This window comes from Giraffa tippelskirchi, chromosome X (genome assembly GCF_054371585.1).
Source record: "Giraffa tippelskirchi isolate mGirTip1 chromosome X, T2T-mGirTip1v1.2.pri, whole genome shotgun sequence".
In the NCBI taxonomy this organism is placed as follows: Eukaryota; Metazoa; Chordata; class Mammalia; order Artiodactyla; family Giraffidae; genus Giraffa; species Giraffa tippelskirchi.
In genome coordinates, this window is record NC_137289.1 from 123,045,391 (window position 1) to 123,117,479 (window position 72,089).

At 39.0% G+C, this 72,089-nt stretch overlaps 2 protein-coding genes and 2 pseudogenes across 4 annotated transcripts; all 4 read right to left on the reverse strand.

Annotated features, from left to right (window-relative positions):
* Positions 1-20,436: 20,436 nt before the first annotated feature.
* Positions 20,437-24,879, reverse strand: LOC145537023 (E3 ubiquitin-protein ligase RLIM-like). The gene is made up of 2 exons (XM_081567444.1): positions 24,481-24,879; positions 20,437-22,308 (listed from the first exon to the last, which is right to left on the reverse strand). Exons 1-2 carry the CDS (start codon positions 24,722-24,724, stop codon positions 20,681-20,683), a joined length of 1,872 nt encoding a protein of 623 aa, XP_081423570.1. The 5' UTR covers positions 24,725-24,879; the 3' UTR covers positions 20,437-20,680.
* A 9,296-nt stretch (positions 24,880-34,175) lies between these two features.
* LOC145537025 (serine/arginine-rich splicing factor 2 pseudogene) lies at positions 34,176-48,631 on the reverse strand (annotated as a pseudogene). 2 transcript variants are annotated; one of them, XR_014076135.1, is made up of 2 exons: positions 48,494-48,631; positions 34,176-35,795 (listed from the first exon to the last, which is right to left on the reverse strand). The product of XR_014076135.1 is annotated as a serine/arginine-rich splicing factor 2 pseudogene, transcript variant X1 (transcript). The 2 variants fall into 2 exon arrangements; XR_014076136.1 differs by lacking the exon at positions 34,176-35,795 and adding an exon at positions 46,359-46,800.
* Positions 48,632-49,391: 760 nt separating this feature from the next.
* On the reverse strand, positions 49,392-53,456 carry LOC145537024 (E3 ubiquitin-protein ligase RLIM-like). The gene is made up of 2 exons (XM_081567445.1): positions 52,942-53,456; positions 49,392-51,243 (listed from the first exon to the last, which is right to left on the reverse strand). The coding sequence occupies exons 1-2, from the start codon at positions 53,183-53,185 to the stop codon at positions 49,595-49,597; spliced, it is 1,893 nt and encodes a 630-aa protein (XP_081423571.1). The 5' UTR covers positions 53,186-53,456; the 3' UTR covers positions 49,392-49,594.
* Positions 53,457-64,557: 11,101 nt separating this feature from the next.
* LOC145535756 (serine/arginine-rich splicing factor 2 pseudogene) lies at positions 64,558-65,154 on the reverse strand (annotated as a pseudogene).
* Between the last annotated feature and the right edge of the window lie 6,935 nt (positions 65,155-72,089).

Below are 72,089 nucleotides of genomic sequence, written 5' to 3' on the forward strand. Positions count from 1 at the left end.
TTCAATTTGTTAATGTGGTGTATCGCATTGATTGATTTGAGAATATTGAAGAATCCTTGCATCCCTGGAAGGAAGCCCACTTGGTCATGATGCATGATCTTTTTAATATGTTGTTGGATTCTGTTTGCTAGAATTTTAAGGATTTTTGCATCTATGTTCATCAGTGATATTGGTCCCTAGTTTACCTTTTTTTGTGGCATCTTTGTCTGGTTTTGGTATTAGGGTGAGGGCCTCATAGAATGAATTTGTAAGTTTAGCTTCCTCTGCAATTTTCTGGAAGAGTTTGAGAAGGATAGGTGTTCGCTCTTCTCTAAATTTTTGGTAGCATTCACCTGTGAAGTCATCTGGCCCTGGGCTTTTTTTGTTGGAAGATTTCTGATTACAGTTTCGATTTCTGTGCTTGTGATGTGTCTGTTCATATTTTCTATTTCTTTCTGGTTTAGTTTTGGAAAGTTATACTTTTCTACGAATTTGTCCGTTTCTTCCAAGTTGTCCATTTTATTGGCATATAGTTGCTGATAGTAGTCTATTATGATCCTTTGTATTTCTCTGTTGTCTGTTGTGATTTCTCCATTTTTATTTCTAATTCTGTTCATTTGATTCTTCTCCCTTTGTTTCTTGATGAGTCTGGCCAATTGTTTGTCTATTTTATATATCTTCTCAATGAACCAGTTTTTAGCTTTCTTGATTTTGGCTATGGTCTCCTTTGTTTCTTTTGAATTTATTTCTCCCCTAATTTTTATGATTTCTTTCCTTCTACTAACTGTGGGGTTCCTCATTTCTTCTTTGTTTAGCTGCCTTAGGTGTAGAGTTAGGTTATTTATTTGATTTTTCTCCTATTTCTTAAGGTAGGCTTGTATTGCTATGTACCTTCCCCTTAGCACAGCTTTTATTGAATTCCATAGGGTTTGGGTTGTTTTGTTTTCATTTTCATTCATTTCTATGCATATTTTGATTTCTTTTTTTATTTCTATTGTGATTTGTTGGTTATTCAGAAGTGTGCTGTTTAGCCTCCATATATTTGTATTTTAAATAGTTTTTTTTCCTGTAGTTGACATCTAATCTTACAACATTGAGATCAGAAAAGATGCTTGAGATGATTTAAATTTTTTTCAATTTACCAAGGGTAGATTTATGGCCCAGGATGTGATCTATCCTGGAGAAGGTTCCGTGTGCACTTGGGAAAAAGGTGAAATTCATTGTTTTAGGGTGAAATGTCCTAAAGATATCAATTAAGTCTAACTGATCCATTTTATCATTTAGATTTTGTGTATCCTTACTACTTTTCTGTTTAGTTGATCTATCCGTAGGTGTGAGTTGGGTATTAAATCTCCCACTATTATTGTGTTACTGTTAATTTCCCCCTTCATATTTGTTAGGATTTGCCTTACATATTGCAGTGCTCCTGTGTAGGGTGCATATATATTTATAATTGTTATATCTTTTTCTTTGATTGATCCTTTGATCATTATGCAGTAACCTTCTTTGTCTGTTTTCTTGGCCTTTATTTCAAAGTCTAGTTTAACTGAAATGAGTATTGCTGCTCCTGCTTTCTTTTGGTCTCCATTTGCATGAAATATACGTTTCCAGCCTTTCACGTTCAGTCTGTATGTGTCCCTAGGTTTGGGGTGGGTCTCTTGTAGACAGTATATCTGTTCAGTCGCTCAGTCATGTCCAACTCTTTGCGACCCTGTGAATCACAGCATGCCAGGCTTCCCTGTCCATCACCAACTCTCGGAGTTTACACAAACCCATGTCCATCGAGTCGGTGATGCCATCCAACCATCTCATCCCCTGTCGTCCCCTTCTCCTCCTGCCCAAAATCCTTCCCAGCATTAGGTTCTTTTCCAAAGACTCAACTCTTCGCATGAGGTGGCCAAAGTATTGGAGTTTCACCTTCAACATCAGTCCTTCCAATGAACACCCAGGACTGATCTCCTTTAGGATGGACTGGCTGGATCTCCTTGCAGTCCAAGGGACTCTCAAGAGTCTTCTCCATCACCACAGTTCAAAAGCATCAATTCGTTGGCACTCAGCTTTCTTCATCATCCAATTCTCACATCCATACATGACCACTGGAAAAACCATAGCCTTGAATAGACAGACCTTTGTTGGCAAAGTAATGTTTCTGCTTTTACATATGCTATCTAGGTTGGTCATACCCTTCCTTCCATGGAGTAAGCATCTTTTAATTTCATGGCTGCAATCACCATCAGCAGTGATTTTGGAGGCAAGAAAAATAAAGTCTGACACTGTTTTCCCATCTATTTCCCATGAAGTGATGGGACCAGATGCCATGATCTTGGTTTTCTGAATGTTAAGCTTTAAGCCAACTTTTTCACTCTCCTCTTGTGCTTTCATCAAGAGGCTCTTTAGTTCTTCTTCACTTTCTGCCATAAGGGTGGTATCATCTGCATATCTGAGGTTATGGATATTTCTCTGAGCAATCTTGATTCCAGCTTGTGCTTCTTCCAGCCCAGCGTTTCTCATGATGTACTCTGCATATAATTTAAATAAGCAGGGTGACAATATACCGCCTTGATGTACTCCTTTTCCTATTTGGAACCAGTCTGTTGTTCCATGTCCAGTTCTAACTGTTGCTTCCTGACCTGCATACAGGTTTCTCAAGAGACAGGTCAGATGGTCTGGTATTCCCATCTCTTTCAGAATTTTCCACAGTTTATTGTGATCTACACAGTCAAAGGGTTTGGCGTAGTCAATAAAGCAGAAATAGATGTTTTTCTGGAACTCTCTTGCTTTTCCGATGATCCAACGGATGTTGGCAGTTTGATCTCTGGTTCCTCTGCCTTTTCTAAAACCATCTTGAACATCTGGTAGTTCACGGTTCATGTATTGCTGAAGCCTGGCTTGGAGAATTTTGAGCGTTACTTTACTAGTGACAGTATATATAGGGGGTCTTGTTTTTGTATCCATTCAGCCAGTTTTTGTCTTTTGGTTGTGGCATTTAACCCATTTACATTTAAGGTAATTATTGATAAGTATGATCACATTGCCATTTAGTTTGTTGTTTTGGGTTTGAGTTTGTAAACCTTTTCTGTGTTTCCTATCTAGAGAAGATCCTTTAGCATTTGTGGAAGAGTCCGTTTGGTGGTGCTGAATTCTTTCAGCTTTTGCTTGTCTGTAAAGCTTTTGATTTCTCCTTCATATTTGAATGAGATCCTTGCTGGGTTCAGTAATCTGGGTTGTACATTTTTCTCTTTCATCACTTTAAGTATGTGCTGCCGTTCCTTTCTGACTTGAAGAGTTTCTATTGAAAGATCAGTTGTTATGCTTATGGGGATCTCCTTGTGTGTTATTTGTTGTTTTTCCTTGCTCCTTTTAACATTTGCTCTTTGCGTGTGATCTTCGTTAATTTGATTAATATGTTTCTTGGGTGTTTCACCTTGGGTTTATCTTGTTTAGGACACTCTGGGTTTCTTGGAACTGGGTGGCTATTTCCTTCCCCATTTTAAGGAAGTTTTCAACTATTATCTCCTCGAGTATTTTCTCATGGCCTTTCTTTTTTTCTTCTTCTGGGATGCCTATGATTCGAATGTTGGGGAATTTAACATTGTCCAAGAGGTCTCAGAGGTTGTCTTCATTTCTTTTAATTCCTTTTTCTTTTTTTCTCTTCTTCACTTATTTCTATCATTCTATCTGCTGCCTCTCTTATCCTATCTTCTGCCTCAGTTATTCTACTATTGGTTCCCTCCAGAGTGCTTTTGATCTCATTTATTAAATTATTCATTATTGATTGACTCTTTTTTATTTCTTCTAGGTCCTTGTTAAACTTTTCTTGCATCTTCTCAGTCCTTGTCTCCAGACTATTTATCTATAACTCCATTTTGTTTTCAAAATTTTGGATCATTTTTAGTATCATTATTCTGAATTCTTTTTCAGTTAGACTCCCTATCTCCTCCTCTTTGGTTTGGTTTGGTGGCCTTTTATCATGTTCCTTTGCCTGCTGAATATTTCTCTCCCTTTTCATTTTGTTTAGGTTGCTGTGTTTGGAGTGTCCTTTCTGTGTGCTGGAAGTTTGTAGTTTCTCTTTATTGTGGAGGTTCCTCCCTGTGCGTGGGGTTGGACGAGTGGCTCCTGAAAGTTTCCTGGTTAGGGAAGCTGGCGTCAGTGTTCTGGTGGGTGGAGCTGGATCTCCTCTCTCTGGAGTGGAAAATAGTGTCCAGTAGTGAGTTTTGAGATGTCTATTGGTTTGATGTGACATTTGGCCACCTGTAGTTTTGTGCTCAGTGTTATGTTCCTGCGTTGTTGGAGAATTAGCTTGGTATGTCTTGCTCCGAAACTTGTTGGCTCTTGGGTAGAGCTTGGTTTCAGTGTAGTTATGGAGGCTTTTGGATGAGTTCTTGTGGACTAACGTTCCCTGGAGTCAGGAGTTTTCTGGTGTTCTCAAGTTTTGGATTTGAGCCTCGTGCTTCTGGCTTTCAGTATTTTTCTTAGAGTAACCTCAAGACTTCTCCATCCATACAGCACTGCTGATAAAACATCTAGGTTAATGGTGAAAAGATTTTCCACAGTGGGAGACACCCAGAGTGGTTCACAGAGTTACATGGAGAAGAGAAGAGGGAGGTGGGAGATAGAGGTGACTAGGAGGAGAAGAGAGGGAGTCAAAGGGGGAGAGAGCAATCTAGCCAGTAATCAATTCCCTATTTGCTCTCCACAGTCTGGAACACTCAGAGAGGTTCACGGAGTTCCATCGAGAAGAGAAGAGGGAGGAAGGAGATAGAGGTGACCTGGAGGAGAAGAGGGGGATTCAAAAGGGGAGAGACCAATCTAGCCAGTGATCAGTTCCCTATGTGTTCTCCACATCTTGGAACACCCAAAGAGATTCACAGAGTGATGTAGAGAAGAGAAAGGGGAGGGAAGAGATAGAGGTGGCCTGGGGGAGAAAAAGAAGTGTCAAAGGTGAGAGACCAATCAAGCCAGTATTCACACTCCTAAGTAAAAATGGATACTGAAGATTGGATTACTAAAGCTACAGAATTGGTAACAAATACCAAAAAGCAAAGATTAAAAGTCTAGAGTAGAGCTTAGACTCTCAAAAATACAATATTAAAAAGCAAAACAAAGTGGCAAAAGTCATAAAAAATATATATGAAATTTGGTTTAAAAATAGGGTCTTTTTTTCAAGGTAATAGAAGGTTTTAAAAATGAAAACTAAAGGAGTAATAAAGAACTTTAAAATAAAAAAATGAAAATAGTAAAATATATCTAGGAATTTCTCTGGAGGTGTTGCGGGCAGTGTGGGGTCATTTCAGTTTCAGAGAATTCCATGTTCCAGTTTATACTTCTTCTCAAGGTCTATAAGTCTCTTCCAATGTAGCCAGTGCTAACAACAGGGTTTGAATCTATTTCACCTGTCCCTTCCTAAGCCGTTCTCTCTTCTTTGTTTATTTTGGCTTCCTCTGTTTCCAAGTCTCTTCAGTATCTAACTTCTGCCCAGACACAAGGGGGTGAAGGTGGTCATTTATTTAGGCTCAGTTGTTCAATTATGCTGCAGGGAGGGAGGAACACTGCAAACAAATATCACTGGCATGTGGGGTGAGTGCTCATAGTATCTGGGCCACACTGAGTTTGCCCCCAAATCAAGGCGTGTGTTCTTTCCCGATCTACACTGCTCAGGCTCCAGGTTGCTCAGCCAGGGAACTCTCTAAGGTGTGCCCTGGGTTGTGTGCACTTCCCAAGCCTATGCCGCTCAGGTTCAGGTTCTCGGGTACTCCTCAAAGGCACAGACTCGGTTGGGCCTGCGTTTTGTGCCCTTCCCAGGTCCGAGCAGCTCAGGCGACCAGCTGCTTGGCGAGTGCACACTCCCCAGGTGCAGTGTGTCTTATCGCCTCCCCCATCCCAGCCGCTTGGTTTCCTGGGTGTGCAGTGGGAGCACCATCTCGGGTATGCCGTGTGTCTCTTGTGGGTAGATGATCTCTGGCTGTGACCCTCCCGGCGGATGTCAACCGTCCAGGATCTCAGGAAGACTTGGTTAGCAGTTGGGAGCCTGCTCACAGTTAGGTAGAGGATGCCATCTCTGGGGCTGAGATTGCCCCTTTCTTCTCTGGCTGCCACCTGCCTGCCTCCCTGCCTCCGCCGGGGGATGGGCCGGTCTGCTGCCGGCTAGCTCTCCTCTGGTATTTGCTCAGTCCTTTGTTCTGTGAGCGGGCCCTGCAGTGCCTTAGGTTAGGGCTTTTTGCGGGAAAATTCGCTCTCTCTTTTTTCTCTCTCTCTCTCTGGCTATCCCAGTGTTTGGGTTGCTATCTCACCTTAGCTCCTTCAGATTGCCCTCAGGGCATTCAGGCCCAGTCCTTACCCTAAGCAATGCAGCCCGTGCCTCCCTGTTCAGCCCCCGCTTGCTGGTGGCGGACGCGAGAGTCTGGGCTACTTCTCCACTGGGAGTTGCCATTAGGCACGTAATCTATGGGTTTTATTTATTTATTTTTCCTCCTGGTTATGTTGCACTCTGAGATTCCAAAACTCCCCACAGACCCTCCAGTGAGAGTGTTTCCTGGTGTTTGGAAACTTCTCCTCTTTTAGGACTCCCTCCCGGAATATGTCTCTGTCCTTAACTCTTTTGTCTCTCTTTTTATCTTTTATGTTTTGTCCTACCTCCTTTCGAAGACAATGGGCTGCCTTTCTGGGTGCCTGGTGTCCTCTGCCAGTGTTCAGATGTTGTTTTATGAAATTTGCTCAGCGTTCAAATGTTCTTTAGATAAATTTGTGGGGGAGAAAGTGGCCTCCCTGTCCTATTCCTCTGCCGTCTTGGGACACCCCCCCCAAGTGTGTTCTTTACCACTAGTGCCACCTCAGTCGTATGAGAGTCCCATAAAATATGATACCCAAAAGACAGTCAGGTAATTGAAGCTTATATGACATCCTGGGCTTAGAAAAGGAGTTAGGGGTCTGAAGATGCAAAGTGAAGGAAAGCCATTCACAGGAAGTTAGAGGACGTGCTTAGAAACCAAATTTGTCCTGTTACACAAATAAGTTTCATAGGTAAAATGTCATCTCTGCTAATAGCTCTCTTCCTGATACAGGATCCTGTTCCAGTGTAAAATTTAGGCTGTTGAGGGGGAGGTAAAGACGTTTCCTGAATATGTTGGGTTTTGATTGCCTTTAGGCCAAAATAATCTTTATGCCAAAAGACATACTTTGGGATAGAAAAATACATAGTAACAGGAATACAAACAGAGTTTTAATAACAGGTATATCTCCTGTAAAGGTTCAGTGGTAATAAAGAACCTACCTGCCAATGCAGGAAACGTGTGTTTGATCCTTGGGTCAGGAAGATCCCTTGGAGAAGGCAATGGCACCCCACTCCAGTATTCTTGTTGGGAAATCCCATGGACAGAGGAGCTTGGCAGGCTCTAGTCCACGGGGTCGCAAAAGAGTTGACACGACTTAGCGACTAAACAACAACATACCTCCTATATATGTGGGAGGTCCCAGGAAAACTGAGTTTCTCCTCAAAATGACCCGAGCCACCATCTTATATACCACCTTGAGCTAGAGACAATGAAGATGTTCAGTGTGGGGTGCAGTTATGGGAAGTTACCGGGCAGAGAGTGCTTCCCAGGTGGCATAGTGGTAAAGAATCTGCCTTCCAATGCAGTAGATGCAAGAGAAGCCAGTTGGATCCCTGGGTTGGGAAGATCCCCTGGAGTAAGAAATGGTTATCCACTCCAGTATTCTTGCCTGGAAAATTCCATGGAAAGAGGAGCCTGGTGGCTATGTCCATGAGATCGCAAAAGTGTGCCACAGGAGTGAGCACGTGCACACACACACACACACACACACACACACACAAGGCAAAGCACAGTAAATAAGGATATGTTTATTATGTAGATTTAAGTCATTGCCCTCTTTATTGATAAGAGTTTCTATAGCGTTAAGGTCATCCTTCCTTTTCTGATATAGATGGGGAGACATCCTTAGAAATGGAGATTGCCCATATGAATGTAAATGTCATTTACAAAAGGGTAACTTCTGCTTCTGGAGAAGGAAATGGCAACCCATGATAGTGTTCTTGCCTGGGGAATCCCATGGACCAAGAAGTCTGGTGGGCTACAGTCAATGGGGTCACAAAGGTTCATACATGACTGAACACACAGTGCAAACACACACACAACTTCTACTTGGTTTTCTGAGTTTCTTCTGTGACTGCTCTTTCTTTAAAATAACCAGTTTAAAATAATTCTTAAGCCAAAGAGGCATAATTTGAGGTGACAAATTTTGCTCTACTTTTGTACAATGGATGATAGAATTGAATTAATGTTACTTTTCGTAAGTGTGGTGGGGTTGATATGGGTTTGTATCCTATTACAGGGAGAGACATAATGAAATGTTTAGAGGTAAAATATAATATTCTCAAGCTAACATCAGATTGTTTGATAACAGAGAGATAGGCATGTGTGTGTGTGTTTATGGAGAGAGAGAGAACTGGCCTTGTGGTACACTGATGTGTTGTCCTGTGCTCAGTCACTTTGTCATGTCTGACTGTTTATGAACCCATGAACTATAGCCTGCTAGGCTACTCTGTCCATGGAATTTTGTACATTCATAGTTGGTACATTAATTCAGTACACTGGCTTTTCAACGTTTCTCTGAGTTTGATACTTTTCCCACAAAAATGCAAAAAATAAAATACAAATTAAAAATTTGGGTTAATTGCTTGCAGACATTATCAGCATATCTGTATATATGAAGCTGTAAAGATTTTAAAAGTATGTGAATTGTGAACTTCTAGATGTTCAATATGGATTTAGAAAAGGCAGAGGAACCAGAGATCAAATTGCTACCATCTGTTGGATCATTGAAAAAGCAGGACAGTTCGAGAAAAAACATCTACTTCTGCTTTATTGATTACACTAAAGCCTTTGACTGTGTGGACCACAACAAACTGTGGAAAATTCTTCAAGAGATAGGAATACCAGACCACGTTACCTTCCTCCTGAGGAATCTGTATGCAGGTCAAGAAGATCCAGACATGGAACAAGAGTCTGGTTCCAAATTGGAAAATAGTATGTCAGGGCTGTATATTGTCGCCATGCTTATTTAACTTACGTGCAGTGTACCTCATGCAAAATTCCAGGCTGGATGAAGCACAAGCTGGAATCAAGATTGCCAGGAGAAATATCAATAATTTCAGATATGCATATGGCACCACCCTTATGGCAGAAAGTGAAGAGGAACTAATGAGCCTCATGATGAAAGTGAAAGGAGGAGAGTGAAAAAGTTGGCTTAAAACTCAGCATTCAGAAAATGAAGATCATGGCATCTGGTCCCATCAGTTCATGGAAAATAGATGGGGAAACAGTGGAAACAGTGACAGACTTTATTTTTGGGGGGGGCTCCAAAATCACTACAGATGGTGACTGCAGCCATGAAATTAAAAGACATTCTTTGGAAGAAAACCTATGACCAACCTAGAGAGCATATTAAAAAGCAGAAACATTACTTTGCCAACCAAGGTCCATCTAGTCAAAGCTCTGGTTTTTCCAGTAGTCATGTATGAATGTGAGAGTTGGACTATAAAGAAGGCTGAGTGCTGAAGAATTGATGCTTTTGAACTGTGGTGTTGGAGAAGACTCTTGAGAGTCCCTTGGACTGCAAGGAGTTGCAACCAGTCCATCCTAAAGGAGATCAGTCCTGAATGTTCATTGGAAAGACTGATGTTGAAGCTGAAACTCCAATACTTTGGCCACTTGATGTGAAGAACTGACTCACTTGAAAAGACCCTGATACTGGGAAAGATTGAAGGCAGGAGGAGAAGGGGATGACAGAAGATGAGATAGTTGGATGGCATCACCGACTTGATGGACATGCGTTCAAGCAAACTCTGGGAGTTGGTGATGGACAGGGAAGCCTGGTGTGCCGCAGTCCATGGGGTTGCAAAGAATCGGACATGACTGAGCAACTGAAATGAACTGAAAAATTTTAATATTTTATCTTTTTTCCATAAATAATTTTAAACCAGAGATCCATGAAACATGAATTTGAAGAAAACAGTGTATGTCTGAATAGCAAAAGTCTTGTGTGTAGTGAGTATCATCTCATTTTCTTCTTTGTTACATGTATGTGTGTTGTGTGCTTAGTCTCTCAGTCGTGTCCAACTCTTTTCCACCCCATGGACTGTAGCCAACCGGGCTCCTCTGTCCATGGGATTCTCCAGGTTAATAATAGTGGAGTGGGTTGCTATGCCCTTCTCCAGGGGATCTTGTCAACCCAGAGATCGAACCCAGGTCTCCTGCATTGCAGGCGCATTCTTTACCATCTAAGCTACCGGGGAAGCCCATTACACGTATAGTCTATTTTCAGTGAGTCTCTCTGTGGTTACAAGGGACATTCTGATATCAGCATTCAGTTCTCTCCTTGAGTCCATAGAATAAATGCAGAGAAATCATAGTTGACTATGAAAGAGAGTTTGGCTTAGCTTAGGCTTTCAAGAAATGTTCACAGTATTTTTAAAGGACTGTGATAAAATTAATACTAGAGTAGATTAATGTCTTTAAATTGGGATTTTTTCAACTCTTGAGACCATTTATCTCTAATTAGTTTCAAGGAAACTATTATATAATGTGTCACCCAAGTTGAGCTAACAGTAACATATGGATATCCATACATCAATTATGTTTTGTTCTTTTTATACTATGAAATCTCATTATGAGAATACTGAATAATTATAAGTTTTGCTTAATCTCACAGTAATATTACTTAATATTCTATTTTTATATCAGGTTTAATATTGCAATGGGGAGAGACACATTTATTTTAGAAACTGTAACCAAATTGGATACATTGATTGTATTGAAATGAAAATTAAATGATCTGTTTAAAAGTATTCTTGCAAGACCTAGTAACTGGAAAGAAAATATTTTTAATGAAAACTAATATTTTGTAATTTCATTTTTACTACTAATGTGTGTATTTCATACTTTTATGTTAAAAAAGCTAAAATTTTAATTATTCTTTCCCCTTCTATTCTTCAGAAATCTATTCTTCTGTCCCAGTAAGTATACTACTTTATAATACTATCTCAAGTGCAATTCTGATAGCATTTATGCTATCATACAAATTGGTTGTCTACTCTCACCTCTCTTATAAATTATAATCTTAGAGTAATAGATTACCTTTGCAGGCTAGATATTTAATAGTCTCCCACCTAGCTATGCACCAGTAAATCCTTTATTCATAAATGCTTTGGTTCCACCAGTGTTATGTGATGTCAGGTTTTCTATAGAAACTTTTATTTGTAAAAATAAGTTTACAGGATTCATGTCAGAATCATATTTAGAAAATCCTCCAGTCTAAAATCTTCTGTAGTTTAGCAATTTTCTGGAAAGACATCCAAAAAAACAAGTTTTACCTAATACACTGATGCTAGTTAACTGCTCCTTTTGTTTTTACGGTTCTTTAAGATAGATTTCTAAATATGGTATATATTAGTTTCACATTTTTAAATTTTGAGGTACTCTGTAGAACATTACAAAATTTATTATAGTGGTTCACTTCCTGGAAGGAAAACGTGCTATTTTGTGAGGAGTTTATATTTATGATAATGGCTTTAGTTTGCAAAGCTCATTCAGGTGAATTATCCACATCAACAAATGTTTAATGTGTACTTACTGTGATCCATGTACAAGGTTATGTACTAGAGATGCAAGGAAAAGGAGGAAGAGAGAAGGACTCCCTCAGGGAGGAGTAGAAAGCATGGCCTAAAATTCAAGGACTTAATAAAGGTCACTGATCCATTATAATTCTTTTAACTTTTACCATTTACAGCTATTTAAACCTAAACAAAACAAAACAAAACAGTATAGAATCACTAGTATATCCAAAACTCCAGGTTCAAGATATGATTTTTCCATATGTGATTGGTATATTTTTGATTTAGAATAAAATATTATAGATATACTTGAGAGCCCTCTAAGTCCATGGCATTTTCTTTACTGCTTAGTTACACCATGTCTAAAGTTTGACTATACTTTAACATCAATATTTTTATTAATTAAGACCTTTGTTTACAGTTAGAAACAATATCCTAGTTTTTGTTTATATTATGAACTTGCATAAATAATATATTTCCTATTCTAACTTTCATTTTTCATTCAGTGTTATGTTTTTCCCCTCAAAAGATTTGGAATTTTAGACTTTTAGTAATCAAAGGGCTAACATTCCTACTTGAGCGATCACAGTCTTATATTTAATAGCTCTGTCCCTGACAGAAAGCAAAATTGATAAATTCAAAGCATTGGTTCTGATTGTATTTTATGTCATCTCCATGTACTTATCATCTATATTTTAATTGCACTTTATTTTTTACTTGGCCTCCAAATTAGTCACACAATTTTACTGTATTTAACAGTTAATCCTTCCTGGATTTATCAATGTGTATATCAGTTTCTTTCCTCAGTGTTGTTCTTTAATTCCACTTCTTCAGAGTGCATTTAATTCCTTCACTAAGAAACCTATTCCTTAGAAGTTTTACTATTGAGGGTCTCTTGGTAGACATTTCTCTCTTTGTCTGAAAATGTCATTTCTTTCATTTTTTAATATGGTAAGTTAAGTGTTATGTTCTAGGTTAAGAGTGATTTTTCCATTAGCACTTTAAGGATGCTGTCTTTCAGTTATCTTCTGGCATCTATTGTTACTGATGAGAAGATTGCTACAGTCTAACTGCTGTTTTTATTTGGTATTCTTTCTTTCCTCCAAATTGTTTTTTAGGTTTTCCTCTTTGCCATTCTGTGCTGTGGCTTACCAGCTATATTTCAGCCTTGGTTCCCCAGAAAGCAGAGCCTTAGGCCAAGAGTTTATGTGCCATTATTTAATTAGAGAGTACAATCCAAGTGAACAGGATTGCAGGCAAAAACAATGAAGCCAGGAAGGATGGTGATCCCAGTGGTGGTCCAAGGATGGTGATCCAATCCAATGCACGATCAAGCTGAGATATGACCCCTTGTTGTATAAAGGCTCTCTCTTTGCCTGGATTGAGTAAATTGATAATATATAGAGTTGCTACTGGTCATTTTTCTTGCCACCCCTTGGAGAAAGCTTTCCCCCCAAAAATGAAACAAAACCAAAAACCTGCAGATTAAAAAAAAAAAAAAAAACATACAAGAAGCAACAGTTAGAACCTTAAGATGGAACAACTGACAGGTTCCAATTTGGGAAAGGAGTATGACAAAACTGTATATTGTCACTCTGCTTATTTAACTTACATGCAGAGTACATCATGAGAAATGCTGGGCTGGAAGAAGCACAAGCTGGAATCAAGATTGCCGGGAGAAATATCAATAATCTGAGGTACCACCCTTATGGCAGAAAGTGAAGAGGAACTAAAGAATCTCTTGATGAAAGTGAAAGAGAAGAGTGAAAAAGCTGGCTGAAAAGTCAACATTCAAAAAATGAAGATCAGGGCATCTGGTCCCATCACTTCATGGCAAATAGATGGAGAATCAATGGAAATAGTGACAGAGTATTTTCTTGGGCTCCAAAATCCCTGTGGATGGTGAATGCAGTCATGAAATTAAAAGACATTTGTCCCTTGGAAGAAAAGCTGACCAACCTAGACAGCACATTAAAAAGCAGAGACATTACTTTGCTGACAAAGGTCCATCTGGTCAAAGCTATGATTTTTCCAGTTGTCATGTATGGATGTGAGAGTGGGACCATAAAGAAAGCTAAGTACTGAAGTATTGATGCTTTTGAACTGTGGTGTTGGAGAAAACTCTTAAGAGACCCTTGGACTGCAAGGAGATCAAATCAGTCAGTCCTAAAGGAAATCAGTCCTGAATAGTCGTTGAAAGGACTGATGCTGAAGCTGAAGCTGAAGCTGAAATCCTTTGGCCACCTGATGCGAAATACTGACTCATTAGCAAAGTCCCTGATGCTGGGAAAGATTGAAGGCAGGAGGAGAAGGGGATGACAGAGGACGAGATAGTTGGATGGCATGACCAACTCGATGAACATGAGTTTGAGTAAGCTCCAGGGGCTGATGATGGACAGCAAAGCCTGGAGTGCTGCAGTCCATGGGGTCCCAAGGAGTCGGACACGACTGAGCGACTGAACTGAACTTGATAGCATGTGAGTGCAAGTGTGTGGTAGTTTTATAGCTCAGATAGTAATATAACTCAGATAGTATATAACTCAGATATAACCCAACGTTAATGAGTTTTGACTTATTAGTTTAGATTACTCTTCCTTGATCATTCTATTATATCTTGTATCTAAAGCTCTGTCAGGATGTCCATCACACAGTGTGTCATTGTATATTTATTCATCTGCCTTCTTTAAAACTCAATACATTTCTTAAAAATAAGGGCTACACTTCTTAACTATAACCCTAGCACCCAGTATTGGGTGTGGCACATTCTTGGAAAGTGTTGAATGCATGAAACTATTTAGAATGGGGTTGGCAGATATTATATCTTTATAGGCAAGAAATCCCATACAAATATGTTAAATATGTGAGAGAGGTGTAGGCTGAAATAGATCACATCCAGGATTCTAGGTAACAATATTAAAATGAATAGTCTTTTGCAGACTAATGGATTAAAAATAAGTATAGCTTGCTCACAGTGGCCCAAAATCCTGAAACTGAACTAAGCAGTTTCTTTGGAAAATGTGTGTGTGTGTGTGTGTGTATTTAGTAACTGTTCTAGTCTTTAGAAATGTAATATTCATGAAAAAATAACCTTTAGAAGCTTCTATTTTGGATAGGGGCTTCCCTGATAGCTCAGTTGGTAAAGAATCCGTCTGCAATGCAAAAGACCCTGGTTCAATTCCTGGGTCAGGAAGATCTGCTGGAGAAGGGATAAGGTACCCACTACAGTATTCTTGTGCTTCCCTGGTGGCTCAGCTGGTAAAGAATCCACCTGCAGTGTGGTAGACCTGGGTTCGATCCCTGAGTTGGGAAGATCCCCTGGAGAAGGGAAAGGCTACCCACTCCAGTATTCTGGCCTGGAGAATTCCATGAAATCTATAGTCCATGGGGTTGTAAAGAGTCGGACATGACTGATCCACCTTCACTTTCACGTTTTTGGAGAGTAATAGGGAAGAAACCAAGCACAAGATAAAGAAATATGTTTTAGATAGTCACAAGTGCTACTAAAGAAAAAAAAAATACACTGCCAGAATAGACGATGACAAGGCCAGCGGTGGTGGATAGCTGTGTTGTGACTAGTGATGTCAGAATGTATAACCTAGAACCCAGAGTTGGCTGATTATTAGTGTCTGTCCTGTATGAATGGTGCATGGGAGAAAAAGGAATTTCTTCAAAATGCTTTTCCAAATCCCCACTTTTTTGCAGTGATGTTAAAGATGCTTGCTTGATGATTAAAAATGGAGAGTTTTGAATGTGACAGAAAGGAGAGCCTCTGATTTCCTAGTGAAAAAGCAAGAGTTAGGATGGGAAAGAATTTTCAAATCTTAAATGAAGTTATAGAAAAGAAATACAGTTCACATTTCCACTTGGAATTCTCATACCAGGAAACTTCTCATTGAAGGGACTACACATTCACTTCTCAAATAATGAAAAGACATGAAATGTTTGGTTAATTATAGTAAAGAAGATTAACAAAAATGAAAATGCTGAAAATCTCAAAGTATATTGATAACAAGTAATAGTACTAAACAGGAACATTCCATTTCTTTGTGAACTTTCCAGTACATGCAGTGTTTTGATGTTCATATTGTTAAGTGCTCAGGCTTGTTTACACAGAAGAATCTTTTATACCTTAATTCTTCAAGGAAGATTGAGAGCACAACTTATTTTCATCGTTAGCCAATATATATATTTATATATATACACACACATAGACTTAGTATTTCTATCAAAAACCTATCCATAGGCTACAACTACTTTCAAAAAGAATTTCTTATTCAGATAAGATTGTTAGTTTGTTTTTGGAATTAGGCCAAAATAAATAAATATTTTAAAACCTAGAGAGAAAATACAGAGAAAATTCTTAAGATAGAAATATTAATGTTCACAATCACAGTGATTGATGCTGTGTATTAAACTGATACACTGTAATGGAAACAACAGGGCAGGTGGAGCTCAGGTGATTCTGGTATAAATCTTAATTTCTGATTTGTCAGGGCAGATAGAAAGGAATATGATGTGGAAGATAAATATATGATAATAATAATTATTATTATATTAATAATACTACTCAGCAACTGTGTTGAGACAAATTAAGTGGCTACGTAGTTTGAAAGTCAGAGTGTTAAGTTACGTTTATGATAAAAGCAGCATACGCTGGTAGAATGAGTGAGGGTAATATGAAGTCAAGTTAGAGCTATGAGGTATTGGTGGTTGTTTGAACAGGAAGTGTATTGTCTTCTAAGAGCTTCAGTAGCAGGAATTAGGGATTCCATTCTCGGGAAAAATGGTAGATTATAATGTCATAATTGGCCTACAACTAAGACCTTAAGGCATTTACTTGTCTTGTTGCTGTTCAGTTGCTAAGTCGTGTCTGACTCTTTGTGACCATCTCGGACTCATTATAATCATTTTCTGGGTGCAGGATGGATCCTAGATAAGACATTGTCCTAGTTTTCTTTTGCTGCATAAGAAATTAGTACAAATGTTGTGGCTTAAAACAACACCCCTTTAATAGCTCACAGCTCTGTAGGTTGGGATACTGCCATGGAGTGGCTTGGTTCTCTGTTCAAGGTCTTAAAGGTCTGAAATCAGCATTTAAATCCGTGTAAGATAATTCTAACATCTACCTCATCCTGATTTGGCATCATTTGTCATTTCTTATTCAAGTTGTTATATATCAGGTTCTTGATATGAGTAGTGATATTTTATTGTTTTATAGACATTTTGGCTATTATGTTAGGATACTTTGGTCCCTATTTAAAGCTTCTTTGTTTTGTTTTGTTTTCATTTTAGCAGGCCTTTCATTTTTATAGGTTTGGCACATAGTTCCTCAACTTTTGTGGACCATGGTTCCATGATAATCTAATTTTCAGAACCTTTATGGTACCTTTTGTGTTGTGCAGGTGGAGTTACTTCTTGTCCCTCCTCATGCTGCTTATGGGGTCAGAAGCAGCTGCCCCAGGATAGGCCACTTGGTGCTACTTGTGGGGGAAGGGAATCTCTGGACCAGTTGATGAAGAGTACTTCCTGTGCCAGGCACTTGTGGCAGGTTCTCCCTTAACTGTAGAGAATAAAGGGTACTTGCCAGGTTGAAAACTTTCTGTGGAGGTACCAGCAAATTGCCCAATGTCTCTGGATAGGGGAGATGCCGGAGTCCAGCTCCAGCTTGTCCAGGGGTTCCCTTAGGAAGGACGACGTCGGCGATACGAAATGAGAAGACACAGCGAATCTTAGCGTTTCCAAGTGTCTCCCAACTTTATTGTTTTTAAGACAGCTTTTATATTTTTAGTGGTACATAGAAACAAATGTAAAGTATAGAGTCATACCAATTCAGCTTAATGGGCATATCAATTCAGCTTAATGGGCCAGCAGTTTTGACCCTCGTTGAAACCGTTTGCATGTCTTTAGTTAAAAAAAGCCTCATTTTGTTTACATCATCTTCTGGCCTGGGGGCCTGCTAACATCTTGTGACTCTCCATTGATAAGGATTGATCAGTCAGAACACTTTTGTATCAGGCACAGCAGGAAAGAATTCATCAATAGAAAGTTTCAAGGTAAAACCTGTTTTCAGTAATTTATTCTACGCCTTGAGCTTAACAGAAAAGAATGTGGTTCCTTAAAGTCATAGAACAGCAAGCTGAAGGTCAGCTCTAAGTAAGAATCATCAGTTAAATCAACAATTGTCTTATTATTTGTATTAAAGCTAAACTTTTATTTATATAAATTTCTAACTATTATGCTTTCATTATATAGGCTAAATATGTTAAGAGTAAAAACATAGTGAGTAAATATAGACTAAGTAACAGTTTCATAAAGCAATATTTTTTATATTTCCTAACAAGCCTTTATTCCTACGAAGGGTTTTGTGCCCATAGGGGCTTTCTGTGCGGAGGCTCTCAGTGCTGTTTTATTATTAAGGAGCAGTCATGCACATTAGCTCCAAAGGCACAGGCTTATTTATTAAACAAACTAATATGCTAGCAAAAGGAGTTTAGATTAAAATACTCTATATCCTAGATAATCTAATAGGGTGCCACCGTTTGGGGGCCATATCGATCAGGGTTCCAGATTGATCTATTTAGGAAGAGATCAGGAAAGGCCTTTTACCCAAGTCACAGAAAATAAGAAGAGGTTTATTATAGCAAGCATCAGAAAGAGAGATATCATCTTTAAGGTGAGCGCTGAGGCAGCCTTCCCAGAATCCCTGAGGCCTGAGGTGCTCTGCTCGTCAGGTCTTCTCCTCATGACTCTGTCATGGGTGGGATCTAGTGAGCTGGCTCCCGGCAGGGAGAGGAGTCTCAGGCCCTTCTGAGGAGGAGAGAATTTTCCAAGTGTGAGCTTTTTGTGGTGGGATCACTTTTTCTGGCTAAGGAGACACTGGTGTGTATGGGGGGTGGTGAAGGGGAATCTCAGGCTGAGTGGGGAGAAAAATCACTGTATCTGGGCATTTATTGTCAGCAGGGATTTCAACTCTTCCTTTTTTAGGTTCTGCAGGGCTCATTTGGTAATTGTGGGATTCCTATTTGATGTGATGGTGGAAGAGCCCATTTGAGCCACTTCCTGTTACTAAGTTGAGAGGGAATTGCTGGGTTTCGCTCACATTTCCTCTTGGTAGAGGTCATAAGGTGCCCCAGCATGAAGTTGCTCAGTCATTCTAAGGGTCCCTAGCCAGTTCACCTTCTTTAGACCTTTCAGAGCTCACATTTGGTTGTCTCATATTATTTCCAGGATATATCGTTGGGCTTATAAAAGGGGAGCAGGGAAAGAGTAGCATAAACCATCTTATATGGATTCAAAGTCCTCTCTGTGCCTTTTAAGTGCTCACCTGATTGGGACATGCTCACTCTGGATAATTTCCCAATCAACTGTGCTGTTTATCATAATCTAATAATGGGAGCGATACTCCATCACATTTACAGGTCTCATACTCAAGGGGAGGGGCTACTTCGAGAACATTAGGCATCATAGAATTCTGTCAACCACAGAAGGTATATGTGAATGTACTGAAGCATTAATTAAGCAACTACCATCCTCTGGAAGACTGGAACCTGTTCGGATAGTATGAAAACCAAGTACTGCTATAATTATTCTACTCACTGTAGATGAAGTATGCCTGGTATCAGAAATGTTTAATAAAAATCAGAATATTCAAACAAATTTCAGTATTCGTTGATGTCAGTTTCAGAGGTTTGACCTAAGTCTTCAGGTATGGCCATGCAGATATCTCCTATGTGAAAAATATGCTAGCTGAAAGGTGAATTTAAAAACTTCACCACCACTCCCCATTTATATTTTGCAGTTACCTGCAAATACTGTGGCCACCAGCAATTCACTTAGAAAATAAAGGTCAGTGATGTTTCTGACTAAATTTTTAGAGCAGGTTTATGCTTAACAGTATCTGCATTTGTACAGGTTGCAATTGTACAAAGTTATGACTGTTGCTTTAGGATGTAATATAATGTACTCTCACCTGTATCAGGATGGAAAATATTTTGCACTGGCCAATAGGGTCTTTTCCAATAGTCGGTTCTTCCCATCAGGTGGCCAAAGTATTGGAGCTTCAGCTTCAGCATCAGTCCTTCAGGTTAGATTTGGTTAATGTGAACTACTGACAAAAGATCAGAAGTCAGGAGGAAAGATGGTAAGGGTTATTCATTTCTGTGATGCACCCCCTCCAAAACTTTGGATTGGCAGTGGCTGCCATTTTCTCAGTTTATAGCTCTTGTTGAGTGGACTTTTACTACAACTCTTAAGACATTTGTGGTTGCAGGAACTACTATCTCTCTATGCCCCTTCAAACCTAGTGGTTCTAATACTGACTTCTCAGTTGCTAGCCTCTGGGTACTTCATCATCTTTTGGTTTCTCTTCATTATTTACACATTTTAGTCTCCTCATTAAATGATATTCCATCAGTCTTTTAAAGTGTGCCATCAATTTTCGGCTAGGATTCTGAATAATACATTTGTAGTGAGGACTAGGAGAAACTATAAGGTAGTATTAGGGTGGGATAGACTGCTGGAGAGAGATAGGAAGAGAAGGGTTTCAAAGCTTTTTATCGTGTTCTATGAATATAACATGACTTCTTTATGTGAATGACTCTAATATAGTCTTAAATTGCTTCTTAATTATTTAGTTGGGTTCCTGTTTCTTTGTATGAACAACCAGGATTGAACAGGGCTAAGAGATATCTGGGGTTTATATGACTAGAAGATACTACTAGGATCTGTCTGGATTGATTATATCATATTAGAACATTTCTCTCATGGCATCAGGAATACCCCAACCCAGGGCACATACTAAGTTTCTATTGAAATTCAGTGCACTGCCATGGTGTGTAACTCATTTTTATTGTCAGATAGGATAACACTGTTTGACTTTTTAATATTTCCTTTTATTACGGACCAGAAATTGGGGAAAGCCCAATAATTTCTTCAGGAACAAGTAATTCATTTCAGATTGTTACACATAGATTCAGATTGTTATATTCAAACGTAAATAACTGTAAAAGTGGACCCGAGGCAGCTGACTGTTGTTCATCACGGTAACACTTTATATATCTTAGAGTTCAGATCTCACATAGAATGATCTGCCTCAAAGTGATCCACTACTGGCCCACGGCACACAGGACAGGTTGGTTTCTCCACCAGCCATTGATCAATGCATTGATAGTGATATTCGTGGGCACAAGGTAGGACGCGTAGCATGTTGCCTGCGGTGTATTCTGTGATGCAAATGCTACAGACTTTAGGTGCATCGTTCTCTCCAAAAGATCTTAAAGGCAAGTTGTCAATCTGTGTTTCAGTAAGGCCTGCAGGTTGGTATGGGTCATTTTCATTTAATAAGTGAAATTCATCCGGATTAAAGGAGGGCCAAGAGTCATCATCATCAATTATTATTGGGTTCATTCGTCCACCTTCTTGCCTGGTCTCTGATAAGCCTGTTGGTAAGCTTCTTTCTTCACTGTCTGCAAAGATCAGTGAGCTAGTTTCTGAATCTTCCTCACTTGAGCTAGAAATGAGTATAGGACTGGAGGTGGTGGTAGAAGCATAATAGGAGCTTGAATCTGATATCAGTACTACAGTTAAATCAGGATAATATCTAGCATTTGAAGCAGAACCAGGTCTTCTTGCACTACCACTAGGTCCATGTGTTTCGTTTGGTGACTCTGCCCTTTCCATGTTTTCTCTTGGAAGTGAGACGCTATGCTCTAAAATACTGTCACTGTCCATAAGATTACTTGAGTTACTAAATCCTGTCATTGTCTGCCATGATCGATTATGAGTTTGAACAGATGTTATATTTAAAATTCTATGAATGGGATTTCTGATGGTATTGACAAAAGCACTCTCATTGGCCTCGTCAGCATGTGAAAACATAGGCTTCAGTTCTTCTTGCTCGCTTTCTGAAGTGGGAGTGTTGTTTGGTGAGTCAGATGTTAACTGAGTTCTACTAATGCTGCTGTCTCTCTGAGAACATGCTCGACAATGAACTCGTCCTACTTCAAGATTGAAGGGTGTGGTTGGATTTGTTTCCCTCACTTCCCAAGATCCACTACTGCACGTTGCGTCTGAATAACATTCTCCATGGATAGCATTCCTAGTTTTAGAAGTTTCAATAAGACCCCTATTTTGCAACTCATGTCCAGGCCTTTGCTGTCTCAATGTTTCTTCATGCTCAGGTCTAGAAAATCTCTCATTCTCGCTTGCCAGAGGTTGTTGAAAAGTCTGAGATGGTATATCTTCATTAATACTTTCAAAAAATTCCCCCATTGAATGTGGAGGTAACCAACTGTCAGGCCTTGCTCTGGTTCTCCGATAGACTGGGCTCCTACTTCTTAGTCTTCTCTGACTTCTGGTAGGTGGAACGTCCATTAATGTTTCTGTTGTATCTTGTTTTGTTGCAGATGATCTTGTAAATAGTGACTCAGATTGTGGATTTTCCACTTGCCTTTGGCTGTCTTCCATCTCTTCTCTTCTGGGAAGTTTTGCAGATGCTATATATTCATTCTCTGGATGTGAGTGTTCATCATCACGGTCATGGTTTCTTTCTAAGCCGAATCTGAGCTCATCACTGTTAGCACTAATTTGGCTCTCTTCTCTCCAAGACTGATTTTCTTTTTGTTCACTTGTCACATTTTCAGTTTGTCTGAGAGTGGTAAGCCAGGATAGTAGAGAGTCATCACTGGGTGCATCATCTCTATCTGTTAATTAAAAAAGTGGGGGGGCCATAAAAGAACTACCAAAATTGGAACCATCATAAAATAGAACTCTGAAAATTTGTTTAAAAAGCAAACGAAAATGAGAACTTAAACACTCAGATGTTTTCAACTGATTTCACATTTACAGAGTTAATAGTTTAAAAGCTTTATTATCTAGATGTATAAGTAAAGGCAGGGAAGTTTCAATTCCATCTGAAAAACAGTACACTAATCCAAGATAAATTTAGAGAGTTTTTTACAAAGGGTATCTGAAGGAAGTCTGTTTTTCAATATTTTGTCATATACACAGCCCTGTATACCACTGTGGGAGGAATGTCAAGAGACAACATTTTTTTTCAGTCTACTGTCAAAACACCAAAGCAATTAAGCAAGGTAAACACCAGTTAAGGTACAGTGCTAGTATTTTAATTCAATTGATATTATTGCCTAATTCTCATTAGTTCCCAACATTACTACTCCTAGGCTCTTATATGCTTTTGATAATGTATAAGTTGTTTTGAAATATAAGATTATTGCCCAAATATAAGCAGAGTTTAAAGGGCTTCCATGGTGGCTCAGATGGTAAAACGTCTGCCTGCAATGCGGCAGACCCAGGTTCAATCCCTGGGTCGGGAAGATCCCCTGGAGAAGGAAATGGCAACCCACTCCAGTACTCTTGCCTGAAAAATTGCATGAACAGAGGAGGCTGGCGGGCTACAGTCCATGGGGTCAAAGAGTCAGACACGACTGAATGACTTCACAATCATAGGTTTAAAAGTATTTGACTTTTGAATACTTCCTAATATTACCAAGATTTTTGACTGGCATTATGCTGAAAGTCAGATCAAATGAATAGACTGAACCTAGCATGGCACATGGAGAAGGCAATGGCACCCCACTCCAGTACTCTTGCCTGGAAAATCCCATGGATGGAGGAGCCTGGTAGGCTACAGTCCATGGGGTCACTAAGAGTCAGACATGACTGAGCGACTTCACTTTTACTTTTCCCTTTCATGCACTGGAGAAGGAAATGGCAACCCACTCCAGTATTCTTGCCTGGAGAATCCTAGGGACGGCGGAGCCTGGTGGGCTGCCGTCCATAGGGTCGCAAAGAGTCGGACACGACTGAAGCGACTTAGCAGCAGCAGCAGCATGGCACATAGGCACATATAAGACCATATTCAAGAACCAAAGTATTATAGTGTCCTCTTCATTAGATAGTAAAATCCTCTATTTCACACTGGGAGAGAAGGCACCAGATCTGAGGTTCCAGCAGGGTTTCTCAGCCTTAGAACTATTTACATTTTGGCACTGGGCAATTCTTAGTTTGGGGAGCTATCCTGTGCATTGTGGCGTATTTGGCAGCATCCCTGGCCTCTGCCCACTAGATGCTAGTAACACGCATGCCTCCCCCTGTGACAACCAAAAATATGTCCAGCTATTGTCAAATGTCCCTTGGGGTGAGGGAGAGCAAAACTGTCTCCAGTTGAGAACTACTTGATTAGAATATAAAATATTTCCTTTTGCTATTTATTTTTACATGTCTGTATAGATAGAGAGGGCTTCCCTCATAACGCAGTTGGTAAAGAATCTGCCTGCAGTGCAGGAGACCCCAGTTGGATTCCTGGGTTGTGAAGATCCGCTGGAGAAAGGATAGGCTACCCCCCCTCCCCCCTGTATTCTTGGGCTTCCCTTGTGGCTCAGCTGGTAAAGAATCCACCTGCAAAGCGAGAGACCTGGGTTCCATCCCTGGATTGGGAAGATCCTCTCCATGCCAGTATTCTGACTTGGAGAATTCCATGGACTGTATAGTCCGTGGAGTTGCAAAGAGTCTGACACGACTGAGCAACTTTCACTTTCATAGATAGAGAAAATAATTTGGGACATAGGAGGAACTTTCCACTGAGGTACAAAACCAAAAAACAAACAAAACCCAACAGTCTGCTTCACACTGTTTCCCAATTAAAACAACCCAAACGTGAATCAGGAAAATAAAACCTACCCTGGCATTCTCCCCGCAAACCAAGTAAATGTCAGTTCTTTTTAATGAGAAGTTCCTTACCAAATAATTTATGCCACGTCTGTATAATTTACTATTTAGTCTCATGAAGTGATTATTTAATACTATGAAGTTCCTTTTTCATCCCATTCTATTCCCCCCAAAGAGAAATATACCTGTATTTTCATCTGAGTTTTGGCGTAGGTCCTCTTTCATTAATCGAAGTCTCCTCAGCAACTCTTCTTTTGTACTTTCACCTAGGGGGCCGAGGAAATTTTTGTCCCTCAAAAGCATGTAATCTTCTTCTCTCAGATCACCTACAAATCGGTAGTAATCGTCTACTTGAGCCAATCGGTCTATCTGAGCTCTGTGTTGGACCGGAACTCTGTCTTCTTCATCGTCGGAATCTGAGCTTTCCATCTCGATGAACAAGTGGGAAATTATCTGAATTTCACGACATGGTGCTGAAACTCAGAAACCACGGTCAAGTAGTCTTTCGTTTCTGCTTCCACCTTGGAGTGACTGGAACACACGCAGTCGGATTACCCTCCGCCTGGGTTCCCCGCTGCTCCACTACTTTGCTATCGCACCTCAGCTCTGTAGCCTCTGGTGAGGCAATAATTGAGATACGCCTCTACCTCATAACTTGCTTAGGCGTTGCCTAGGCATCCATTGTCTTCCTTACGTAACTGAGTAGGGACTGGATTCAGGTTGGGTTTCATTTCATTCAAAAGCAGCCAATATTTCTGAGAGTTTATAATGTACCAAGCACCATCCTTCACCCTCCACCCCTGCCCCCCGCAGCCTATTCTCAGGCTTTCAGAAGGCTTTTTCATTCGCTACATTTTATATGACAACCTGCTTCAAAATGCCATGCCAAAGTCAGCTTCATTAAATATTGCATTTCTCATTTTCAGGGGCCAAGGGACCACTGCCTTTTCTCCTCGTGAATTCCTCAGATCGTAGACTCTCACTAGGAAAGTAGTTCACAATTTTTGATAATTTACCAGGGTCTTAGTTGAATCTCTTCAGTGTGTCCTCTCCCTTTTAACTCTTAATGGCTTCATCTTACATTATAAAACCCCTCAATCCTGTTTCAAACAAACAGAAAACACCAAAACTTGGGCAGGCTTTTCTGCTCATCCAGGGAATTTCTTCTCCACAAAAGCATTTGGTTTCATTTTTGTCCTTGTGTCTCTTGCAAACGAAACTAGTCAGACTATCACAGGAACTTTAAAAAATGGATCCATAATATTTATTTTACCTATGGTAATGAGTACTAACTTTGCTGATTTTGTTCCATGTATCTTGGTGCTACCCGGATGGCTTTATTTATTGGTGAAAATAAACTAACACTTATTTGTAACACTATCTGAAGGAGACCTCTAAGAATTTCTGGACTCGTTAATACTACCAGCCCCACTTAACACTTGTTTGAGAGTTTTTCATTCAAATTATTCTTGTAAAGACAAGATTTGGCCACTAAATGTGGGATTATTTAATTTGATTTATTTAATAATTAATCCATCCAACATAAACTGGTTCAGTTATTGTCCTAGCCCTAGAGATATGTCAATTGTTGGAGCAGTTTTTATTCCCAAGTGATTCACACCAAGTGAGGCAAACATCATCTAGAAACTATCAAAACACAGTATATTTTAGAATAGATTTATATATTGTTTTATTGTGTAAGTACAAAGAATTATGCAACAATTATTTAATGGGAGTTGGGAAATGTTTCACAGAGGTATTATATTTAAATTGGAATCTTTAAATATAGTTGTTAGTTTCTATAGATGGAAAATGGCAGTTATGTGTTGGTAGAGAAAGGCTCTGTCAGAAAAAGTAGACTTGAAAGACCTTGGCTTATTTGGGCAACTGTGGCCTCAATTTTGGGGTAGGGGTTGAAACATGCAATTAATCTCAGAAAAGGTAACTGGCACAAACTATAAATTGAGTTTTGAGTTTTTTGAATGTAAGAAATAGGATACTGATTAAGATGTTTTGGTATATTTTGAGAACAAGCAGTGGATTTTATTTTTGCCTGCTTAGTGTCCCTGTAACATACTTGTGCTGAGAACATCCTGATTTTCATGGCGGAAAAACTCATTCTACAGTCTTAGTCCAGTTGGTTTATGTTTAGCTGAATTCACTACCATGGCTAAAGGAAAGGACATATGGTGCAGCCATGTCCAATCAGCATATCTCAAATTGGCTACGATAATTGGTCAAAACATGAGCATGTGAACAAAAGTACATTTAAGAGCTAAATCTGAAATGTTAGCTAGAACTACTGAAAATGAGAAATCCTTTTCCACTGGGGTTACCAAGCTGGTGAGATATAAACCTAAAGATGCTTGTGGCTATGTTTTATCCCAAGAATGAGGAAAATTGGCATAAATAGACAGAGGAAAACAAAGATGGAGAAAGAATGAGATAGTTGAGAAAAAAAAATAATTGAGCAGTACCTGAAGCTAGATGTGCCTCAGGATTTTTAGATCTTTAAAACAATGTATTTCATTTGAAAAGTATAAGATTATGATTGGAAGGCTCCTAATAATTGTTTTAGGAGAGTAATATGATTGGTGATGATGTAGTAGTAGTTGTTGTTGTTAAGTCGCTCAGTTGTGTCCCACTCTTTGTGACCCCAAGGACTGCAGCATGCCAGGATCTCCTGTCCTTTACCATATACCAGAGCTTGCTCAAATTCATATCAATTGAGTCAATGATATAGTTGGATGTCAGAAAGTAAGTTGATGGCGGGGGGATCAGGGAATAAGTGAAATAGGTGTGGGAGATTAAGTGGTACAAACTTCCAGTTGCAAAATAAAGAGTCAAAGAGATGAAATGTACAGTATGGAGAATATAGTCAATAGTAATATAATATTTTTGTAGGATGAAAGTTGGTAACTAGGCTTGTGATCATTTTATAATGTACAGAAATATCTAATCACTATGTTGTGTACCAGAGACAAACAGTGTTGTAGGCCAAATATATTTCAAAAGACAAACAAACAAAGTCATAGAAAAAGAGATAAGATTTGTGGTTACCAGAGGTTGGGGGGAGGGTTGGATGAAGGAGGTCGAAGGGTACATACTTCTCGTTAGATGATAAATACGTACAGGAATGTAATGTGCAACATGATTAATATAATTAAGACTGCTATGTTGTATATGAAAGTCGTTAAGAATAAATCCTAAGAGTTCTCATCACAACGAAAAATATTATTTCTCTTTTATTTTCTATCTATATGAGGTGATAGATGTTTACTAAACTTATCATGGTGATCATTTCATGATGTATGTAAGTGTAGAACAAAACTTGCCACCTCAAAATGTTGCTTTGGCATGTAGATTATTTCAAGCTGGGAAAAAATAAAAAAATCTAGGCCCAAAACCTCAGGAAGAAACTTTGACCTTGCTCCTAACTGCCTAAAAATTTTAGATAAAAGGGCCTATTCCCCGATAGAGCAATCACCAGAGATATCTACAAAGAATATGGCTAGTTGTGGTTGGGAAAACACAGCAGAGCCTAGAGATCTAAGACTGTTCTGTGTCGTATTGTCTACATGGCCCATTTGGCAAACATTTCCTTTTCCATCTTCATATGAACCACTTTGCTCTCCTTTGAAGTCTCAAATACTGTCCATGACATCCTCTTTTGTCTTTAGTCAAGGATGGTATTTAAGGTGAGGGTTTCAGTCTTTTGGGTTTTTTGGATTTCCTGGGTCTTTCTCATATGTTCATGTTATTAAATTTTGATGTTTTTTCCAGTTAATTTGTCTCATGCCAATTTAATTCTTAGACCAGCCGGATGAATCTAGACGGGTAAAGGAAAATTTCTTACTGCACAACATAATTCAAATCATTATGCTGTGTGCCTCAAACTTAGTGTTAAATGTCAGTTATATCTCCAAAATCTGGTAGAAAAATATAAATAATTTATAATTAAGTTACCATGTAAAATTTATTTGCTTTTGTCCAGTCTATAAAATTAGTATGTTCATATAATTTCAATTTAATTGTGTTTAGTTTTTATGAAAAATTCAGAAAACAGAATATTTCTGTCATTCATATGTTTAATAAGTATTTATTAGGCATTGAAATTGTGTAAAGTTGATAGAAATGAGTAATCATTTTCAGTTGATTATGAGTGAGATATAGTTATGACATTGATATAATGTTAATATTGTGGGTAAATTTCCTACCTCTTTCTACCTTGAGATCCTTTCAAAGTGTCCTTATATTTGCACATGTTTCATTCATTATACAATGTATGCTGATACCTTGGCCCAGTAATACTCATTTAATTCTTATATGAGGAGAAAATATCCTGAGGTGAAATATCACTGAACATTTGGTTTATATTAAGAAACAGAATGCTCCTGGTGGGAACTAAAATGTCTTTCACTGATACCTTAATAAAGAGTGAGATAATGTTATGCGACCAGTTAGCTTCCTAGTGGGATTTTTAGGATGCCTAAGTCACGAGATATCTTGAGTAACAGGCAAGTTTGGCCTTGGAGTACAAAATGAAGCAGAGGAAAGGCTAACAGAGTTTTCCCAAGAGAACACACTGCTCATAGCAAACACCGTCTTCGAGCAACACAGGAGAAGACTCTACACATGGATATCACCGAAATCAGACCGATTATATTCTTTGCAGCCAAAGATGGAGCAGCTCTATAAGTCAGCAAAAACAAGACCAGGAGCTGACTGTGGCTCAGATCATGAAGAGCTCATTGCAAAATTCAGACTTAAATTGAGGAAAGTAGGGAAAACCACTAGACCATTCAGGAATGAAAGTGAAAGTGAAAGTCACTCAGTTGTGTCCAACTCTTTGTGACCCCATGGACTGTACAGTTCATGGGATTCTTCAGACCAGAATACTGCAGTGGATTGCCTTTCCCTTTTCCAGGGGATCTTCCCAAGCCAGGGATTGAACCCAGGTCTTCCGCATTGCAGGCAAATTCTTTACCAACTGAGCCAGAAGGGATGCCCAAGAATAATGGAGTGGGAATGGAGAAGCCTATCCCTTCTCCAACAGATGTTCCTGACCCAGGAATGGAATCAGAGTCTCCTGCATTGCAGGTGAATTCTTTACCATCTGAGCTATCAGGGAAGCCCAAACATTCAGGTATGACCTAAATCAAATGCCTTACATTTACCCAGTGGAAGTGACAGATTCAAGGGATTAGATCTGATAGAGTACCTGAGGAACTATGGACAGAGGTTCCTGACGTTGTACAGAGGGCAGTAATCAAGACCATCACCAAGAAAAAGAAATGCAAAAAGGGAAAATAGTTGTCTGAGGAGGCCTTACAAATAGCTGAGAAAAAAGAGAAGCAAAAGGCTAAGGAGAAAAGGAAACAAATACCCATCTGAATGCAGAGTTCCAAAGAATAGCAAGGAGAGATAAGAAAGCCTTCCTCAGTGATCAATGCAAAGAAACAGAGGGAAACAGTAGAATGGGAAAGACTAGAGATCTCTTCAAGAAAATTAGAGATACAAATGGAACATTACATGCAAAGATGGGCACAATAAAGGACAGAAATTGTATGGACCTAATAGAAGCAAAAGATATTAAGAAAATGTGGCAAGAATACACAGAAGAACTATACAAAAAAGATCTTCATGAACCAGATAACCAGGATGGTGTGATCACTCACCTAGAGTCAGACATCCTGGAATGTGAAGTCAAGTGGGCCTTAGGAAGCATCACTACGAACCAAGCTAGTGGAGGTGATGGAATTCCAGTTGAGCTGTTTCAAATCTTAAAAGATGATGCTGTGAAAGTGGTGCACTCACTATGCCTGCAAATCTGCAAAACTTGCCAGGGGCCACAGGACTGGAAAAAGTAATTTTTCATTCCAATCCCAAAGACAGGCAATGCCAAAGAATGTTCAAACTACCACACAATTGTACTCATCTCACACATTAGCAAAGTAATGTTCAAAATTCTCCAAGCCAGGCTTCAACAGTATTTGAACCGAGACCTTCCAGGTGTTCAAGCAGGATTTAGAAAAGGCAGAGGAACCAGAAATCAAATTGCCAACATTTGTGGGATCATTGAAAAAGCAAGAGAGTTCCAGAAAAACATCTACTTCTGCATCATTGACTAGACTAAAGCATTTGACTATGTAGATCAAAACAAACTGTGGAAAATTCTTCACGAGATGGGCAGACCACCTGACCTGCCTCCTGAGAAATCTGTATGCAGGTCAAGAAACAACAGAATCAGACACGAAACAATGGACTGGTTCAAAATTGGGGAAGGAGTACATCAAGGCTGTATATTGTCACCCTGTTTATTTAACTTCTACGCAGAGTACATCATGCAAAATTGCGGGCTGGTTGAAGCACAAGCTGGAATCAAGATTTCTGGGAGAAATATCAATAACCTCCGGTATGCCGATAACACCACCCTTATGGCAGAAATAGAAGAGGACCTGAAGAGCCTGTTGTTGAAATTGCAAGAGGAGAGTGAAAAGGCTGGCTTAAAACCCAGCATTCAAAAAGTGAGGATCATGGCATCTGGTCCCATCACTTCATGGCAAATAGATGGAGAAACAATGGAAACATTGAGAGACTTTATTTTCTTTGGCTCAAAAATCACTGCAGATGTTGACTGCAGCCATGAAATTAAAAGATGCTTGCTCCTTGGAAGAAAATCTATGACCAAATTAGACACTATATTAAAAAGCAGAGACATTACTTTGCTGACAAATGTCTGTTTAGTCAAAGCTATGATTTTTCCAGTAGTCATGTATGGATGTGAGAGCGGGACTATAAGGAAAGCTGAGCACCAAAAAATTGGTGCTTTTGAACTGTGGTGTTGTGGAAGACTCTTGAGAGTCCCATGGAGTGCAAAGAGACCAAACCAATCATTTCTGAAGGAAATCAGTCCTAAATATTCATTGGAAGGACTGATGCTGAAGCTGAAGCTGAGATTCTTTGGCCACCTTACGTGAAGAACTGACTCATTGGAAAAGACTCTGATGCTGGGAAATATTGAAGGCAGGAGGAGAGGGGACAGCAAAGGATAAGATGGTTGGATGGCATTACTGACTTGATGGACATGAATGTGAGCAAGCTCAGGGAGTTAGTGATGGACAGGGAAGCCTGGCGTGCTACAGTCCATGGGGTCACAAAGAGTCGAACGCGACTGAGTGAGTAAACTGAACTGAACTGGAGTTTATCAGTATTAATTTGCATGCTAGGTGTGTAGTTATGTGTGTGTGTGTGTGTGTGTGTGTGTGTGTGTGTGTGTGTGCATGTTTGGTTCAGTTAATAACCAGTGACTTAAGTGTGGTTTCTGGATACTAGTGAAAGTGCTGGAATTTAGCAGTCTTAATTTGCATGCTAGGTGTGCAGTTATGTGTGTGTGAGTGCATGCATGGTATATGTTTTCCATATTTATAAAGTTTTAACAGATGTTTGGTTCAGTTAATAACCATTGACTTAAGTGTGATTTCTGGATACTAGTGAAAGTGAAAGTCACTCAGTCGTGTTTGACTCTTTGCCACCCCATGGACTGTAGCCTTCTGGCTCCTCTGTTCGTGGAATTCTTCAGGCAAGAATACTGGATTTGTTAGTGCTTCCCTTCTTCAGGGTATCTTTTCAACCCAGAGATCGAACAAGATTTCCCGCATTGCAGACGGATTCTTTACCATCTGAGCTACCCTTTTGACCACCTCCTCCAATTCCCCTTCCCTCACTCCCCACCCCTCCTTCTCCTACCTCTGGTAACCACTAGTCAGATCTCTCCTTCAATGAGCTTGGTTTTTTGTTTTTTGTTTTTTTTTTAGATTCCACATATAAGTGAAATAATCAAGTATTTGACTTTCTCTGTCTTATTTCCGATTCTCACTGCCCAATTCTCTTTATCTGAGAAAATGACTAAATCAGTTGTAGACAAAAACTATTGTGTTATAGGAATTCAAAGTTTGAGATAAACTGCATGCATACCACAGAGGAACTTTCAAAATTTCAGTGAACTAGGTCTCTGTTACTAGTATCCAGCTGAGCTACTCACTGAAAACATATTTCTCAGAGTATTCTTTACTTTAGAGTCTTCCTTTTAATATTTGTTCCCAAATATCACAATTGATGTTCCCAAACCTCATTTCAATTCCATGTTTTTAAAAGCAATATACTGAGGCAATGAGATATACAGGAAAGAGGACTGAGTTGAGAATTTAGAGACTTGGGTTGAAGTCTAATCATTAATCCATTATTTACCCAAATACTGACTCTTTCCAGGCTCCAGTTTCTTAAATTGTAATATGTGAAAATTGAATCTATTTTTCATGGTTTGGTTCAGTCAGTTTCTCAGACAAACAGTACTGGGCATTGAGAATTGAAAATAAGACCGTGAAAGACAAATATTTTATTATCGCACTTTATGTGTAATCTGAAAAAAAAAAAAAGACAAACCGAAAAACCAAGCTCATTGAAAAAGACACCAGACTAGTGTTTACCAGAGGTAAGGGAAGGAGGGTTGGGGAGTGAGGGATGGGGAATTGGAGTTAAGTGGTCAAAAGGTACAAACTTCCAGTTTTAAGATGAAGAAGTACTAGGGATGTAATGTACAACGTGACTATAGCTACCACTGCTGTATGATATACAGGAAAGTTGTTAAGAAAGTAAATTCTAAGTATTCCCATCACTAGAAGCAATTATTTTCCTTTCTTTTCTTCTTTCGTTTTTATTGTATCTATATGAGCAGATGGATGTTAGCTGGACCTATTGTGATAATCATTTCTTGAGATATATAAATCAAACCATCATTCTGTACGCCTTAAGCGTATACAGGGATGTATGTCAATTAGTTTTCAGTAAAACTGGAAAATAGAAAAAAAATAAAGAAAATAATATCTGAAACAGAGTGTCCAATTGGCAACCATGAATTAAAGAGAAAAGGTGGAGTGGGTTACAGTTAGGACCAGTAATGCTGAGATAAATTCCAAAGCCAAGCTAGGATTAACTGTCTCCCAAAACATTCATTCAACGCCAGTAAGTTAAAATAGAGTACTGAGCCAAAGAAGACAATTCAAAAAGATTCAGAGCAGAGCCACAGTAAAGTCCTACCCAGCTTGGGGATCATAGCCATAAGGTAGTAGCAGATGTGTGTGATATCGATTTTAACTTGCTAAATTATGTTTATACCTTGGATCTCTGGAAGTTGGTAGTCAATTGTTTTGATATCTTTGTTTATAATACATATGAGATGTATGACCTCAATTATCTTTTCTGTTTCATACTTTTATGAACGACAATATAATCACAAGAAAATTGTTTAAAACACCAGGAAAATGTTTGTTCAGAAAATACAGTACATACACAAACAAAAAGAGATAGCATGTTATTAGCACTTAGAAAATAACAAATTCTTAGCATCTTTCGTATTTAAGTTCGTAACTGAAGATGGTCAGATTGACCACTTTGGGTGTGAAAGGAGAAAGTAAAGGCACATTTATTTTAAGTTCACCTGCTCGATGTCTTCACTGTATGCTCCCTTATATATGCGAGGCCTGGGCCTGCGTGACCGCAAGCACAGTTGTCAGGCGTTGTAACAAGCTGGATAACCATTTGTTTCTGCTCAGCACATTACCTTTCCATAGGAGCAATCAGCGGAAAACGTGAAGTAGCCAAGCATTCTGTACTACAAAACACCACCTTAACAGTTAATCGTCATTGCCCAACTGTTGCACAACTGTGTCTACTGCACAAAAATACATGAAACTAGAAGTATCTTTGATAAATAATTCTTAAAAAAAATATTTTCACCTTAAATTTCTCTGTATCGATGCAGATCCAGATTACCATTTAAATCCAAAGGTAAGTAACACATGTACATACACTTATAATAACTTCAAGTAGGACTTTATTTTTAAAAGAATGATGACAATGAAGAGTCAATCACTAGGCAGTCTTTGACTACTCAAAAAGAAAAGGCTACACACATTTTCTTAAGTCTAGAGGCCACAAATTGGATAACAATCTGTTTACTTTCAAAGAAAATGCCGTATATAAAGACAAATGAAACTTTACCTCAAATATTCAAACCAATAACAAAGTTGTTCATCTCACTAACCTAAAAGATATGTGAATAAAAGAAACCAAATGCCGTTATAAAATGAAGTTTACCTCTTGAGGCAAAATTCAAAACAGGTAAAAAGTTACACAATGCGTTAAGAATAACCTTTTCAACAGATAGTGGCTAATTTCAAGGACTGTCTGATCAACTGAGATGTTGTTCCTCTCCCCCCGCTGTCCCCTCATTCTCCCCCACACCCCAGTTTTCAGGTTTTTCGTTACAGACTTATTATTCTAATAAGACACCGCTCCTTCCTCTTCTGGAAACCTGGAGGGATTTTTTGATTGTCCTCAGGGCCTGTACTTTCTTCCTGGTGGAAGCCTTCTGGATCTTGACCTAGTCGTGGTTGCTGAGGGATATCTGGCCTCCGAGGAGGACTTGGTACTTCCAGTAGATCTTGATCTCGAGGATGATGGAGAACTATCACAAGAGCGAGATGGAGACTTTGAGCGGCTGAAACGAGATCGGGCCTGACGTGGCGATGGGCTCCTGGTGCTGGACCTGCGGCAGCGACGAAGCCTCGGGCTGTGGCTCTGGCGTTCTTGACCCTGGGGAGGAGTTTCCTGGCTGCGGCCTTGGAGGAAATCTAGGAGGCGACTGTGGCGTGCCATCTGCACCCGCAGTTCTCGGCCATCCAGCATGTTCCCGTCTAGGGCGTCCATGGCCTCCTCGGCGTGGTGCTTGTCGTGGAAGCGGACGAAGGCAAAGCCACGGGACTCTTGAGTGAAGCGGTCCCGGGGGATGTACACATCGCAGATAGGCCCATACTTCTCGAAGATGCGCCTCAGGGTGCGGCATGAGATGCGGTCGGTCAGGTTGTCCACCTTGAGGGAGATCAAGTCGCCCACGTTGGGAGGAGGGCGGCTGTAACTCATGACCTTTGCGAGCTAAGCGGGGAGCCCCCGTGAACTGAATTCTGAGCTAGCTGCAGTCTGCGAAGGCTGCAAGGGCGACACAGGCACTATTAGTGTGGCCTTGGCTTTGTTCAGCCTCACGACTCTGCCTCTTTGCGTCAGTTGACCTCAGCCGGTGGCTGCTTAGAGACCCCCGAATGTTGACTGTTCGGTCTGTGCGGATTGTCTCGAGCTGAGACTGCTGGAGGAACAGCTCTGTACCAGTTTTCCTTTTTTTAAAGTGAAAGTTCATGACTATAACATCATTTTATGACTTTTCCGGTATATATCTAAACGCCCAGCTTTAATTATGGGCAAAAGTATACACGGATAGATGTAATTATGTGACTAAGTACATGGCAGTGCTGACTCATGTATGCTAAAACCATTTGTTTACTTTGAAGACAGAAACCATGTTTCCAAACAGATCATGAACAGATAGGTTGATTCAGTAACACTAACGGGCAGGAGAACATGAGAGCCACCTACAGGGTATGAGCTGTAATCAGAAATTCAGTATGAGATCTCTTATTCTGCTTGAAAAAAATAAAAGTCAAAGTTATGATCTGTTATTTCAAATTACATAATTGAATATAACTCAGATTACTAAAATTGACTGTTTTCTTACTAATTAACTAGATATACTTTTGGATGAAGTAAGTTCATTTGATATGACTTGCATTAAAAAATGCTTTTAGAATTAATAATTATATTTCATCAGATTGTTGGCAAGGCGTCTTTTCTCATGAATCGTGTCTATTAGGCTCTAATAAATGAGCTTGACAGTAATGGGGGTAGGTATTGTATTTTATCAATTATTTCTCACCTTCAGTGAGCATTATGTACTCTTTACAAGTGTCAAGCAGAGGGAAATTTCCCCCTCTATCCCTCTTGAGTTCTTTTGGCTGGATTGATAAGAAAATTCGCATAAGGCAGATTAACAGGGGAAAAAGAAACACTTTAGTGCTTGTGCACAGAAGTCTCACAGAAATGGCACCTAAGAAGTAGCCAAAGGAGGCAACTTTTATACTTTTTAGGTAAAAAGTAAATTTTTGAAGAATTGACAGGACAAAGAATTTAGGCTTTGGCTGCTTAACTAGTGAGGAATTTAAACAGTGTGGTCTTGGGGTAGTCAATTAAAGAAGTAACAAGGTTTGTGTATACAGGCTTCTCAGCCTGAACTCCAGCTCTCTGGTGATAACGGTGTCCTTCAGCCTCTAGATGCAGGGGGAAATTCATCTCCAGCTTTCAGAGAAAGAAAGAGAAGGGTCTTAAATGTCCCTTGTGTATTGGCTGTTTCTTAAGTAAATGTAACTTGAAATAATCAATATACTACTGAGGTATATGGGGCCCTGGGCCCCAACAAAAGTCACTGCATCTTCTGCACGTTATTAATTCCTGTGTATGTGCTCTGGTTATCCACTACTGCATAGCAACCTACATCAAAATTTAGTGGCTAAAAATTTTATCATTATTTTATCTCATAATTCTAAGACACTGAAATCCAGGCGGAGCCTGTAGAACTCGTTTCTTCATTTTATCAGCTGAATTAGCTAGGGTGACTGGGATGGCTGTCTTGGAACTACTGGGTGTTGGCTGGTCCCCATCCCCCACCCCCACCCCCAGCCCCTTTATCAGAGCCTCTCCGTGTAGTCTGGCAGATTTCTACTCTAGTTAGATTTCTTAGATAATGGTCAGGTTTATAAGAGCCCATAGCAGAAGCATCAGTCCTCTTAAAGTCTAGGACCAGGCCAGTATATAGTATCAGCTCTGCATCTCTTCTATGAGATTCCATTGTCAGAGGAACCATGGGCCCGACTAGGTTCAAAGGAAGGAAAAAAGAATCTCTCAATGAAAGGAGTGTGAGGATTTGTGGCCATTTTTAATATACCGTAGTCAATTCCCTGGACAGATAATATCAACATTCTCACATTAAAAAGTACATCCATCCCCTTTCAAGACCATTAAGCTCTTATTTTCTTATGATAACATATGGCTATCTAGGACTTTGTCATTTTAATTAGGTCTTGGATATAGAAAACACTTCTGGTGTATTTCCTCAAGTTTTATTCCTCTTAAGCAGAAGACTTGTGGAATAGAAAGACAGGTTATCTGCCCTTTTCACACCTAACCTATAATACTGAGATGGGTATGAAACTGAAACTCTTAGTTGCTCAGTCATGTCTGACTCTTTGCAATCCCATGTACTGTAGCCTGCCAGGCTCCTTTGTCCATGGTATTCTCCAGGCAAGAATACAAGAGTGGATTTCCATTTCTTTCTCCAGGGGATCTTCCCAACCCCGGGATCCAACCCCAGTCTCCTCCACTGGCAGCCGTATTCTTTACCATCTGAGCCACCAGGGAAGCCATAAGATGGACATAGGATGGCCTTAGTTGACAGTTCTATTCACAAGGAAGAATAGTTCACAGTAATTCTAAAATTCTGCTGGGCATTTGATTCCAGTTTCTTGGTTTAGGGCCCAGGCCCATTCCTGGGTCACCAGTTAGTCCTCTAATATCTTAGTTCAGCCTTCTGAGTCATCCTGCTGCTGCTGCTAAGTCACTTCAGTTGTGTCCGATTCTGTGCGACCCCATAGACAGCAGCCCACTAGGCTCCTCTGTCCCTGGGATTCTCCAGGCAAGGATACTGGAGTGGGTTGCCATTTCCTTCTCCAAAGCATGCATGCATGCTAAGTCGCTTCAGTCGTGTCCGTCTGAGTCATCCTATCTTCCTTGAATGGTCTGTGTGTGTAGCTAAGTAGCTTTCTTAGTGTGTGCACAACTTTGAGGGTACCAAGAATTCTTTTCATTCTGAACTGTGTCTGTCCCTTTTAGTCTTATCTCATGGTGCTTGTTTGTTTGTTTTTTTTTTTTTTTACAATATTGTATTTGTTTTGCCATACATGGACATGAATCCACCATGGGTGTACATGTTTTCCCCTTCCAGAACCCCCCTCCCACCTCCCTCCCCATCCCATCCCTCCGCTTCTAACAAGCGCAAAATTTATGTCTCCCTACCACCCACCCCCCCACACCCTCTATTGGGCGTGCCTGAGATTCTTATTGGGTGTTCACTCCATTAAACAAAATCTATGTTCACATTTCTTTCTAAAACAAGACCTCGTCTACCTTGGGCCACCTCTGAGGCTAATGTAGGTGGCCTAGCAAAGAGATTTGGAGAGAAATGCTCTAAAATCATTCTAAGATCTGAAACAAGGATTGTATAGCTACAGCCTTTACTTCTTTACCCTGAGACTACATTTTACTTTTCCAGGTTTTATTTTTTTGCTCTGAGGTCGTTGTTGAACTTTGATTCTTTGCTTAGCTCGGAAGTCTATCCTGGGCATTCTGTTTTGTGTACATACTTTTCTAAAACTGAATAATTCCTTCTTTAGTTTATCTCTTTCTTATATGGTCACAGGCATTTAAAGAAGTCAATCAATTTTTTCTTACCTCTTTCTAGATATCTCTTTAGCCAGATTTATGAGTTTACTAGGTCCACTTGCTATTTTCCAAAATACTCCAGGTGATAGTTTTGCTAATAATTTTGCAGTAAATAACTAAAGTCTAGTTCTCCATGTATTCATTGACTTTCTTTGAGTTGTTTCAAATTTTGGCAGAATTATGTCTTGGTCCACTGAGGGACACTTAATATGAAATTTTTTAGTTGTTTAAGCACCTTTATCACTTTCTCAATAGAAAGGATTTTAGTTCTTTACTGTCTGAGCCACTAGAGGAAGCCCCTCAAGCCCAAGGCAGGAAAGGTATTAGTATTCTCATATTGCAGATAAAGACATTGAAGCTAAGGCAAATTAAGTGATTTTCTCAAAGTTACAGCAATAGAGACTATGTTTAGATTCAAACAAAGTCTATAGGGTAACTCTCACTGTTTCCAGTATACTCTGCTATGTTTAATGAAAAGACAGTTTTAGACATTGTTACACAGAGGTAGTAAAATCTCAACTGAGATGCTTGAATAATACTTGATCATTTTCATATAAATCATTTTATTCTAGGTGCCATTGTGTGTGCCATTTCAGGTTTGCTTCGGAGTTAGTCTAGATTATTTTTGTTTTAAGTTAATAAAGAGTAATTTAAAATCAAGAAGTATACATTAATCAAAGGTTGATATTTCATATTTTTTTTTGTTTTTTTCTTTCCCACCAGAAGGATGGGTTAAAAAGTTGAAAGCATTGGTACAGAAAAATGATTATAAGTATGCGTGTCTCATGGAACCTACTGGATTTGGTTCTTCAATTCAAATCAAATTCAAATCATTGTTTTGAATCTGAACACAGAACTCTGGTTAATTGAAATTACAACCTTTCCATTTATATAGGCTCGACACTTAGGAATTATTTTCATCTTTTCCATATACTTACATCTAATTACAGAAATAAAAATCTATTTATTTAAGAAGGTCTCATCTCTCTTATGATTTCCTTTCTTCCTGGTTCTGCTCAGATTTAGACTTCTGATAGCTTTTCTGTTAGTGCTGTGTCAGTGGATAATTTGCTTCTATGCTTTCCTCCAGTTTTGAGCCATCTTAAACTTTCTCTGAGCCATGGCCTAATTCTGTTATTCACAAGAAAGTTAGTTCATATTTCTGCAAATTTGTTTATTTGTAAAGTCTTACCTCCTAGTATTCTTGTAATAAATAAATAAAATTACGTATACATAAATAGTATTTTGCTTGTTTTGCTATATATATTTATCATATATATATATATATATATATTTAAAGATGAATGTTATGCTTCCAAGGATGAAACTGATATGAGGTTTGTTTCTCAAAATAAATGATCACAGAGAACACAAAATGAATAAGCAACAGAAAGGCTCACAACATATGAGCAAAATCAAATTAAGCAGGCCTGCCACATACAGATTCCCAGGTTGTACACTTTAACCTCCCCAGGGGCACCATTCATGTAAAGAATAAAGTGAAAGACAGTCCTAGAAATATGCAGTGCCTGTACAACTGAACATGCAGGCCCTGAAAGTGAGCTTTAATGATATCTTCTGCCTTCCTTAGACCCAGTAGGGAGAAGAGACGGCGATAATGAGCTCAGGGGAGAGTAAATGGTTACTTTATTATTTGTTCTCCAGGCCTGGTGCTTTGTATGCTTACATTGAAGGGAGGTTGGTGATTTTGTTCAGTAGTCTGTAGTCACAGGGAGCTGTGTTGCCTCTTTCACCAAGTATTTACACCTCAATGACAGCATGTGGTGTGGGTAAAAATGGTTACCTCACATCTCTATCATGTGAACTCTCCCTTTTATGGTGCTAATTTGGTGTTGTAATTGCTCTTATGGAGAGTCACTCAATGGTAAGTCTGGGTTGTCTATTCAAAGAAGCTCATCGCCTTTTCAAATTACATTACAAAAAGGCCCCTACATTTCAAGCATATCATTTGGCTTAAATTCAAACTACTATACTATAATCAAGTTGCATCTCTTGCTTAGGTGTTAATGCCCACAATCCTCAACAAATTTAGTGGATGGTAGGTTGACCAAAGGGTGAAAAGTTTTTTTTTTTCTTTTTTTTAAGTAGCGTTTGTATTCGGAACAGAGTTTGGATTTCCTTATGGTGGGATTTCCTGGGGCTTCTTTAATGGTCAGGCTAAATGCAAGTTCTCATTCACACTATTAGAATGCAACCTCTCTCTTCAAACACTTTTGACAACTTGGGCATATAGAATAAAGTAAAATGTATAGGAAGTCCTCACAAAATCAGTCTAAATTTCCCAACATTACTACCTTTTCATCTTTCAAACTTCAGTTTAAATGTTACTTCCATGGCAAGCTCTTCTTGACCACTTTATTTGAAATAAAATTGTGTATGCCATGCTTTATCACAAAGCCTTAATAGTGATCTTTATAGCTCAACCTCTGTTTTCTGTCTATTCGGTTCTTTAAAGTAGGTACTAAATGAATATGTGTTACATAGTGAAATAAGTGAAGGATGGAAGAAGGGCCAGAGGGAGGAAGGGAGGGAGGAAAGACCTTTGGCAAAGACTCTGTCTTAATTCATTCTGGCCACTGTAACAAAATACCACAGACTGGGTAGCTTACAAACAATGGAAATTTCTTTTGCAATGTTCTAGGGGCCGGGAAGTCTAAGATCAAGATAACAGCATGGTCCCATTCTGGTGAGAGCCCTCTTCCTGATTCATAGCCAGAGGCTTGTGCTGTGTCCTCAGAGTGTGGAAGGGAATTAGCAAGCTTTCTGGAGCCTCTTTTAAGAGGCATTAACCCCATTCATGGATCTTCCCTGGAGGCTCAACAGTAAAGAAGCTACCTGCCGATTCAATTTTGATCCCTGGGTTGGAAAAATCCTCCCAAGAGGAAATGGCAAATCACTTCAATATTCTTGCCTAGGAAATCCCATGGACAGAGGAGCCTGGTGGGCTATACAATCCATGGGGTTGTAAAGAGGCAGACACGACTGAGTGACTAAACAGCAACAGCAGCAGCAACAATCCCATTCATGAGAGAATTTGTGGTATCTAAAAAATACAACAAACTAGTGATTGTAACAAAAAAGAAACAGATTTACAAGTGTGGAGAACAAATCAGTGGTTACCAGTATAGAGAGAGAAGTGGGGAGGGGCAATATTGGCGTAGGGGATTAAGAAGTAGAAACTATTATGTATTAAATAAGCTACAGAGATATATTGTATAACACAAGGAATATAGCCAATATTTTATAATAACTATAAATGGAGTATAACCTTTGAAAATTGTGAATAACTATATTGTGCATCAACTATACTTAATAATCACAAAAAATCTGAGAAGGCATTAATCTCATCCACGAGGGTGTCACCTTCCTGACCTAACCACTTTTCAAAGGCTCTACTTCCTAATACTATCAATTTGAGGGGTTAGAATTTCAACATATGAATTTTAAGGGAACATAAACATTCAGACCATAGCATTCTTCGTTGACTAAACTTGCTTCACGCTCCTCTGAGTCCTCTTTCTAACTAGTCCCTCACTTTAGGCTCTGTCCTTGGCCCATTTAGACTTGTTTTAGCATGAATACTGCTGGATCAGTTTAGCAATAATCCTCTACTCTTGATAGATGATCAAATTCTTTATCTTTCACCCTCTATATCTTATTACTCTAGCTTGTCTACAAAATTATGTCAAATTCATTTAGCTAGAATTCTCTTTACTCTCGATATTTCCTCCTATTCTCCTAGTAATTTTCTATCCACCAACCTCCATCCTGCTCCTTGCCATTAAATCTCTACTTTTTCTATTAGGAGTTGAGTCCAATCTCCCTCTCCTACTACAAAGTCCCCCTGATTTATCCTTAGTATCTTTAGCAAGTGTCATGCTTACTTGTTTTCTTCACCACCTTCCAAGACTTCCTTTATCCTACATCTCTCTGAATATGCTGTCACTTTTCCAGTGCCTTTGTTCACATTGTAATCTGTGCTTTGTAATGCCCTGCCCTTAATGTCCTAGTTCATATCAAACCCCTCTGCAATATCTGTACTCTTCTAGTCCTGTATTAAATACAGTGCCCTTCAAGATGACCTGTAAAGCTCCTGTTTGCATAACTGTTTGCTATCTTTCTTCTTCCTAAGTTATTTCCTCTTAGACTCTTAAATGGAACAATGTGTGTACTTGCCTTCTACTAGATTGTAAACTGTAGTGATGCAAGAACTAGGCATCATTATGTGCTTCCTGATGCCTAACACCAAATGCTATGCACAGTAGAAACTCAGTGAATACCTGATTAGTAGAACTATGGTCCTACTATATAGTGAAAAATTCAAAGGCTATCAAACTGGATTCTGATCTCCCCCACTCATGAGCAGTGTGACATTGAGTTTAATCTTTCAGTTTTAGTTTCATCATTTGTAAAAGGCAGTGATAACTAAATCAATGGGTTGCAGTAAATATTAGATGACATTCTATGTAAAATAAATCAAGTAAACATGATATTACATGTAAAGGTGTCTTTTGCTTAAGGTCAGAAATCTCTCTGAGGTGGCTCAAGGGTAAAGAATCCTCCTGTAGCCCGATCTCTGGGTTGGTAAGATCCCCTGGAGAAGGGCATGGCAACCCACTCTAGTGTTCTTGCCTGGGAAGTCCCATGGACAGAGGAGCCTGGCTGGCTACAGTCCATGGGGTTGCAAGGAATTGGACATGACTGAGCAACTGAGCATGCATGCATGGCCTCTCTCAACTCTAGTAACATCAAAGTTGCACATCCTCTTCTGTGACACTTTGCAGGCTTTCCAAATGTCTACACAAGAGTCTGAAGTTTTACCCAAAGTGTTACAGCTTAACAAGGAAGCAATGAACAGGAACCATTTTGTGAGGTGTAACTTCACATAAGATTGCTAAACATAGTGTTGGGTCTTATTGTTATTTTCTAACTTCTTTTCATTATGAATCAAAGTGATTCTAACCATGAGTTTGTTTTCTACATCTGTGGGTTTATTTCTGCTTTGTATTTAAGTTCATTTGTATCATTTTTTTTTAGATTCCACGTATAAGCATCATCATATTATATTTGTCTTTGGCTTACTTCACTTAGTGTGATAATCTCGCTCTAGGTCCATCCATGTTACTGCAAGTAGCATTATTTCATTCTTTTTAGTGCTGAGGAATATTCCATTGTATATGTGTGTGTATGTATATATGCCACATCTTCTTTATCCATTCATCTGTTAGTGGACACTAGGTTGCTTCCATGTCCTGGCGATCGTATATAGTGCTTGCAGTGAACATGGGGGTGCATGTATCTTTTCAAATTATGGTTTTCTCCTTGTGCTGTCTTGATACTGACATACACTCTAGCCCACCTACCTTACCTATATTTCCATATATTCTGAGTGAGTCAGTCTGCTTTTTTTTTTTTTTTTCGGTTTTTAAGAAATCTGGATGTTTCCTAGTTAATAGTTATCTCCATGTGCACACCTGAACCATTTGCGTGGTTTCTTTGTAAGTGTATTATTAGAGAAGCTTAGAATAACTTCATAACAACATAGAAAGTAACTGTATACAAACTCTGTTTTAACTGTAAACTGTCTCTCTACCACTCCCAATACTCATAGACTGAAAGGTCATCAGAAACGAGCTTGTCTTTGGGGAGTACAAGAGTAGAAAATAGAGAAATGAAGGAAATCATGAAATGACCTCGGCTGAGGATGAAGGAGTGGGTAAATGCCCTTTGCTTGGAAAAAAGATGAATTTCTTACTAGAGGAGAAATCTCTTAAAATATTCAGCTGTGCCAGTGATTAACTCTATTGGAAATTTCGTTGCATTAGGCATTGACTGCAAGAAACAACTAGTGTATATGCCTTGGTGTAGTAAAAAAGAATGTTAACAGAAGGAATATTTCATTTATCTAGTTATTGAATAGCCTGAAGATAGAGCAGTCGAATAGTATTTGTAATTTGTGTGTGTGTGTGAATGTGTCTGTGAGCAAAGCTGTGTTTGACACATCCATTTTTTTCTGACTTAAAAACAATATTTTAATAGATAATTGTGGTTTAAAGAACTGACCGATGTCTGACAGAATGTTCTCCTCCTATTGATTACATGTAAAAATACCTAGGAGGGGTTGGGACTGACGGTGACCATCAGAAGACTTCAAAACTCAAACGAGAATCTAGTTGACAGCAGGATGTTCAGTACAGAAAACAGTTTCAGCGCTGATACTTTATTCTCAGGTTCAGTATCTATCCATTTATATACCAAATATTTGTGTAGAAGACAGTGTAGTGTGGGGGATGAAAGCTGAAGTTGTAATTGGGACATGGGGATTAGATTCCAGCTGAGTTCTTTCTACTGGTACTGTCTTAGAGATTTACATCTCTGAGAAAAACATTCTTTGTTTTTAAATTATCTCTAAGGATCTTTTGGGCTCTAAATTTCTATGATACTCTGATCCTGTCTTATCTTTTTAAGGATATTATGTGTTGGAAAATATCTAGTTAGATCAATAGATGTATGTATGGGTGAGTGGAAAAATGACAATACATATACACACATACACACATACCTATGCACAATATATACACACATAAATATATGCATATATATATGACTGTATATGTGTGTGTGTAACACGTACAGATTTTTCCTTGCATGGGTGTCTATATAAGGTGACATGGTTTCTTTCATCAACATGAAACTTTTTCATTTGCAAGTATGAAAATAAACATTTCAAATAGGAAAATAAATCATCTATCCTCTGTGATTTAAGAGGTAAGGCCTCTTCACAGCAAATGGGTCTTGAAAGAGATTTTAAGATTATGAAAGATGCATTAAAATAATCCACAAATATTCATATGCATGTGTTGTGAAAATACTACTTAGTGGATACAAATATAAAAGGTGAAAAATAAAAGTATCATGAATATATCCATAAAGAATCCTAATATTGAAAATTTACTGGACAGTGCTAAGTAAGTGACTATTAGGAATCTGATCTTGACAAGATAATGACTTTCACTTTTGATGTATAGAAAGGGGCTTCTGTGGTGTCTCAGATGGTAAAGAATCCACTTGCGTCGCAGGAGACCTGGGTTCGATCCCTGGGTTGGGAAGATTCCCTGGAGGAGGGCATGGCAACTCACTCCATTGTTCTTGCCTGAAGAATCCCCATGGACAGAGGAGCCTGGCAGCTACAGTCCATGGGGTCGTAAAGAGTCAGACACGACTGAGCACAGTACATAAATACTATTAGCAGAAACATATTTTTCTATCAGTAACCTTCATAAAAATAAATCACATGTAAATGACACACAATTAGTGGAATCTACATTTTACTTTTTTAACCAACATATTTGGTGGCTCAGATGGTAAAAATCGGCCTGCAATGCTGGAGGCCTGGGGTCAATCCCTGGGCCAGGAAGATCTCTTGGAGAAGGAAATGGCAACCCACTATGGTATTCTTGCCTGGAAAATTCCATGTATAGAGGAGCCTGGCGGGCTACAGTCCATGGGGTCGCAAAGAGTCGGACACGACTGAGCAACTAACTTAACTTATTAACCAACATATTTAGGTTCATGGGACACTAAAGACCACATCATCATCATTACTACAGAGCATTTTATTAAGTGTATATTATTACACAGTGAGTGGATGGATAGATATTTAGTTCTGTATTCCAGGCAGATTGAGTACATTTCTGTGGTATAGTTGGCTTTATTTGAGTGGAATAGGCCCGTCGGTGAGAGGTCATAAGTAATCAGCTATCTATATATACTTGGAAATTTAGAAATAGCTGAGAGTTTATTTAGATGGGTTGTCTTATAAAGGGGCTTCTCTGGTGGCTCAGACAGTAAAGAATCTGCCTGCAATGTGGGAGACACGGGTTCGATTCCTGGGAAGGGAAGATCCCCTGAAGGAGCAAATGGCAACCCACTCCAGTATTCTTGCCTGGAGAATTCCAAGAACAGAGGAGCCTAGCAGGCTTGCAGAGAGTCGGAGACATGACTGAGCAATTAACACTTTCACTTGCAGTCTTAAAAAGCTGAAATTAAAAGTGACCATGTAATCATCAAACTTTAAGGCTGGAATGAGTTTTTAAAGTTTCATGGCAAGAGAGTGATGGGTATAGAATTTTAAACCCATGCCTCTGGTGCCATTGCTCTTTCCATCGTACCATATTTCTCCCCAACGTTTCATGAATCAAAACATACACACACACACACACACACACACACACACACACCTCACACATGTACATATAAAGACCCAGGGTTTACTCTTCAACTTGCTTTCAAACATATGGAAACTTCATGGATTCAATCTTTCAGAGCAGAGAAGCCAAACCCTATTTCTCTCACTTGGTTTCAAGCATTGTTTAGTCTCTGAGTACAATTATTCGTTAAGAATTTCACCTATCGGTCAACATTCAAATTTGTGATGGCCATGCTGTGGACTCCATTGTCTTGAGAGAAAAGCTTACATACTGAAGCATTTGGGTGGGTGAAAGGAACACAAGGAGAAGAAACTAGGGGAAAGGTATTTGTGAATTTGTAGTGAGTTGTTGCTTTTATACCTTTTTGTTTTGAGTTGATCTTTCTTTTTTTGTGTGAGAAATGAATAGAAATAAAAGCTAAAAAATGTCAACTATTCACTTGGCAATTTCTTTTTATCCTCTTTTTCTCAGGTAAAATCTCTTCCAAAAATCCTCCCATGCCCTGGAAAAGATAATTCCAATAGTTTCCCCTTTTAGTTTCTGCAGGGCTCCTTTGGTATCTGTGGAATTCCTATTTGATGTGATGGTGGAAGAGCCCATTTGAGCCACTTCCTGTTTACTAAGTTGAGAGGAATTGCTGGGTTTGGGTGACATTTCTTTTTGGTAGAGGTCATAAGGTGCCCCAGCATGAAGTTGCTCAGTCATTCTAAGGGTCCCTAGCCAGTTCACCTTCTTTAGACCTTTCAGAGCTCACATTTGGTTGTCTCATATTATTTCCAGGATATATCGTTGGGCTTATAAAAGGGGAGCAGGGAAAGAGTAGCATAAACCATCTTATATGGATTCAAAGTCCTCTCTGTGCCTTTTAAGTGCTCACCTGATTGGGACATGCTCACTCTGGATAATTTCCCAATCAACTGTGCTGTTTATCATAATCTAATAATGGGAGCGATACTCCATCACATTTACAGGTCTCATACTCAAGGGGAGGGGCTACTTCGAGAACATTAGGCATCATAAAATTCTGTCAACCACAGAAGGTATATGTGAATGTACTGAAGCATTAATTAAGCAACTACCATCCTCTGGAAGACTGGAACCTGTTCGGATAGTATGAAAACCAAGTACTGCTATAATTATTCTACTCACTGTAGATGAAGTATGCCTGGTATCAGAAATGTTTAATAAAAATCAGAATATTCAAACAAATTTCAGTATTTGTTGATGTCAGTTTCAGAGGTTTGACCTAAGTCTTCAGGTATGGCCATGCAGATATCTCCTATGTGAAAAATATGCTAGCTGAAAGGTGAGTTTAAAAACTTCACCACCACTCCCCATTTATATTTTGTAGTAACCTGCAAATACTGTGGCCACCAGCAATTCACTTAGAAAATAAAGGTCAGTGATGTTTCTGACTAAATTTTTAGAGCAGGTTTATGCTTAACAGTATCTGCATTTGTACAGGTTGCAATTGTACAAAGTTGTGACTGTTGCTTTAGGATGTAATATAATGTACTCTCACCTGTATCAGGATGGAAAATATTTTGCACTGGCCAATAGGGTCTTTTCCAATAGTCGGTTCTTCCCATCAGGTGGCCAAAGTATTGGAGCTTCAGCTTCAGCATCAGTCCTTCAGGTTAGATTTGGTTAATGTGAACTACTGACAAAAGATCAGAAGTCAGGAGGAAAGATGGTAAGGGTTATTCATTTCTGTGATGCACCCCCTCCAAAACTTTGGATTGGCAGTGGCTGCCATTTTCTCAGTTTATAGCTCTTGTTGAGTGGACTTTTACTACAACTCTTAAGACATTTGTGGTTGCAGGAACTACTATCTCTCTATGCCCCTTCAAACCTAGTGGTTCTAATACTGACTTCTCAGTTGCTAGCCTCTGGGTACTTCATCATCTTTTGGTTTCTCTTCATTATTACACATTTTAGTCTCCTCATTAAATGATATTCCATCAGTCTTTTAAAGTGTGCCGTCAATTTTCGGCTAGGATTCTGAATAATACATTTGTAGTGAGGATTAGGAGAAATTATAAGGTAGTATTAGGGTGGGATAAACTGCTGGAGAGAGATAGGAAGAGAAGGGTTTCAAAGCTTTTTATCGTGTTCTATGAATATAACATGACTTCTTTATGTGAATGACTCTAATATAGTCTTAAATTGCTTCTTAATTATTTAGTTGGGTTCCTGTTTCTTTGTATGAACAACCAGGATTGAACAGGGCTAAGAGATATCTGGGGTTTATATGACTAGAAGATACTACTAGGATCTGTCTGGATTGATTATATCATCTTAGAACATTTCTCTCATGGCATCAGAATATCGCAACCCAGGGCACATACTAAGTTTCTATTGACCTTCAGTGCACTCCTATGATGTGTAATTCATTTTTATTGTCAAATAGAACAACACTGTTTGACTTTTTAATATTTCCTTTTATTATGAACCAGAAATTGGGGAAAACCCAATAATTTCTTCAGGAACAAGTAATTCAGTTCAGACTGTTACACATAGATTCAGATTGTTATATTTAAATGTAAATAACTCTAAAAGTGGACATAAGGCAGCTGACTGTTGTTCATCACTGTAACACTTTATATATCTGAAAAGTCAGATCTCACATAGAATTATTTGCTTTAGAGGGATCCACTACTTGCCCACGACAAATAGGGCAGGTTGTGTGCTCAGCCAGCCAGTGATCAATGCAGTAATCATGATATTCATGGGAGCAAGGTAGGATGCGTAGCGTATTGCCTGCGGTGTACTCTGTGATGCAAATGCTACAGGCTTTCAATGCTTCATTCTCTCCAAAAGATCTTAAAGCCAAGCTGTCAGTCTGTGCTTTGGTAAGTCCTGTAGGTTCGTATGGGTCATCTTCATTTAGGAGGAAAAACTGATCCAGATTAAGGGAGGGCCAAGAGTCACTATCATCAAATATTATTGGGGTCATTCGTCTGCCTTCTTGCCTGGTCTCTGATAAGCCTGTTGATAAGTTTCTTTCTTCACTGTCTTCGAGCCTCAGTGAGCTAATTTCTGAATTTTCATCACTTGAGCTAGAACTGGACATAGGACTAGAACTGGAGCTAGATATATAATTGGGGCTTGAACCTGAAATCCGTGTGAAACTTGTATCAGGATCATATCTAGCATTTGAAGCAGAACCAGGTCTACTACTACTACCACTAGGTCCACATCTTTCATTTGGTGACTCTTCCCTTTCCATGTTTTCACTTGGAGGTGAGACACCATGCTCTAAATTACTGTCACTGTCCATAAGATTACTTGAGTTGGTAAATCCTGTCTGCCATAATGTACTCTGAGTTGGAACAGATGTTGTATCACTTAAGCTAGTATTTAAAATTCTATGATCGGGATTTCTGATGGAATTGACATAAGCACTCTCATCTGCTTCGTCAGGATGTGAAAACATAGGCTTCAGTTCTTCTTGCTCACTTTCCGAAGTGGGAGTGTTGTTTGGTGAGTCAGATGTTAACTGAGTTCTACTAACTCTGCTGTCTCTCTGAGAACATGCTCGACAATGAACTCTTCCTACTTCAAGATCGAAGGGTGTGGTTGGATTTGTTTCCCTCACTTCCCAAGATCCACTACTGCATGCTGTGTCTGAATAACATTCTCCATGGATAGCATTCCTAGTTTTAGAAGTCTCAATAAGACCCCTATTTTGCAACTCATGTCCAGGCATTTGCTGTCTCAATGTTTCTTCGTGCTCAGTTCTAGAAAATCTCTCATTCTCACTTATGAGAGGTTGCTTAAAAGTCTGAGATGGTGTATCTTCATTAATTCTTTGAACAATTTCCCACATTGAATGTGGAGGTGACCAACTGTCAGTCCTTGCTCTGGTTCTCCGATAGACTGGGCTCATACTTTTTGCTCTTTTCTGACTTCTAGTATGTGGGACTTCCGTTAATGTTTCCATTGTATCTTGATCTGATGCAGATGGTCTTGTAAATAGTGACTCAGATTTTGGATTTTCCACTTTCCTTTGGCTGTCTTCCGTATCTTCTCTTCTGGGAAGTTTTGCAGGTGCTACATATTCATTCTCTGGATTTGCGTTCTCATCATCACGGTCAAGATTTATTTCTAAGCCGAATCTGAGCTCATCACTGTTAGCACTAATTTGGCTCTCTTCTCTCCAAGACTGATTTTCTTTTTGTTCACTTGTCACATTTTCAGTTTGTCTGAGAGTGGTAAGCCAGGATAGTAGAGAGTCATCACTGGATGTATCATCTGAAGCATCTCCTCTATCTGTTAAATAAAATAGGTGGGGGGAGAGGGGCCATAAAAGAACTACCAACATTGGAACCATCATAAAATAGCACTCTGAAACTTTGTTTAAAAAGCAAACAAAAACGAGAACATAAACACTCAGATGTTTTCAACTGATTTCACATTTACAGAGTTAATAGTTTAAAAGCTTTATTATCTAGATTTATTAGTAAAGGCAGGGAAGTTTCAATTCCATCTGAAAAAGAATACACTAATCCTAGGTAAATTTAGAGTTTTTTACAAAGGGTATCAGAAGGAAATCTGTTTTTCAATATTTCATCATATACACAGCCCTGTATACCACTGTGGGAGGAATGTCAAGAGACAACTTTTTTTTTCAGTCCACTGTCAAAACACCAAAGCAATTAAACAAGGTAAACACAGTTAAGGTACAGTGCTAGTATTTTAATTCAATTGATATTATTGTCTAATTCTCATTAGTCTCCAACATTACTACTCCTAGGCTCTTACATGCTTTTGATAATGCATAAGTTGTTTTAAAATATAAGTTTATTGCCCAAATATAAACAAGTTTATAGGTTTAAAAGTATTTGAATTTTGAGTACTTCTTAATATTACCAAGATTTTTAATTGGCATTAAGCCGAAAGTGAGATCAAATGAATAGACTGAACCTAGCATGGCACATAAAGTAATTAGCCCCCAACTAAAATGAATAAATTTATTTGAAAAATAAAAGACCATATTCAAGAACCAAAGTATTATAGTGTCCTCTTCATTAGATAGTAAAATGCTTTATTTCACACTGGGAGAGAAGGCACCAGATCTGAGGTTCCAGCAGGGTTTCTCAGCCTTAGAACTATTTACATTTTGGCACTGGGCAATTCTTAGTTTGGGGAGCTATCCTGTGCATTGTGGCATATTTGGCAGCATCCCTGGCCTCTGCCCACTAGATGCTAGTAACACCCATGCTTCCCCCTGTGACAACCAAAAATATCTCCAGCTATTGTCAAATGTCCCTTGGGGTGGGGGAGAGCAAAACTGTCTCCAGTTGAGAACTACTTGATTAGAATATAAAATATTTCTTTTTGCTATTTTTTTTACATGTCTATATAGAGAGAGAGGGCTTCCCTCATAACGCAGTTGGTAAAGAATCTGCCTGCAATGCAGGAGACCCCGTTTGGTTCGTGAAGATCTGCTGGAGAAGGCATACCCACTCCAGTATTCTTGGGTTTCCCTTATGGCTCAGCTGGTAAAGAATCGGCCTACAAAGTGGGAGACCTGGGTTAGGAAGATCCCCTCCACTCCAGTATTCTGGCCGGGAGAATTCCATGGACTGTATAGTCCATGGGCTTGCAGAGAGTCTGACACGACTGAGTGACTTTCACTTTCATAGATAGAGAAAATAATTCGGGATATAGGAGGGACTTTCCATTGAGGTATAAAACTATAAAACAAACTAAAACCAATAGTCTACTTCATACTGTTTCCCAATTGAAACAACCCAAATGTGAATCAGGAAAAAAAAAAAAAAAAAAAACACCTACTCTGGCCTTCTCACCACAAATCAAGTAAATGTCACTTCTTTTTATGAGAAGTTCCTTACCAAGTAATTTATGCCACTTCTGTATATTTACTGTTTACTATTATGAAGTGATTGTTTAGCATCATGAAGTTCCTTTTTCATCTCATCCTATTCCCCCCAAAGAGAAATATACCTGTATTTTCATCTGAGTTTTGCGGTGGGTTTTCTTTCATTAACTGAAGTCTCCTCAGCAACTCTTCTTTCGTACTTTCACCTGCGGGGCCGAGCAAATTGTTGTTCCTCATAAGTATGTAATCTTCTTCACTCAGATCACCTACGAACCGGTAGTAATCATCTTCTCGAGCCAATCGGTCTATCTGACTTCTGCGTCGGACTGAAACTCTGTCTTCTTCATTGTCGGAATCTGAGCTTTCCATCTTGATGAACAAGTGGAAAATTATCTGAATTTCACGACATAGTGCTGAAACGCAACAACCGCTGTCACGTTCTCTTCAGCTTCTGCTTCCGCCCGGGAGTGATCGGAACACATTCAGTCAGATAACCCTCCGCCTAGGTTCTCCGCCGCTTCCCTACTCCGCTATTGCACCTCAGCTCTGTAGCCTCAGGTGAGGCAACAGTTGAGATCCGCCTCTATCTCATAACCTGCTTAGGCATAGCCTAGGCATCCATTGTCTTCCTTATGTAACTGAGTGGGGACTGGATTCAGGTTGGGTTTCATTTCATTCAAAAGCAGCCAGTATTTCTGAGGGTTTATAATGTATCAAGCACCATCCTTAACCTCTCCCCCGCCTCCCCGCCACAGCCTATTCTCAGGCTTTCTGAAGGCTTTGTCATTCGCTACATTTTATATGACAACCTGCTTCAAAATGCCATGCCAAAGTCAGCCTCATTAAATGTAGCATTTCTCATTTTCAGGGGCCAAGGGACCGCTGCCTTTTCTCGTGAATTCCTCAAATCGCAGACTCTCACTAAGAAAGTAGTTCACAATTTTTGATAATTCACCAAGGTCTTAGTTGAATCTCTTCAGTGTGTCCTCTCCCTTTTAACTCTTAATGGCTTCATCTTAAAATCCCTCAATCCTGTTTCAAACAAACAGAAAACACCAAAACTTGGGCAGGTTTTTCTGCTCATCTGGGGAATTTCTTCTCCACAAAAGCATCCGATTTCGTTTTTGTCCTTGTGTCTCTTGCAAACGAAACTAGCCAGATTATCACAGGAACTTTAAAAAACGGATCCGTAATAGTTATTTTACTTACAGTATTGAGTACCAACTTTGCTGATTTTGTTCCATGTATATTAGTGCAACCCGGATGGCTGTATTTATTGGTGAAAATAAACTAACGCTTATTTGTTATGCTATCTGACGGAGACCTCTACGAATTTCTGGACTCCTTAGTACTATCAGCCCCACTTAACACTTGTTTGAGTTTTTCTTTCAAATTATTCATGTAAAGAGAAGATTTGGCTACTGAATTTGAGATTATTTAATTTGACTTATTTAGTAATTAATCCATCCAACATAAACTGGGTCAGTTATGGTCCTAGCCCTAGAGATATGTCAATTGTTGGAGCAGTTTTTACTCCCAAGTGAGTGGGAAACACCATCTAGAAACTATCACAATACAGTATATTTTAGAATAGATTTATATATGTCTTATTGTGTAAGTACAGAGAATTGTGCAACAATTATTTAATGGGCATTTCACAGAGGTATTATATTTAAATCTGAATCTTTATATATAGTTATTAGTTTCTATAGATGGAAAATGGCAGTTATGTGTTGGTAGAGAAAGGCTCTGTCAGAAAAAGTAGACTTGAAAGACCTTGGCTTATTTGGAAAAGTGTGGCTACAATTTTGGGGTAGGGGTGGAAATATAGAGTTAATCTCAGAAAGAATAACGGACACAAGCTATAAATAGAGTTTTGATTTTTTAAATGTAAGAAATAGGATACTGATTAAGATGTTTAGTTATATTTTGAGAACAAGTAGTGAATTTTATTTTTGCTTGCTTAGTGTCCCCGTAACAACTTGTGCTAATAGCATCCTGATTTTCATGTTGGAAAAACTCATTCTACAGCATTAGCCCAGTTGGTCTAGTTTTAGCTGAATTCACTACCATGGCTAAAGGAAAGGACATATGATGCAGCTGTGTCCAATCAGCATATCTCAAATTGGCTATGGTAATTGGTCAAAACATGAGCATGTGAACAAAAGTACATTTAAGAGCTAAATCTGAAATGTTAGCTAGAACTACTGAAAATGAGAAATTCTTTTCCACTGTTACTAAGCTGGAAAGATACAAACCTAAAGATCCTTGTGGCTGTGTTATACACCGAGAGTGAGGAAAATTGGCATAAACAGAAGAAAACAAAACTGGAGAAAGAACAAGATATTTGAGAGAAAAAAAAATTGAGAAATACCTGAAGCTAGATGTGCCTTAGGATTTTTAGATCTTTAAAACAATGTATTTCATTTGTAAAACTATAAGCTTATGATTGGAAAGCTCATAATAGTTGTCATAGGAAAGTGATATGATTGTTGATGATATAGTAGTAGTTGTTGTTAAGTTGCTCAGTCGTGTCCAACTCATTGTGATCCCATGGCCTGCAGCATGCCAGGTTTCCCTGTCCTTCACCACCTACCAGAGATTGCTCAAATTCATGTCCATAGAGTCGGTAATGTAGTTAGATGTCAAAAAGTAATTTGATAGAGGGGAGGCGGTCAGGGAATGAGTGAAATAGGTGTGGGAGATTAAGTAGTACAAACTTCCAGGTGTAAAATAAAGGAGTTAAAGGGATGAAATGTACAGCGTGGAGAATATAGGCAATAGTAATGTAATATCTTTGTAGGATGATAGATGGTAACTAGGCTTGTGATCATTTTATAATATACAGAAATATATAATCACTAAGTTGTGCACCAGAGACAAACAGTGTTGTAGGCCAAGCATACTTCAAAAGACAAACAAACAAACTCATAGAAAAAGAGATAAGATTTGTGGTTACCAGAGGTTGGTGGGGGGGTTGGATGAAGGTGGCCAAAAGGTGCATACTTCTAGTTACAGGATAAATAAGTATAGGAATGTAATGTACAACATGATTAATATATTTAAGACTGCTATATGTTGTATATGAAAGATGTTAAGAGTAAATTCTAAGAGTTCTCATCACAAGGAAAACAATATTATTTCTCTTTTATTTTGTATCTATATGAGGTGATAGATGTTTGCTAAATTTATCATGGTTATCATTTCATGATGTATGTAAGTGTTGGGGAACAAAACTTGCCACCCCAAAATGTTTCTTTGGCATGTAGATTATTTCAAGGTGTGGCAAAAAATATCTAGACTCAAAATTCTCAGGAAGAAACTTTGACCCTGCTCCTAACTGCCTAAAAATTTTAGATAAAGGGCCTATTCCCCAATAGAGCAATTACCAGAGATATCTAAAAAGAATATGGCTAGTTGTGGTTGGGAAAACACAGCAGAGCCTAGAGATCTAAGACCATTCTGTGTTGTATTGTCTACATGGCCCATTTAGCAAACATTTCCTTTTCCATCTTCATATGAACCACTTTGCTCTCCTTTGAAGTCTCAAATACTATCCATGAAATCCTCTTTTGTCTTTAGTTAAAGATGATATTTAAGGTGAGGGTTTCAGCCATTTGGGTTTTTCAGATTTCCTGGGTCTTTCCATATGTTCATGTTTTTAAACTTTGATTTTTTTTTTCTGGTTAATTTGTTTCATGACATCTTACTTATTAGACCAGCCAGAAGAATCTAGATGGGTAAAGGAAAATTTCTTACTGCCCAACATAATTCAAATCATTATGCTGTGTGCCTTTAACTTAGTCTTAAACGTCAATATCAATTATATTTCCATACCCTGGTAGAGAAAATAAATAATTTATAATTAAGTTGCCATGTAAAACTTATTTGCTTTTGTCCAGTCTCTAAAATTAATATATTCATATAATTTGAATTTAATTGGATTTAGTTTTTATGAGAAAAGAAGAAAATAGAATATTTCTGTCATTCATTAGTTTAATAAGTATTTATTAGGCATTGAAATTGTGTAAAGTTGAAGGAAATGAGCAATCACTTTCATTTGAATATGAGTGAAATGTAGTTATGACATATTGATATAATGATAATATTGTGGATAAATTTCCTACATCTTTGTACCATGAGATCCTTTCAAAATGTCCTTATATTTGCATGTATTTCCTTTATTATACAATGTATTCTGTTACCTTGGCCCAGTAATATTCATTTAATTCTTATATGAAGAGAAAATATCCTGAGGTGAAGTATCAGTGAAAGTTTGGTTTATATTAAGAAACAGAATGGTCCTTCTGGGAACTAAAATGTCTTTCACTGATACCTTAATAAAGAGTAAGATAATGTTATATGACCAGTTAGCTCCCTAGAGGGATTTTAAGGATGCCTAAGTCAAGAGATACCTTGAGTAACAGGCAAATTTAGCCTTAGAGTACAAAATGAAGCAGGGGAAATGCTAACAGAATTTTGCCAAGAGAACACTCTGCTCATAGCAAACACGATCTTCCAACAACACAAGAGATGACTCTACACATGGACATCACCAGATGGTCAATACTGAAATCAGATTGATTATGTTCTTTGTAGCCGAAGATGGAGAAGCTCTTTACAGTCAGCAAAAACAAGACCAGAGCCGTCTCTGGCTGAGATCAGGAACTCATTGCAAAATTCAGACTTAAGTTGAAGAAAGTAGGGAAAACCACTAGACCATTCAGGTATGAAAGTGAAAGTGAAAGTAGCTCAGTCATGTCTGATTCTTTTCAGCCCCATGAACTGTATACTCCATGGAATTCTCCAGGCCAGAATACTGGACAGATAGCCTTTCACTTCTCTAGGCGATTTTCCCAACCAGGGATTGAACTCTGGTCTTCCGTATTACAGGTGATTTCTTTACCAGTTGAGCCACAAGGGATGCCCATGAATACTGTAGTGGTTACTGAGGAAGCCTATCCTTTCTCCAGCAGATCTTCTCAACCCAGGAATCGAACAAGGGTCTCCTGCATTGTAGGCAGATTGTTTACCAACTGAGCTATCAGAGAAGCCCAACCATTCAGGTATGACCTAAATCAAATCCCTTACCATAAGTGGAAGTGACAAATAGATTCAAGGGCCCATTCAGGTATTACCTAATTCAAATCCCTTATGTTTATACAGTGGATGTACAAATAGATTTAAAGGATTAGATCTGATAGAGTGCCTGAAGAACTATGGACAGAGGTTCGTGACTTTGTATAGGAGGCAGTGATCAAGACCATCCCCAAGAAAAAGAAATGTAAAAAGGCAAAATGGTTGTCTGAGGAGGCCTTACTAATAGCTGAGTTAAGAGAACCTAAAGGCAAAGGAGAAAACGATAGAAATACCCTTTTGAGTGCAGAGTTCCAAAGAATAGCAAGGAGAGATAAGAAAGCCTTCCTCAGTGTTCAATGCAAGGAAATAGAGAAATAAAGTAAAATGGGAAAGATTAGAGAGCTCTTCAAGAAAATTAGAGATACAAAGGGAACATTTCATGCAGAGATCAGCACACTAAAGGACAGAAATGGTATTGACCTAAGAGAAGCAGAAGATATTAAGAAAAGGTGGCAAGAATGCACAGAAAAACTATACAAAAAAGATCTTCATGACTCAGAAAAACATGATGCTGTGATCACTGACCTAGGGCCAGACACCTTGGAATGTGAAGTCAAGTGGGCCTTAGGAAGCATCTGCTGGGAGCCAGCACACGAGATCCCACCCATGACAAGGTCATGAGGAGAAGAGCTGACGAGCAAGGCATCTCAGGCCTCAGGGATTTTGAAAAGCTGCCTCGGTGCTCACCTTAAAGATGATATCTATCTTTCTGATGCTTGCTGTAACAGACTGCTCCCTAATTTCTGTGACTTAGGCAGAAGGCCTTCCCTGATCTTTTCCCAAACAGATCAATTTAAAACTTTAATCGACATGCCCCCCGAACGGTGGCACCCTATAAGATTATCCATGATGAATAAGAGTATTTTAATCTAAACTCCCCTTGCTAGCATCTTAGTATGCTTGAGAAATGTGCCTGTGCCTTTGGAGCTAATGTGCATGACTGTTCCTCAACAATAAACAGCATTGAGAGCCTGAACGCACAAAGAGTCTCAAAGGGCACAGAACCCTTCGTGGGGGAGAAAGCCTATTGGAAAACACAAAAAATATTACTTTATGAAACTGTTATTTGGTCTATATTTACTTGCTATGTTTTTGCTCTTAACGTGCTTAGCCTGTATAATAAAGGTATAATAGTTAGAGACTTATATAAATAAAGGTTTAGCCTTAATATACAAATAATAAGATGATTGTTAACCTAGTTGGTGATTTTTGCTAAAGAACTGACCTTTGTGCTACATTGTTTCAGCTTGCTGTACCATGAGTTTATGGGACCGCATTCTTTTCTGTTAAGCTCAACGCAAAAGCTAGATTACAAAAAACAGGATTTACTTTGAAACTTTGAGTTTATGAATCTTTTGTTTGTCATAATCTACTGTGCCTGTATTCTTTAAAAAAATGTAGCTCTGGTGCGTTCTGTGCCTGATACAAGAATACTTTTAGAAAAGGTGTTCTGGCTGATCAACGCTTATCAATAAAGAGTCATAAGATGTTAGCAGGCCTCCAGGCCAGAAGATGATGTAAACAACATGAGACTTTTGTAAATAAGATATAAAAAAAGTGTCCTGGTCTCGATAAGGGTCAAAAACTGCTGACCCGTTGAGCTGATTTGGCATGACTCTACATTTTACATTTTCCTCTATGTACAACTCAAGATATAAAAGCTCCCTTTGAAAAATAAAGCTCAGACGCTGCTTCACACCTGCCTAGTCTCGCTGTGTTTTCTCTTCTCCGGGCCAACGCCTTCCATCCGGAGGGAACCCCTGGGCCTACTGGAGCAGGACTCTGGCAAGCATCACTACAAACAAATCTAGTGGAGGTGATGGTATTCCAGCTGAGCTTCTTCAAATCCTAAAAGATGATGCTGTTAAAGTGCCACACTCAATATGCCAGCAAATTTGAAAAAATCCGTTGTGGCCACAGGTCATTTTTCATTCCAATCCCAAAGAAAGGCAATGCCAAAGAACGTTCAAACTACTGCGCAATTTCACTCATCTCACATGCTAGCAAATTAAGGCTGAAAATTCTCCAAATGAGGCTTCCACAGGACATGAACTGAGAACATCCAGATGTTCAAGCTGGATTTAGAAAAGGCAGAGGAACCAGAGATCAAATTGCCAATATCCATTGAATCATTGAAAAAGCAAGAGAGTTCCAAGAAAAACCCCAACTATTTCTGCTTTACTGGCTGTGCCAATGCCTTTGTCTGTGTAGAGCACAACAAACTGTGGAAAATTCTTGAAGTAATGAGAATACCAGACCACCTGACCTGCCTCCTGAGAAAACTGTATGGAGGAAAACAAACAACACTTAAAACCCAACATGGAATAATGGACTGGTTCCAAATTGGGAAAGGAGTATGTCAAGTCTGTATATTGTCACCCTGCTTTAATTTATACTCAGAGAATATTATGCGAAATGCCAAGTTGGATGAAGCAAAAGCTGGAATCAAGATTTCTGGGAGAAATATCAATAACCTCAGATATGCAGATGACACCACCCTTATGGCAGAAAGTGAAGAGGAACTGAGGAGCCTCTTGACGGAAGTGAAAGAGGAGAGGGAAAAAGCTGGCTTAAAACTCAACATTAAAAAAAAAAACAAAGATCATGTCATCTGGTCCCATCACTTCATGGCAAAGAGATGGGAAACAATGGAAACATTAGAGACTATGTTCTTGGGCTCCAAAATCACTGCAGATGGTGACTGCAGTCATGAAGTTAAAAGACACTTGCTATTTGGAAGAAAATCTGTGACCAACCTAGACACCATATTATGAAGCAGAGACATTACTTTCCCAACACAGGTCCATCTATTCAAAGCTGTGGTTTTCCCAGTAGTCATGTATGGATGTAAGTGTTGGACCATAAAGAAAGCTGAGCGCTGAAGAATTGATGCTTTTGAACAATGATTTTGGAGAAGACTCTTGAGAGTCCCTTGGACTGCAAGGAGATCAAAGCAGTCATTCCTAAAGGATATCAGTCTACCTATTCATTGGATGGACTGATGCTGAAGTTCCAGTATTTTGGCCACCTGATTCGAAGTACTGACTCATTGGAATAGACCCTGATGCTGGGAAAGAATGAAGGCAGGAGGAAAAGGGACAACAGAGGATGAGATGTTTGGATGGCATCACTGACTCAATGGACATAAGTCTGAGCAAGCTCCAGGAATTGGTGATGGACATGGAAGCTTGTCATGCTGCAGTCCTTGGGGTTGCAAAGAGTCAGATTCCACTGAGCGAAAGAACTGAAGTAAACTGAAGTTTAGCAAAGTCTTCATTTGAATGAGGAGGTGTGTACTTGTATGTGTGTGTTTGTGTGTGTGTGTGCATGTATATGTGTGGGTTATATTTTAAAAGTTTTAACATGTTTGGTTAGGTTAATAACCAGTGGCTTAAGGGTGGTTTCTGGATACTAGTGAAAGTGAAAGTCACTCAGTCGTGTCCGACTCTTTGTCACCCCATGGACTGTAGCCTGCCTGGCTCCTCTGTCCATGAATTCTCCAAGCAGGAATACTGGAACACATAGTCATTCCCTTCTTCAGGGGATTTTCTTAACCCAGGGATCACACCCATGTCTCCCGCATTGCAGGAGGATCCTTTACCATCTGAGCTACCCTTCTGACCACCTACCTCCGATTCCCCATTCCCCACTCCCCGTCGCTCCTTCCCCTACTTCTGTTAACCACTAATCAGATCTCTTTTTCAATGAGCTTGGTTTTCCGGTTATTATTTATTTATTTATTTATTTATTTTGGATTCCACAATTAAGTGAGATAATAAAGTATTTGACTTTCTCTGTCTTATTTTCAATTCTCACTGTCCAATTCTCTTTATCTGAGAAACTGACTAAATCAGTTGTAGACAATAAATATTGTGTTATAGGAATTCAAAGTTTGAGATAAACTGCATTCATACCACAGAGGAACTTTCAAAATTTCAGTGAAATAGGTCTCTGTTACTAGTATCCAGTTGAGCTACTCACTGAAAAAAAAAAATTCTCAAAGTATTGTTTGGAGTCTTGTTTTTAATATTTGTTCCCAAATATCACAATTGATGTTCCCAAACCTCATTTCAATTCCGTGTATTTAAAGGCAAGGTACTGAGGCATTCAATATACAGGAAAGAGGACTGAGTTGAGAATTTACAGACCTAGGTTGAAGTCTAATCATTAATCCATTATTTACCCAAATACTTACTCTTTCCAGACTCCAGTTTCTTAAATTGTAATATGTGAAAATTGAGTCTATTTTTCATGGTTTAATTTAGTCAGTTTCTCAGACAAAGTGAATTGGGCAGTGAGATTGAAAATGAGACAGCAAAAGACAAATATTTTATTATCCCACTTTATGTGGTATCTTAAAAAAAAAAAAAAAGACAAAGCCGAAATACCAAGCTCCTTGGTAAAGAGATCAGACTAGTGTTTACCAGAGGTAGGGGAAGGAGGGTTGGGGAGTGAGGGATGGGGAATTGGAGTTAAGTGGTCAAAAGGTACAAACTTCCAGTTTTAAGATAAAGAAGTACTAGGGGTGTAATGTACAACATGATTATAGCTACCACTGCTGTATGATATACAGGAAAGTTGTTAAGAAAGTAAATTCTAAGTATTCCCATCACTAGGAGCAATTATTTTCCTTTCTTTTCTTCTTTCATTTTTATTGTATCTATATGAGCAGATGGATGTTAGCTGGACCTATTGTGATAATCATTTCTTGAGATATATAAATCAAACCATCATTCTGTATGCCTTAAGCGTACACAGGGATGTATGTCAATTATTTTTCAGTAAAACTGGAAAATAAAAAAAAAAAGAAAGAAAAAAATATCTGAAACAGAGTGTCCAATTGGCAACCATGAATTAAAGAGAAAAGGTTGAGTGGGGCTACAGTTAGGACCAGTAATGCTGAGACAAATTCCAAAGTCAAGCTAGGATTAACTGTCTCCCAAAATACTCATTCAAAGCCAGTAAGTTAAAATAGAGTACTGAGCCAAGGAAGACAATTCAAAAAGATTCAGAGCAGAGCCACACTAAAGTCCTACCCAGCTTGGGGATCATAGCCATAAGGTAGTAGCAGATGTGTGTGACATTGATTTTAACTTGCTAAATTATGTTTATACCTTGGATCTCTGGAAGTTGATACTCAATTGTTTTGATATCTTTGTTTATAACACATGTGAGATGTATGACCTCAATTATCTTTTCTGTTTGATACTTTTATGAATGACAATATAATCACAACAATTTTTTTAAAACACCAGGAAAAATGTTTGTTCAGAAAATACAGTACATACACAAACAAAAAGAGATAGCATGTTATTAGCACTTAGAAAATAACAAATTCTAAGCATCTTTCATATTTAAGTTCGTAACTGAAGATGGTCAGATTGACCACTTTGGGTGTGAAAGGAAAAAGTAAAGGCACATTTACTTTTAAGTTCACCTGCTCGATGTGTTCACTGTATGCTCCCTTATATATGCGAGGCCTGGGCCTGCATGACCGCAAGCACAGTTGTCAGGCGTTGTAACAAGCTGGATAACCATTTGTTTCTGCTCAGCCCACTACCTTTACATAGGAGCAATCAGCGGAAAACGTGAAGTAGCCAAGCATTCTGTACTACAAAACACCACCTTAACAGTTAATCGTCATTGCCCAACTATTGTACAACTGTGTCTACTGCACAAAAATACGTGAAACTAGAAGTATCTTTGATAAATAATTCTTTAAAAAATTATTTTCACCTTAAATTTCTCTGTATCGATGCAGATCCAGAATACCATTTAAATCCAAAGGTAAGTAACACATGTACATACACTTATAATAACTTCAAGTAGGTCTTTATTTTTAAAAGAATGATGACAATGAAGAGTCAATCACTAGGCAGTCTTTGACTACTCAAAAAGAAAAGGCTACACACATTTTCTTAAGTCTAGAGGCCACAAATTGGATAACAATCTGTTTACTTTCAAAGAAAATGCAGTATATAAAGACAAATGAAACTTTACCTCAAATATTCAAACCAATAACAAAGTTGTTCATCTCACTAACTTAAAAGATATGTGAATAAAAGAAACCAAATGCCGTTATAAAATGAAGTTTACCACTTGAGGCAAAATTCAAAACAGGTAAAAAGTTACACAATGCGTTAAGAATAACCTTTTCAACAGATAGTGGCTAATTTCAAGGACTGTCTGATCAACTGAGATGTTGTTCCTCTCCCCCCGCTGTCCCCCTCATTCTCCCCCACACCCCAGTTTTCAGGTTTTTCGTTAAAGACTTATTATTCTAATAAGACACCACTCCTTCCTCTTCTGGAAACCTGGAGGGATGTTTTGATTGTCCTCAGGGCCTGGAGAAGGCAATGGCACCCCACTCCAGTACTTTTGTCTGGAAAATCCCATGAACGGAGGAGCCTGGCGGGCTGCAGTCCATGGGGTCACTGAGTCGGACACGACTGAGCGACTCCACTTTCACTTTTCACTTTCATGCCCTGGAGAAGGAAATGGCAACCCACTCCAGTACTCTTGCCTGGAGAATCCCAGTGACGGGGGAGCCTGGTGGGCTGCCGTCTATGGGGTCGCACAGAGTCGGACACGACTGACGCGACTTAGCAGCAGCAACAGGGCCTGTACTTTCTTCCTGGTGGAAGCCTTCTGGATCTAGACCTAGTAGTGGTTGCTGAGGGATATCTGGCCTCCGAGGAGGACTTGGTACTTCCAGTAGATCTTGATCTCGAGGATGATGGAGAACTATCACAAGAGCGAGATGGAGACTTTGAGCAGCTGAAACGAGATCGGGCCTGACGTGGCGATGGGCTCCTGGTGCTGGACCTGCGGCAGCGACGAAGCCTCGGGCTGTGGCTCTGGCGTTCTTGACCCTGGGGAGGAGTTTCCTGGCTGCGGCCTTGGAGGAAATCTAGGAGGCGACTGTGGCGTGCCATCTGCACCCGCAGCTCTCGGCCATCCAGCATGTTCCCGTCTAGGGCGTCCATGGCCTCCTCGGCGTGGTGCTTGTCGTGGAAGCGGACGAAGGCAAAGCCACGGGACTCTTGAGTGAAGCGGTCCCGGGGGATGTACACATCGCAGATAGGCCCATACTTCTCGAAGATGCGCCTCAGGGTGCGGCATGAGATGCGGTCGGTCAGGTTGTCCACCTTGAGGGAGATCAAGTCGCCCACGTTGGGAGGAGGGCGGCTGTAACTCATGACCTTTGCGAGCTAAGCGGGGAGCCCCCGTGAACTGAATTCTGAGCTAGCTGCAGTCTGCAAAGCCTGCAAGGACGACACAGGCACTGTTAGTGTGGCCTTGGCTTTGTTCAGCCTCACGACTCTGCCTCTTTGTGTCAGTTGACCTCAGCCAGTGGCTGCTTAGAGACCCCCGAATGTTGACTGTTCGGTCTGCGCGGATTGTCTCGAGCTGAGACTGTTGGAGGAACAGCTCTGTACCAGTTTTCCTTTTTTTAAAGTGAAAGTTCATGACTATAACATCATTTTATGACTTTTCCAGTATATATCTAAACACCCAGCTTTAATTATGGGCAAAAGTATACACGTATAGATGTAATTATGTGACTAAATACATGGAAGTGCTGATTCATGCATGCTAAAACCATTTGTTTACTTTGAAGACAGAAACAAAGTTTCCAAACAGATCATGAACAGATAGGTTGATTCAGTAACACTAACGGGCAGGAGAACATGAGAGCCACCTACAGGGTATGAGCTGTAATCAGAAATTCAGTATGAGATCTCTTATTCTGCTTGAAAAAAATAAAAAATGTCAAAGTTATGATCTGTCATTCGAAATTACATAATTGAATATAACTCAGATTACTAAAATTGACTGTTTTCTTACTAATTAACTGATATACTTTTTGATGTAGTAAGTTCATTTGGTGTGACTTGCATTTAAAAAAATGCTTTTAGAATTAATAATTATATTTCATCAGATTGTTGGCAAGGCATCTTTTCTCATGAATCATGTCTATTAGGCTCTAATAAATGAGCCTGACAGTAGTGGGTGTAGAAATAGTATTTTATTAATTATTTCTCAACTTCGGTGAGCATTTTGTACTCTTTACAAGTGTCAAGGAGAGGGAAATTTTCCCCTCTATCCCTCTTGAGTTCTTTTGGCTGGATTGATAAGAATATTCGCATAAGGCGGATTAACAGGAGAAAAAGAAACACTTTAGTTCTCGTGCACAGAAGTCTCACAGAAATGGCACCTAAGAAGTAGCCAAAGCAGGCAACTTTTATACTTTTTAGGTAAACAGTAAATTTATGCAGAATTGACAGGACAAAGAATTTAGGCTTTGGACGCTTAATTAGTGAGAAATTTAAACAGTGTGGTCTTGGGGTAGTCAATTAAAGAAGTAACAAGCTTTGTGTATACAGGCTTCTCAGCCTGAACTCCCCCCCTCTGGTGATAAGGGTGTCCTTCAGCCTCTAGATGCAGGGGGAATTCATCTCCTGCTTTCAGAGAGAGAAAGAGAAAGGTCTTAAATGTCCCTTGTGTATTGGCTGTTTCTTAAGTAAATGTAACTTAAAATAATCAATATGCTATTGAGGCATATGGGGCCCTGGGCCCCAACAAAAGTCACTGCATCTTCTGCACGTTATTAATTCCTATGTATGTGCTCTGGTTATCCACTACTGCATAGCAACCTACATCAAAATTTAGTGGCTAAAAATTTTATCATTATTTTATCTCATAATTCTCAGACACAGGTATCCAGGCAGGAGCCTGTAGAACTCGTTTCTTCATTTTATCAGCTGAATTAGCTAGGGTGACTGGGATGGCTGTCTTGGAACTACTGGGTGTTGGCTGGTTCCCATCCCCCCTCCCCCAGCCCCTTTATCAGAGCCTCTCCGTGTAGTCTGGCAGATTTCTACTCTAGTTAGATTTCTTAGATAATGGTCAGGTTTATAAGATCCCATAGCAGAAGCATCAGTCCTCTTAAAGTCTAGGACCAGGCCAGTATATAGTATCAGTTCTGCATCTCTTCCAGGAATCCTCCCATACCCTGGAAAAGATAATCTCTCCTGCTCTTTTACAGTCAAACACCACTGGGCAACCCTTTTTCATATCTTTTATAGCAGAGTGTTGAGTTGTGTATTTACTTGTCTGAGTCTTCTTTAACTGTGAGAAAATTGAGTACAGGGGCTGAATCTTCCAACGCCGTATGTTCCAGTGCCACGCACAAAATAATCAGCTGAAATATAGCTTAAAAAATAAGTATCTTGTATATATTGCAGGTGTTCAATACGTTTGTATGTCAAATACATGAAATAATCAAAGCTAACAAATATGATTGGAAAAAATGTTAAGGAGTCTTTATAGGTGAGTAGAGAGGTAATTTTAGGAAAAAAATCATGATTTAAGATGTTTACAGTTCCTTTGAAGTAGTATATTTTGAGGCTTGCTATAGAAGCAAAGGCAGTTCAAAACTTTAAAAATTTGTGAAGTCTGTATTCATTAATTCATCAGCTAAAATAAGCTAGTATCACTGGAGCTGCTCATCTTTTAAAATTTTGTCTTAAATGTAAACTTGTTGAAATATTTTTGAAACTAATTTTTCTTTTTCTTTTCCATTCTCTTGGGATTAACATGGTGATTTACCACTAAGAACTTCAAGATGTATTAATAAATTTGAGAGAGAGTGTAGCTCAGACTTTGCATGGAGATGCATTTTAAAAGCACAGTCACTCAAAAGTAATTTATAACATGATTCAAATTTTAAGCATTACCCATAAAAAAACATTGAAAATAATTTCATAAAATGTTGAACATTCTGAAAGTTCCATCCTACTATTCAGTTTACTTGTACTTCACAATGGTGCAGAATTTCTAACATAGACATCCTCAATTATAGTCAGCACTTTTTGGCTTTTCTGTTTTTCTTTACAAACCCTCAATTATTTTCTTTTGAAGAGAGTCTTCATGTCTTTTCTCCTAAGCATTTCAATTACATTTCAGAAAAGGAAGAGATAAGATAAACTGGATCAGAAATAATACACTTTTGGGGACAAGTTTGGAAAGTGGGAGCATCTCTAAATTAATTCTTTATCATGTCTTATAGAATACATTTATGATTTTATGCCTTATTTTGGCCTTGTCTACTGAATTATAACTTCATTGATGACAGACTTTGGATCCTTTCATAGCTTCCACCTTCATAGTCATGGAGAAAATGGCCAATTCATTGGGTATAATAAAGAGTTGAGATCCTTCAAGGCCTTCCCATCCCTAAGAACTGGATATTTGGGAAACTAAGATTAAAGCTGGCCATGTATTTAGTAAATAAAGTGTTATTAGAACATAGCCAAGTCCATTGATTTAGTATCATGCATGAATGCTTTCTAGGGCAGAATTGATTAGTTGCCACAGAGATCATATGGCTGGCAAACCTAAACTATTTACTATCTGGCCCTTTAAGAAAAGTTTAACATCCCTTACCTTAGAAATCAAAATCCAAACATCCCAGCTTGTTTCAGAAGATTTTTGTCATCTTTGTCCAGTATCTAATCCTCCCTTACCATTTTGAGGATAATCTCTACTTTGTGTGGTCTTTCTAATGAGAAGAACACAGCTCAGACCTGATTAAAGCTTCTTACCTGAAAGATTGAATATAGAGCAAAATGCTGCAATGATTAGAGATGGTTAGAATTATTTCACAACCGTTATGTTGGTAGTATCCTGTACCTGGGCTTCTCAGGTGGTGCTACTACTAAAGAACTCGCCTAACAATGCAGGAGACATAAGAGACTCAGGTTCAATCCCTGGTTCAGGAAGATCTCCTGGAGGAGTGCATGGCAACCCACTCCAGTGTTCTTGCCTGGAGAATCCCATGGACAGAGGAACCTGGCGGGCTACAGTCCATAGGGTTGCAGAGTCAGAGATGACTGAGTGACTTAGCATGCACGCATACATCCTGTACCTAGTCTGTAGCATTCTGACCAAATTGTTCCTGTTAAAGGAATGCTTTCTAACTTCCTATTCTGTGATCTGGCAAAATATTTTCTTTCTTCAACAACCCCATAGCAGTACTATGAGTGTCACCAAACCAAACTTGGGTCTACTTGCCTATGTGGAGTAAAGCCAACCTACTGATACTGGGTTGTAATGAAAGAAAGTGCAACATTTATTGTAAGGCCCGTAAAAGGAGTCTAGGACAGCTAGTGCCCAAAAAGCATCATGTCCCTGATGGGTTTCAATAAAGCAGTTTTAAAGGCAAGATGAAGGAGGGACATTCCAGGGTATGTAATCAACTTGTGCACGATTCTCTGATTGGTTAATGGTGAAGTAACAGTCCTTGTCACAGGGATTATCATCATCAATCCTTTGACTCCAGTATGCCTGGGAGCTATGTGCTCACAGTCATGAAGTAGTTAAAGTCTTCCGTTTGGTGGGGGTTTTAACATCTGTAAAACAGCTCAGAAACTGTGCATCAGATACTGTCATCTAGGTACTTCAGAGAGGAGCTGAAGTAGAAGCTATGGGGAAGGGGGTCTGTCCCAGGAAGGCCCCCTAGGGTTCTCCTCAATTACATGCACCCTGATGTTCTTCCAAAATCCTCTTGAAGTTAAGGACAGACAGATTTGTTTTCCATTGTTTACTACCCAAAGCATCCTAACATATACACTTGGCATAAAAATACTCCATTAATTTCATACCTGCTCAGAGGTCTTGCTCAGGGCTGTACACAACTCCAGCTTGTGCCATTCACATTGACATCATCATTATGAATGGTATCCATTGGAGCTGTGCAGTGTCTAAACTTCATAGTTGTAAAAGGCTGCACTGCTTTGTATCGGCTCATTTTTTCAGCTCCTCTTCAGTTGTCTTACATCTGTGCTCTGCAAAAGAGTCAGTTCTAACTACTTTTGCTATCCAGAGGAATCATGGTATTACTTGGTCTTTTTGTGATCACTTTGTTCCCAATGCCAAATGCAGACTCTTCAGTTTGTTCATCTGACAAATTCATATTTATTCTTTAATGCTCTTCTCAGGTGTCACCTTTACTATAAAACTTTCATTGTCACATCTTTTTCCTGCCACTGACCCTAGGCATTCATAGTAAATGGCTTTATCAGATGTAAACATAATACTTTGTATACATTTCTGATATGAATGCATTTCATGATGGTTTTATGTTAGTCTTCCGTACTAACCTATGTGCTTTTTGAGCAAGCATATTTGTCTAGTTGTGGCCTAGTTGAGGAAAACCCTAGCACAGAGCAGATGCTTAAAGGACTATCTCTTTGTGGACTTTTTCATGTATCCATTAATACTCGTAATTCATTGAATGTACCAAATCATTTAATATTTAGAGCTTTCAGTCACACATTGTCATATATATCCAGATGCAGCAATATTTACTTCTTTCTATCAATTGCCAATGTCAACTAAAAAAAAAAAATCCCAGCATAGTAAGGGGGAACTTCACTTGAAAGAAAAGGTCAGTGTGAGGAGGGTCTACTGCAATTGGAGGAGGAGAACTATTGCAGTAGGGAGAATGCCATAACCATAAGATCTGCAAGCCTCTCAAGGTTAATCAAAAGTGGTTTTTCTTCTGTTGAGAGGAAGTAGCAAGGGTATTGAGGGTAGGGAGTGGGAAAATTGGATAAAAGAGTAGTTTGATTAAATAGTAGATCAGAGAATATTTTACCCTAAAGTCAGCCTGTTCTAGTCATAGTTCTGGAGTCAGGAGGAAGGAGTGAAACTTGAACGTTTGACTAATAAGCAATTTGTTCCAATAAGAATAAACACTTCAGCTGATAATTTATGAGACCAAAAAAATGGCAGTTTGGAATATCTTTGTCTGGCCCTGCCATAGGTAAGCAAGAGGAGGCATCTGTGAGTCTTATTTAAGTCATATGGGGAAGGGTCATGCTTGCACTCATGCTCAGCAGTGTCTGACTCTTTGTGACCACATGGACTGTAGCCCACCAGGCTCCTCTGTCCATGGGATTTCCCAGGCAAGGATACTGGAGTGGATTGCCATTTCCTCCTCCAGGGGAATCTTCCAGGACCCAGCGACTCAGCAATTGAACCACCGAGCCACCTGGGAAGCCCATGGGGAAAGGTGGTTCTTACCAATAAACTGTTTTCTACAATACAAAAGGCAGAGAGATACCTTAACTTTTGCTGTTTTCCAGGATTAGAGGGCTCAGGTAAAATTCAACATTGTCACTAACAATAGTTTTCAGTGTTGAAGGAGAAAAGCAGACTTTCTTTTCCAGTAGTCATCACACAGCCAGTAAATGTATCCACTTGTTAAATTTAGTTGCCTTTTATCTTAGAGAGTTCCCCCAGGGAAATTTTTACAAAGAACTAATATTGCTTTCCTACCTAAACCAAGAATGTGGACTAAGTATCAGAGACTTATCGGATTTCTTTCAAGCTAAAGTCACCTTCATTCACTTGATAAGACTATATAGGGCATAGTTATACTGGAACAAAGCTTGAGTGAAAAACAGAACTTTATTAAACAAAATACACCTGCTAAGACCCAAATGTGTGCTGTCAGTGATTCATATCTGCCTTTCAGAACAAAGATTTTTTAAAATATCTTTTTAAAAGAGAATTTTCTTATTTGTCACTTGCTTTCTTTTTAGTTGATCCTAACCTCATTTCATGTGGGAAAACTGTGTTTGAAGAGACAGAATTACAAATGAGTTCAGCATTATTGTTATAGTCCGCATATTAAAATATTACTGTAAGCTAAAGCAAGGAAGTCAAAGATAGTAGATTAAGAGAAAACTGCTGGGGAAATGAACAAGCAATATTAAAAATAAATGATAGGGTTCTATTACTCTATTGGAAGTAGCATATATTAGTGGAACATCTAAGGAATTAGGCTATCAGTAAGCTATTTGAAATATAGGTTTTTTCAAAACTAAGTACAGTTTTCTCTAATAATCAGCTAGTTTCTGCTGTCAAAATCCTTTAGTGTCCTTGATGCAGTTACTGCCAAAATGAAGCATGCCCTTCTTCCTAATGGTCTACTCCTCGCCTTCCTTGTACTATGATAGGTGTAAAACAAGTGGCATACATGCACTATTTATGTTTTTTTCACCCTGCTTTCATTTCACATTCCACCAAGATGTTTTAAAGATCAATAATGGCTTTATAATTTCCA

Excerpts from the sequence above, each read along its gene's own strand:
- LOC145537023 (XM_081567444.1), bottom strand. The coding sequence starts at position 24,724 with ATGGAAAGCTCAGATTCCGACGATGAAGAAGACAGAGTTCCGGTCCAA. Across the intron at positions 22,309-24,480 it reads AAACTCAGATGAAAATACAG|ATAGAGATGATGCACCCAGT; the intron begins GTATATTTCTCT and ends TTTAATTAACAG.
- LOC145537024 (XM_081567445.1), bottom strand. The coding sequence starts at position 53,185 with ATGGAAAGCTCAGATTCCGACAATGAAGAAGACAGAGTTTCAGTCCGA. Across the intron at positions 51,244-52,941 it reads AAACTCAGATGAAAATACAG|ATAGAGGAGATGCTTCAGAT; the intron begins GTATATTTCTCT and ends TTTATTTAACAG.